This window comes from Manduca sexta, chromosome 20, assembly GCF_014839805.1.
Source record: "Manduca sexta isolate Smith_Timp_Sample1 chromosome 20, JHU_Msex_v1.0, whole genome shotgun sequence".
Taxonomy (NCBI): domain Eukaryota; kingdom Metazoa; phylum Arthropoda; class Insecta; order Lepidoptera; family Sphingidae; genus Manduca; species Manduca sexta.
Window position 1 is genome coordinate 6,455,094 of NC_051134.1, and position 72,089 is coordinate 6,527,182.

Consider the following 72,089-nt stretch of genomic DNA (forward strand, 5'->3'; position numbering starts at 1 on the left):
AAATAAGGGGTAAGCGAGGGAGTAGTAGCGGGCTCGGTGTTCACTAACCCTGTCACCGGGCTGGCGAAAGGGGAGTGGTCCCTCTTTCGCCGCCGCCAAATCTCGTAACCCCAAACATGATCAAGTGTCTCTGGCGTAAGCGTCAGACACACTTGATCTACGGGGACCGAGGGTTCACTGGCTTAACTGCCTGGACCGCGAGGAAGAAATCCTCTATAAAAATTACCCCAAATCCCCAAGCGGCGGCGCACCGTGAGGGGTTGTAAGCTTGGCTAATGGGTAGCTTGATTTAGTCGCTAGTGCGAACCACAGTATTTTGAGCCAGTACACAAAGTTTTTACTCGTGGGAACAAAAATGGAATCACAAATTAAAACTAAAGACGCACAGGGGGAGGAGAAAGAAGGAGCCGGGACCAATAGGTGCCGAGGAGGCCCACGTCCCGTAGGGGACAAACAGTCCGCCGAGGAATCGCGCGGGCGAACTCCCAAGGTGGGGAACGTCCGCGTGATGAAGTCGCGGCCGAAGAGCGAACGCGGGGTGCTGGGTCAGACTCTGACTCAGCATCCAGCATGGTTAGCGGATGGAGCTCAGTCGCGGGCACCAGATCTATGGAGATCAAGACGGCAGCGGCGGAGCCATTCCGGAAGCGGATCAGGTGCAGGATCGGGGATACGTCCTCCGAGGGCGGCGAGGCAAAGGCTTCGTGCGTCGCTCCCCCGGAAACGGGGCGGATCCCACTCCGCGTCTCGCGGAGCGAAGGTGAAGGGTCGGGCCCTCAAAGAAGCGAGGGACAGCGGGAAGCTCGCCGAGGAGGGCGGCACCCGATCGCCGCACGACCTCAAAAGGCCGAGAAGAAAAGGGCCAAATTTGAGGAGGTCGTGATGGCGGCGATTGCGAGTGTCCGCCAAAAGAAATTGCGGTCCTCGAAAGAGAAGGCTGCGCAAGAGGCCGCGGCCTCCATTATGGCGGCAGCAGCGGCCACCTTCTTGGAGTCGGAACCCGAGTCGGGTAACGAGGGGATGAGGGCCGATATCGCCCGGCTATCGACGGAGGTTGAGCGTCTCTCTAGGGAGAACGCGGAACTCAAGTCCAGCCGGGCCTCAGCCCTCGTTCAGTCCTCTCGTCCTGTAGAGACGTCTCCAGAGGTGAGTGCGGTGCAGCCGGCGGACAGGCAACAACTCCTGAGCCTGATACGAGAGGGCATCCGCCAGGAGATCGGTGCCCTCTCTGCCCGGTTCGCGGTTCTGGAGGGCATTGTCCTCCGGCCACCTCTGGCGGGCTCCAAGAAGGCTGCGTCCTACGCGGCCGCCGCGGCTCCGCAACCCACGCCGGGGACGTCCGGCCCGACGAGCCAAAACTCAGGGCCATCCACGAGGCCAACGAAGCCGTCGTCGTCGTCTCCGCCGCCTCCGCCTCCGGCCTCCCAGAGGACGCTCGCAGCAGATAAGCCCAAAAAGGCGAAGGCTGCGCGGAGAGCGGCGAAGCCGGCGGAGCTAGCAGAAGACGGCTCCCCCACCTACTCTCTTGCCTGCTGATGATGCCGGCTGGACAGTGGTGGGGGCCAAAGAGACCCGACGCACGGAGCGGCGGAAGGCGCAGCGGCAGCGCGCCAAGGAGAGGAGCGTCGCCAATATGCTTCGCGCCCCGAAGTCCGCAGCTGTAGTCGTCACACTACAGCCGGAAGCGGTAAAGAAGGGCGTGACATACGCGGACCCTCCTTTCCAAGGCAAAGGGGTTAATCAACCCCGCGGAGCTTTGGGATTGCTGGGGGGTTGCGGTTAAGAGTAACCGCAACCGGAGCCCGGAAACTCGAGCTCCCGGGAGCTAGTAGTGGCCCGGTCGCGGACGCCCTAGCTGCAAAGCTACGGGCGGCGTTTGATGCGGCCGAGGCTAGAGTGTCCAGACCCGTAAAGAGCGTAAGCTTGCGCATATCGGGTCTGGATGACTCCGTCACAGTGGAGGAAGTGGTGGCCGCCATTGTCGGGACCACGGGATGCTCAGCTGAAGAGCTGAAGCCGGGAGCCCTACGTCCCGACTATGCAGGTATGCTGGCCATCACGGTCAGTTGCCCCGTGACGGCGGCCAAAGTGGTGGCTGAGGGCCGGAGGCTTTTGGTGGGCTGGGTGTCGGCGCAGGTTAAGCTGCTCGAGCCCCAGCCTCTGAGGTGTTACCGATGTCAGACCGGACATCACGTCGGGGTAAGGTGCACCTCGGAGGTCGACCGCAGCGCGTTGTGCTTCCGCTGCGGTCAGCCCGGTCATAAAATCGGCTCGTGCACCGCCGACAAGCCGCACTGCTTAGCTTGTGCGGCGGTTGGCAAGCCAGCCGAACACCGGGCGGGGAGTAGAGCCTGCGCCGCTCCCGCCAATACCGGGGGCAAACGCCGGCCCACGGCCTCCACTGCCGCTTCCGCCGCGGCTCCCGCTAGCGCTGCCGCTGCTACTTCTGGAGAGAGCGCAATGGAATGCCATTAATGGCCCCATTGCGCTTTCTCCAGGCGAACATCAACCACTGCGCCAGAGCTCAGGATCTCTTGCTCCAGAGCATGGCGCGGTGGTCGATTAATATCGCCGTGGTCTCCGAGCCGTACTTTGTCCCGCCCAGGAATGACTGGGTGGAGGACCTGAGCGGCTCGGTGGCCATCATCGCGTCGGCCGCCGCCGGTACCCTGACCCACGAGCGGGTGAAGAGGGGCCAGGGTTGTGTCGCAGCTCGGTTCGGAGGGATAGTCGTAGTGGGGTGCTACTTCTCTCCGAGCCGAACTCTCGCCGAGTTCCACAACTCCCTCAGGGAGCTGAGTGACGTCGTCGTCGAGTACGGTTCGCTTCCCGTCGTCGTGCTGGGGGACTTCAACGCCAAGAGCCAGGCTTGGGGTTCCCGGTACACGGATGTACGGGGGCGAATGGTTGAGGACTGGGCCTTGGAGGTTGGCCTGGACGTCCTCAACAGGGGTTCCGTCGCCACGTGTATGCGGATGCGGGGTGAGTCCGTGGTGGACATTTCGTTTGCCAGCCCCGCATTGTCGCAGCGTGTTGTCGACTGGCGAGTAATGGAGGCGGTGGAGACGCTGTCGGACCACCGGTATATCCGGTTCGACGTCTCCACCGATCCCTCGAGCGCGCCAGTCCGACGGGCCCCAAGTGGTCCACGTTGGGCGTTGAGACAGCTGGACAGGGAGCTCCTCCTGGAAGCCTCCATCGTCCAGTCCTGGGTGCAAGCACCGGTCAGGCCGGACGATGTGAATAACGAGGCCGACTGGTTCCGGGAGGCTATGTCCTCTGTCTGCGACTCGGCAATGCCCCGAGTCCGCCGAAGCCAAGCGCGGCGCAAGGTGTACTGGTGGTCGCGGGAGCTGGCATCGCTCCAGGCGGCGTGCTATGCCGCGCGACGCCGGTACACCAGGTACCGCCAAATCCGCATCCGGCCTGTGGATGCGGTGGCTCGAGAGGCGGAGCTATACCAGGGGTACAGAGACGCAAAGACGCTCTCTCGGGCGCGATTCTAGAGTCTAAGAATCGCGCCCACCAGGAGTTGCTGGAGTCTCTTGACGCAGACCCGTGGGGACGTCCTTACAAAATGGTGCGGAGCAAGCTCCGCATCTGGGCGCCCCCACTGACGCAGAGTCTCCGGCGGGAACTGGTCGAGGGCGTCGTTGGCGCTCTGTTCCCTGCGCGAGGGGAGCACGCTCCTCCGCCCATGGCTCCGCCCCCGGCGGCGCCCGGCATGGACCACGACGACGACGTCACTGTTCCCGCGGTGACCGGGGTAGACTTGAGGGTGGCGGTGGCCAAGATGAAGGCCAAGAACACCGCCCCAGGGCCCGACGGCTTGCCTGGAAAAGCCTGGGTCCTGGCCTTGGGGGCTCTCGGGCCTCGACTTCAGAGGTTCCTCACGGCATGTTTGGAGAGGGGCCAGTTTCCACTTCGTTGGAAGACGGGGAAACTGGTCCTCATCGCGAAGCATGGGCGCCCCGCGGACAGTCCGTCCGCATACCGGCCCATCGTCCTGCTCGACGAGGTGGGCAAGCTCTTCGAAAGAGTTATTTCAGACCGCCTCGTCGAGCACCTGACGAGGGTTGGGCCGGATCTTGCGGACAGCCAATTTGGCTTCCGCAGAGGGCGCTCTACTGTGGATGCCATCATGCGCGTGAGGTCTCTCGCGACGGGGATGCTGTTTCCCGGGGTAGGGTCGTCTTGGCGGTGTCGCTTGACATCGCCAATGCCTTTAATACCCTGCCCTGGAGTTGTATCAGGGAGGCACTCCGGTATCACCGGGTGCCGGCCTACCTCCGTCGCGTTGTCGGGGCCTACTTGACGGATAGGGCCGTCATTTACCCCGGTCGCCAAGGGGAATGGATCAGGCGAGAGATGTCGTGCGGTGTTCCGCAGGGTTCGGTTCTGGGGCCGCTCTTGTGGAACATCGGATACGACTGGGTGCTGCGCACCGACCTCCCGAGCGGCGTCAGCGTGGTATGCTACGCTGACGACACGCTAGTTTTGGCTGACGGGGGGTCGCATCAGGCGGCGGTCGACGCGGCTACAATTGGGGTTGCGACAGTCGTTGAGAGAATCCGACAACTGGGACTCGAGGTGGCGCTGCACAAATCCGAGGCCATGTGCTTTCATGGCCGGGGAACGCGCCACCTCCGGGTCTCCAGATCACGGCAGGAGGGGTTCACATCGGCGTCGGGTCGACGATGAAGTACCTGGGACTCGTCCTCGACAGCCGGTGGAACTTCAAGGAGCACATCCGCCTTTTGGCTCCCAGGTTGGTAAAATTCACCTGCATAATGCGGCGTCTTTTGCCAAACCTGGGGGGGCCAATGCTCCCTGCCGGCGGCTCTACGCAGGAGTCGTGCGGTCCATGGCCCTGTACGGTGCCCCCGTATGGTCCGCAGCTGTGGCGCGGCGGCAAGGCCGCTTTCTGAACGCGCCACAAAGAGCGATGGCCATACGGCTGATACGGGGATACCGCACGATCTCCTGCGAGGCGGCGGGCCTCCTTGCCGGACTACCGCCATGGGGTCTCGAGGCGAAGGTCCTTGCGTCACTATATGTGTGGCGCGGGGAGGCGCATAGCCGGGGCGTAGCTCCGCTACCGCGACAAATTGCCGCGCGGCGGACGGAGCTCCGGCAGAACCTCATGGCGGAATGGCGACAACGACTGTCGCAACCCTTGGCTGGGCACGCCACGATAGCGGCGGTAAGTCCCTCTTCGAGGTGTGGCTGACGAGACGTCACGGCGTCCTCTCATTCCGGACGACGCAGGTACTGACCGGTCACGGCTGCTTCGGCAGGTACCTGTATCGGATCCGGGTGGAGGATACGCCCGCGTGTTTTTACTGTGCGGATCGGCCGGAGGACACGGTGGAGCATACGGTGGAGGTGTGCCCAGCTTGGGCTGAGCCCCGCCGTGTTCTCTCAACGGCCATCGGTGGCGGAGACCTCTCGCGTCGGGGCCTGGTAGAAGCCATGCTCCGGGGCGAGAGAGAGTGGGACGCAGTCACCTCCTTCTGCGAGGACGTGATGCTCGCAAAGGAGGTGGCGGAGCGGATACGGCGCCAAAGCGCCCAACGTCCCATCCGCCACGGCAGACGCACAAGACGCGGGCGTCAAACGTCTGCTGAGGATCGTCGGCCTCCGTAGGCGCGGACCGTCGGGTGACGAGCATTGGGTAGCCCGTCGCCCGAAACACCCCAACGGCCCGTGTGTTCGGCGCGTAGTGTTCCACGCGCGCCTCGAAGAGCAGTGTCAGAGTAATTTGCGGGGCCCTTTAGGGCCGGTGCCTGCCTAGGTCTCAATGCCACCGGATCTTGGACCTAGGCACATAGGCAAAGGATGGGAACACCGTAGGTTCTTAGTCGGTAAAAGTCTGACACGCCCTCCCGCCCATCCCAAGGCGGGAGATAGTCAACTGACGATTTACCTACGTAAAAAAAAAAAAAAAAAAAAAAAAAAAAGCATCAATATTGACACCGTACTAAAATCAGTTTGAATGGTTAACAGTTCAATTCAGTTGAACACAGTGAATGATCGGAACGCCAATTTTAGTACGTAGTACATATATTTCGATGGAAGTGGTGATCATAGCATTATAAGGTACGTGCGTGCTTGCTTGCGTGCCTGCATGTGCGTGAGTGTATATATATATTTATGAAAGAGGATCTATAGCACAACCTTAGATTCGTTAATATTTGATTTGGTCGTCAACATGAATGCGTGGCTGAGCATACCCCAATGAGGTTATGTTAAGCAGATATCCAAGTTTATTGTGCTGGTGTATTGTTTAGGCCATTTCTTATCGTTTAAGCTATATATAGGCAACGTCGGTAGTTTTATACACCTACGCATAATAAAAGAATTGTATACTTTACTCTACAGCTACACGTTTTCAAGGCTGGAGATGTATTTCAAGAGCCCTCGCTTCGTGTCCATGCGCCGCTCGGAGCTGTTCGGTCTGACCGACTTCATCGCCAATTGCGGAGGGCTGCTGGGCTTGTTCTTGGGGTTCTCCTTCCTCAGCCTCGTCGAGATCATCTACTTCCTGACCCTCAGGTATTGTATAGTATTGTAACAAACTTAGGTTTATCCGACTCAACCGACCAATCCCTTGAAAGGTTGGTGCCACTTTCTTGAGAACTATAAAGAATGATATTCTAATTTCTTATTTCATTGATTCATATGAATTATTATTTATATGTTTAGCCATTCTTTTTAGAAAGACATTTTAACTCCATTATTTGCCTTTAAATACTTATCGTGCCTTATTTTTTCAGACTTTGGTGCGCATTTAAGCGCGATATGAACAACGAAAAACAAATAAAAATAGAATATAAGAGAAATTAATCAGAATTGCGGCGTGCGTCATATACATGAGTTTGTTGTGTACCTTTAAGCTTTCTTTGTAAATTATAAATATTTAGTGTATAATAAATGTATTTGCGATTATCATGTACTTATCTTTTAGTTTTGATTTGTTATTACCCAAATGCGGCTGTATAAAATCGATGACCGATTCCTGATCAAGGGACCCATGTCTTAGTCATGTGTTATTCTCTCAACAAATTATAATAACACGACACGGAGTCCTGTCGTGTTTCTTGTCATATTCTAAGCACATTGCTAACGTTATGGTATGCAGGTCTGGTCAGATTTTTTGAGATGGGGAATTAAGGGCAGCCACCTTAAACGGTATAGCTAGAGGAACACATTCTTAGAAGACCGTCTATCATTTTTGAAGTTATTAAGAATTGCATTCATGGACTCCTCGGTGGCGTTGTTGTACGGAATGCGCCATACGGCATTGCTCTGGGGTCCTGGGTTCAATTGGTTTGGCAAATTGATATTTGGATTTTTCTACTCAGTATCAGCTCGGAGTTTGGAATTTGTGCCTGATATGATGATAGGCTCGCCCCTATCTCATCATGGGAGAAATACGTGACGTACGTGCGTTTGTGTGCATTCATAGATTTTAAACAGTGTAGTCCGCAAGAATTTGGATAATTTACGTAAAAACTTTTGTGATGCCAGTGATCCTGTTGCTTGTAAGGCTCAAAACACTTTAAGGGATTATCTGAGGTTTGGGTACTTTTAAGGTAAGGAATCAAAGAATACATTCTCCATGTTTTTATTTTTGGAAATGCGATACCAATACTCTGTTAGTGTCCCACGGAGTGTTCGATCCTTATAAGCAACAGAATCGATTTTTCATTGTTTTGAATGACGAGACGAGCGAGACGTTCGCCTAATGACGATGACGACGCGTTAACCTGCGTAAGCCGATCGTTCCTTCTATCGACTTCAAGAATAGGGTAGTGAGCGACTTTGTTTTAAATACATTTATCTAAAATGTATTTTATTCAAAATCTATCGGAGAAAGAATTTTCAAAATCCAAACAATAATAAATAAGTTATAAAGGTTTGAAATTTTGTGGAAAGGGAAGCTGTCAAATTAAAATAATAATGAAATGTATCGTTACCCAGTGCCACCGGCCATAACACTACGTAAGTGAGAAAAGGACAGCGCGATAACCACACCACGCCCACTTATCCTCACAAACATATTTCTAATATGAATAACTGCTTTATTTTTCAACCAATTTTGATGCTGATTTCATAGAATAATTTCTTTTTTATAATAAACTAAATCAATTCTTTAAAATAATAAACTGAATCAAACAAGAAACTACCCTATTCCCTCATTGAGCCACGATGACAATACAACAGCCACCTCATTCCGGCCGAAGGAGGAACCACCATAGATGAGCTTATAACCCTGACCGATTTTCCAGGATTTGTTGCTCTTCCTCCACGTCCCTTACAGAAACGTGACCCGAAGTCTTTCAAGTACATCGGCGAGCTCTCAGCCTCATCCGGTGAAGAACTGTTGTAAGTAATTGGTATATGTGTTCTGACTTATTTATAAAATTAAGTTAGAAGATGTGTTATTGACACGAGTGTTTATTTCAAAGTAAAATATGATAAAATAAGTAACTAGGCAAACAACAACATTCAAATATTTACAAAAATAGAACACATTAAAAAGAATATTGGTCACAACAAAGGTTACATTCTACAACAAGAACCACTGTTGAGGGTAGCGAAACGAAACTTTATCGGTACTCGCATCTTCGTCCGTACCATGCGCAGTAGCCCAAGACCACTTGTTACAGGCTTAGGGCGAGGGGCCTGCGCTTCGTTTTGCAGCGTAGTGTAGCACGTGCAGGCGAGGTAGCCTTGGACCCTGAATGTGGTAGGACTCCACACACCCCAATTATCATCGTCTTCAGCCCTGTATTATATATTGTTCCACTGCTGGGCATGGGCCTCCTCTACTACTGAGGGGGATTAGGCCTTAGTCCACCACGCTGGCTAAGTGCGGATTGGTAGACTTCACACATCCTCAAAATTATTATAGAGAATTTCTCAGGTATCCAGGTTTCCTCACGATGTTTTCCTTCACCGTTAAAGCAAGCTATCATTCACAAAGAATACACACATATTTTTTTAGAAAACTCAGAAGTGTGTGCCCTTGGGTTTTGAACCTGCGGACATTTGTCTCGGCAGTCCGTTCCACACCCAACTAGGCTATCGCCGCTATACCACCTTATATATAATATTATTTAGTTTTTATGTTTCATACTAAAACCACCCGGAGGAATTAAAGGGAAGGCTAGTTTAAATAATATTATACTACATTATTAGCTAATTAAATTGCCTCAATTGATACGTGTGTTCTACATTTGTAAACAGCCAGCAATGCCGGCAGCACGTAAGTTCGGGAAAATGGAGTGAGTGTTTAATATTTTTCTTTTTCACTGTGCAGTGGTCACACAAAATATATATAACGTATTTTTTAAGAGTTAGGCAGATGCGCAACTGGTGCACCTTTGCTTCACAAGCTAATTCCTATTCCAAAATGTATAATAACCAGCGTTTCACCATGTTATACAGAAATCCCAATCCGATACAATTTATCTGCCATTATCGATTCCTTAATGATGTGATCTGGACCTCGATCCTAGCCCCTCAAGATTGACACTAGCTAGACCTTTGTGGAAATGTATTGTGAATGTCCTTTGCCAGAATGGAAGTCCAACAGTATACTTTTACCACACTAGCTTTTGCAATGCATTGCATTTGCTTTTTAAGTGTTAATATTGTTTCTTTCCATAAATTCTACACTTCCGTTTCATTATTATTAAATTATAATAGTAATAATAATACCAGCTCACTGCAGAGCATGAGCCCCTTTTATTAATGAAAGGGTCCACAAACCTGCGCTTGTGCCAGTTCGCAGACTGCACATACCTTAGAAATTTGTATTAATTTTTTTTCACATGTGTATATTTCCTCACAATATTTTGCTTCACCCTGATATAATATGCTAAGACATTGAAAAGTCAGAGGTATATGCCTTGGGTTTTGAATATGCTGAGAGAATATTAGTGAATATAAGAGAGATGAATACTGTTCCGTAAATGGTTGTTTTTTCAAGACTTGAAATAAATTTTAGGTTATTTTTTTTTTACTCCCATTAAGCTTTAAGTGAAATGTCTATTTAAAATTGTTTCCACAAAATTTGAACTCCTCTCTGACGCCTTAAGGGATGAATTTCGACATTTATTACTATGTATGCACATAGAACGTAAGTGTTTTTTTCTAACTTTAGATTTCTAATTCTGGGCGTTGATGGGTCAATGAGTGAATTTCTTTTCATATATTTGTTTCTCGCGGCTTTGCCTGAGTGAAAGGCCACTGTTGGTATTAAATTTCAACTGTGTACTTTTACACGAAAAAAAGTTTATAAAGCAAAGTATATGTATACTGGTCACATATCATATAATCTGTTAAAATGGATAATTTATTCTAAGTTTCAATCTCAATTTGCTATTCTTAAGTTCAATTCACTGTTGTCTATATTATAATTTTACACAATCATTTTATTCTAGAATTTATTTATGTAATTAAAAATTATACTATATTCGTTACTTATTGAATTGTAAATAACTTTGCATATGACCATCTATAATTTGTAATGACATTTAGCATTAATAATATGTATCTCAATGTTTCATTTTGTCGATGTATACTGGTGATCCTATAAATAAATATTAGTACCTCAAATTATCGTAGCGATCCATCGCACAATATATACCATGCCAGCGCCATCTAATAAAAAAAAAATATAAAAAGTTAAAAGTTTTCGTACGGAAGCAAAATACGAGAACTATCCATACATCAAAATCTGTTCAGTTATTTCTACGTTTACTTATAACAAACGTTCAAATATTACACAAACTGATAGTTTTAGCAAGATTATGTTCTGTACAGATAGATGTATATACAAGGTCTTAGTTTATGCGATACTTCTAACAAATATTGAAGCATATATACATATTTACTAACATATGCTTATGTACCCAAATTGTAGCCTAGTTTTTATGACCACTTGTCAGTTGAGGTCAGCCCTCCTGGGGATGAAATTACTAATTATAAAATTAAAAATAACCGCGACAGTTTAATGTGAATTTATAATTTGACACAAGAAAATAAAATGCTGATTAATAAGCTTCAGTTAATAGGGGCACATTAACATAATATAATATTGAACCTATACTCAGTTTCATGTCGAACATCCAGACCTTTCAAAGGGTTTAGGTCCTATCAAATTAAATATTTTATCACTACATAGTATAAAACAAAGTCGCTTTCTCTGTCCCTATGTGTGCTTAAATCTTTAAAACTACGCAACGGATTTTGATGCGGTTTTTTTTAATAGATAGAGTGATTCAAGAGGAAGGTTTATATGTATAATAATAAAATCCATTAAATAGTCAGCATTGCACCCGTGCGAAGCCGGGGCGGGTCGCTAGTATAGAATAATAGTACAATAGATTAAGTATATTTCATGACTCAATGACTAATGACCTCTCTGTGGCTGATGGTGTTCGGTGTAGGGTCCAGCCAATGCCAACGAAAGATGATTATTTCTCACCATTTGGCACAAATACACCGGCCTGTTTCAATCAGATATACACAGGCGGATTTCAAATCACTTTATGTACCACTTGTAAGGATTTTTAACACTGCATTTACATTTGTATCCAGTTGTAAATAAAAAATAACAATTCATATTTATAGGCACGACGAGGGGCTCGATACGGTGTACGGTAAAGTCTGTCTACGGAAGCTAAGGAAAGAAAGGCGAAAATTGCTTGCGAGTGAACAGCTGCAGGACTTCGCCAGGAATACGACTCTGCATGGTCTTGGATACATCGCACAGAGAGGAGTCACTATTGTTGAGAAGTAAGTAACAGGTGAAATAATTAACATAATTCTATATAAATGAGTTAAATCTAAATGCATTAATCTTGTTTGTATCTTTCTATTTGACAATGGTTACAATAAAGAGTATTTGTAATTGTATTTATAAATGAGGAGTTGTCAAACTTGGTTAACAAGGGTGCATTATTTGATGTGTTGACCTATACAGTATATACCCTTGAACCGCACTCACGACTCCAAGGGTCGGGACATTTTTTGTTGCTTTGAATGACGAGACGAGCTTGCCGTTCGCCTGATGGTATGCGATACGACCGCCCATAAACAGCAGAAACTCCATCCGAAACCTTGAATTACAAAGTATTGTATAGTATTCTACTGCGTGGAAACTCTCACCATCCTGATTCATGAGATTTTAAGTCTCATTATGTTCAGTAGTTACACTGCCTACAATGTCCATCAAACCGGAATACAACAGTGACAATACACTGCTGCTTGGCAGCAGAATTAGATATTGCGGTGGTCCCTACCCAGGCGGACTCTCACATATGAGATGATGTCCAAAGATTGACTAATTTATTTATTTACTAATAAAGACACAAAATAGAATAAAGCCAAGGAAAACAATAAAAATACAAATTCAAAAATATGCTAAACTAGACTATACTCCAAAGCATGTGCCTAATGGTTTACATCTTCCAGAATCTTTTGGCTGATTTTGTTTTCGGTGAGCGTGGGCGTCTGTGTGTACCAGATACGCAACGTGTGGATTAAATGGGACAGCAGCCCGGTTATAGTGTCTATCAACGAACGGCTAGTTCCAGTGTCTGAGGTAAGTTTGTAAGAGATTATTTATTTCATTTGTGTTTTGATAGAACAATTGTTCACATTTACGTAACAGATGGACTGGTGATGTTCCAGGATCAGGTCGGAGAAATGTTAATCATCTCAACCCACTATTATGAACTCAATTACATTAATAGTAAAAATAAATTTCATAACTGTGACAACATATTTAGGTTTTAAAATCCTAATATTTGGTCCAGGTGCCGTTTCCTTCGGTGACTATATGTCCACAGCGGAAGATTTCAAAAGAATATAACTATGGAAAAAAGAAGGAAAGAATGCAGGGAAACATTTCGAAAATGTAAATATATTACTATTATTATCATATTTTTCTATATTTATAAATTCCTCACTTGTGGAATCGCTTTTCTAAAAGTTAAGGACGTTTTCCCGAATACAGAGTTTGCTTATTGAGATCTTGAAGATCATTTTCATATCAAGGATGTCTATAGGAACAAGCATGCCTCATTAGATATATTTTTTTGAGTCATTCGATAACGTAGTAACATTTTCATCTAGAAAAAGAATAAACATGCTATTATTTGTAACATCTTTATAAAAATTGGGAATGGTGAGTTTAAAGATTGCCAGATAAGACTTTATAAAATGTGAAATTATTGTTAAATTTGTATAAAGGCCATCAAGAAATATTTTGCGAAACACAACGTGCATTCCAATTTGGTGCTTATGTTCTTCAAAATATGTGGTAACGGAATTTCACTCCATCTGGTTCTAAGTTCTAGTCTTAGCGAGATTTCATCCAATTTCTTAGCTTACTGAAATGTTTACTTTTGGATAATTGTTGATTCAAATCATTACAAAGCTTGTGCCGCGGTCACCTAGTTGTCGCGGTCTGTACACGGTGCCTATGTCAGTGTGTTTCTATTTTCTTTTTATAAGTATAGTTATATTTAACACATAATTTGTTGTGGTAATGGTCCTTTAAGTCAACTGCGACAATAAATGTTTATTTCTTTTAAAAATGTGTTATTATATTTTTTTTAGATCTGACGACGATCGGAGAAAATTTGAAGATATCTTACTCATTTGTAGCGAAGACAATATCTTCAAAGATACTTCTAAAATGTGGTTACATCGAAACTATTCGAACAGTGAAGTGGTGGACCACATTTATGAGGTATAAAAATGAATGCATACTTATATTATTATTTTTTATTGATTACGGTAAGCATGCTATTAACGTCAGTGGCATTTTTTTAAACATTTGGATGTTTGTTAAAAGTAGAAACCACGCAACTTATTTTTATCTCAGAAAATACACGTTGAGATTATCCAGGAAAAGATAATATTTCACTTTCATTTGCCTCTAAAATGTGTAAATTTCGAATTAAAAACAGCACCACGTGTCTGGGTTTGCCATCGTTGCCGGTTTCACTATAACTCGGCTATTACCGCTGAACAATGTTTTAAGTACATCGAATAATTACTAAAATGCGTACGTATAAAATATAAGTTTGAAAAACTGCGTCGCGGCCTATCGTCCTCCATCATCATTATCGTATGGCGTTATATTTATAGTTATAATAGGTATTTTATATATTTATCTTCTTTCTGAGTGTCATATTACCGTGATGCACCTACCATGATTATCTCTGCTCCACCCTAAGGTTGGCTGGTAGAGAATGCCTATGGCATTAAGTCCCCCTGTATACATTTGTATATTAAGTGCAATAAATAAAAATAAATAAATATATTCTGGTATAATAATTCATCAGATATAGATATCTGATTCGTCCTCTATCACATGATGGAACGAAAACTAAATTTATTGCAGCCTCAGTTTAGCTAGTCTATAAAAGACCGTGGTCTGTGTGTCTTATAAAATAAGCAAGATGTCTTTTCTGTTTTTCGTTAAACAAACTATTTCATTACAGGTAATAAAGTGGCAACACGTGACGCTGAATGTCATGTCTGAGTGCAAGTGGCGACACGAAACATTACAGTGTTCCGACATTCTGAGCAGAGTGTACACTCGAGAAGGCATTTGTTTCAACTTTAACGCATTAGCCGCGGAGGATTTATTTCGTACGAAGCAGTGAGTAGTCATTTTATAACGAACTAGGTTTTGTTGGTGGTTTCGCTTGATTACATACATACATAACATCACGCATTTATCCCCGAAGGGGTATGCAGAGGCGCAACTAGGGCACCCACTTTTTGCCAAATATGTTCCGTCCCATGATGTGATAGGGGGCGAGCCTATCGCCATATCGGGCACAAATTTCAGACTCCGGGCTGATACTGAGCTGAAAAAACCCAAATATCATTTTACCCGACCCGGGATTCGAACCCAGGACCTCAGAGCGCTATTGTACCAGACATGCAATACAATTCAACTACGCCATCGAGGCAGTCTGCTTGATTATCTATTAAGTTTTCTCGATTCTGTCCTGAATAACTTTTCGTAGCCCTAGAAGTTATTCAGTTTCTGTTATTAAGGCTAGGATATTCGACTTTTAGGTGTCTGTCAAGCTGGCCCAACCCTGTTGCTTAATATACTTTACATCAATCGAATGTCCTTCTTTTAAGACGCATATTCATGTAAGAGAGAAATTGTAATTGTTATTGTGTTCTGAACTATAAAGTGATAAAAACATGATTGTTAAACTATAACTATTTTTTTTCTGTTCAAAACTATGAGTATTTCATTTATTAAATCCAAATGAGGATGTTCTGGAAGATCCTAACCTGAACATCTGTTTGTACTTCAGGAATAGAAAATAGTTTTACATAAAGATTTTAAATTTAGTCTTTATATTCTTCTTAAAAAGTTATACAATTTACAGGATACAAAACAATTACAGTTATATTCAAACAAAGAAATCTCTGAATAAATGGAGCATGGAGGGTGGATACGAGGCCGAGTCCTTCAATGATACATATCCCAGGAGAGGACGGGTGAGCTTCTTGTCACTAATGTTACTAGTTGTTGTTCCCGGGACCTTCTGCATGTCCTGTTGTAGACTTTATTGACACATAGCTAAAGGTAATAATAAAATTAAACACTTACCTTTAGCAAGAATTTTGAGTTCCGCTCTGCTATTGTGTTCATTTTGGTAATGTCTTTGAATATTTATATTACAGAGGAAAGGCTTACCATCTTAAAAATATTTAACAGTTCTTCGATATCTTCTTGAGTTTGAGATAGGAGAATTGTCATTGTGACCTTCGCTTAAAATTAACTGATTCTAATAGTCCCGGTGCATTGAATTCTAAATAAGCGTTTAAATTATGATGACGGTAAAAAGAAGTCAAAAATAGTGCAGTTGATTCAATCCGCCTGGCTGTCGTTTCATCAGGGTTAACTGATTTTAATAGTGTTTTAAGTTTTTTTTTATTTCTTTGAATGAGGAGACGAGCTTATCGTTCGCCTGGTGGTAAGTGATACGATCGCTCATAAACAGTAGAAATACCATCCAACACCTTGAAGTACAAACTATTGTTTGGTATTCCATTGCGCTCGTCATCCTGAGACATGAGATGTTAAGTCTTATTATGTCCAATAGTTACTCTGACTACAATGTCCTGCAACGTTTCTCTGAATCATTTTAAAGTTGTTAGAAAATAAGTTTGGTTTTATCTATAGCGTGCATGAGCCGATTTGAAACATCTATTTAAATATAACCGACGTGGAGAAAAGTCTTTTGTAGTATTTCAAGTAGATACCGGCGGTTCAGAATTTTTCAAAAGCCCTCAACGCTTCAAAGACGATGTTCAGTTGCCACTTATCGTCAGTTGAATTCTTATTTTTTTCTGATCTTCTAAAAGGAAACATTATTTTTTCCTATTAGCTTGACAAAAAATTACATCGAACCTGATGGTAACTATAATTTACCTTATATAATGTCAACTCTCGCGAACGACAAGACCTTAATCGCCAGAGTTACGCCGCCTTTTATTCCTCGCTGCATTTTAAATCGACCATGCCAGCGGTCAGCTTGTTTCCTAAATTCCTTACTATAAAAATATTATATTCTTCAGCAAAACGGAGCCGAGCCAGATCTAGTCATTCTAATAGTAGAGGATAAAACTGAATTAGACGAGGAATGTAACGCACTCTACTCAGGATATAAGGTTAGTGTTAGATAATATAAATCTACTTATTTAATATTTAACGTAGGTCCTACGTTACAGACCTATTTGTCTATAACACGAAAATCTGTATCAACAAAAATAGAAGTTTGAGATCTACATAGGAAATTAATGTGATGCTGCAGTTTGCAGTGATGTTTCGCATATAGAATAATCTTTTTATGCAGATAAGAAGTAAAGGGGGAATGAGACAAGGATGTGTTCAGTCATCTTATGCTGAGTCGTTCTATCTTAATTCTTATTCCCTTCCTTTAAGTCGTCAGCGAAACTATGTTTTCAGTTATTTGTTGAGATCACGAAATATTGTGGTATTTTAATACAGGTATACGTGCAGCACCCCGCGGATATGCCGCAGTCATCTCTCTACTACTACGCCATGCTCCCGGACCAAACTTCCTCTTTTGCTCTCAAGTACAACATGGTGGCAACGTCAGATGAGGTCAAAGATTATTCCGCTCAAATGTGAGTGGTGGAGTTGTTTAGTTAGGTTCTTATAAATCTCGGTGTTGGTACTAGACGATTTATGTCGGTAGCATAACATAAGATCTGATGTCTCGTCAAAATGTGTGCGAAAACAATAGACAAGGGACAGTATAATAAAGAACTTATTGCGGCGGGCGATCTGCCTTTCCAGAAGCTTCCTTGGGATCCCAGTATTGCGGTCTTCTGATCCGGGGCTCATTTGTAGGCAGGCGGAGCCGAGTGTGTAAAATATGTTGGACACAATTAAAATAAATATTGTAAATGCCCTTGTAATAGTTTAAATATGATGTCAACGTCCGTCCCAGATCTACTACTTAACGCTTCTAGCTGGAGTGAATAGGGGTTTGGGAAAAGGCAATGTATAGTGCATAATACTAATATATTATTTCAACCAACCAGATTTTCAAGAAATGTTTTTAAATACTGTAGGCGGCACTGCTACTTCCCCGGGGAGCGGTATCTCCGCTATTTTCAAATATACACGGAGAACAACTGCAGGCTCGAGTGTCTGTCTAACTACACATACAACATGTGCGGCTGCGTGGGTTTCTATATGCCTCGTAAGTAATCACGCAAAGAGGTAAGTTAACGGGTCTTTAGCAGTTTTTTTTTAATTTAATTGTTGTATTAATTTTATTGTAGATAACACCAGTGACAGAATCTGTACTATTCAGAGCAAACCTTGTATGGAATCAGTAATTGGCAAGTATAAATATTTCCACATGTGCAACGCTTTAAGTCATAAATTATAATCTTATTAATAACTATTATTTACAGAAATAATAGCGGAAGCAGAAACGGCGGATGTGAGATACACATTGTGCAACTGTTTACCTGCTTGCAACACCGTCGAATATGATGCCGAGATTTTGAAGACAAATTTTAATATCAAACACTATTTAATGAGCAAGAAGGACAAGAAATTGGACTCGTTTTGGAAGAAGTAATTTATTATTATTTAATTAATTATTTTTGTTTTTAGTATGGTGATTAATCGTCCGTAACTAAATTAAAGTGACGACCTAACGAGGGCCGTAAATTTAGATTATGGAAGTAGTTAGTGATCATATAACTGTACGTGCGTTCCTTGCTTTGCGTTTGTTGCTTGCGTGCCTGCGTGTGCATGAGTTTATGTATATGTGTATATGGACTCCGAGCTATAGCATAACCTTAGATCCATTAATATTCGGTTCGGCTGCCAACGTCAACACATAGCCGAGTATTCACCATATTTTTTGCTTTTTATTTTGTGATAGCGCCACTGTACACAAGAGTAAAACTTGCCATATTGGTCGCATGGCGCGTTCTATCAAACTGTGTAGGTACTTATATCCGGTTTTAAACAGGCCGGCATAATTGTGTCGACTGGTCCTCGCCAATTATCTCATAATAATGATCATAATCATCTCTCGTCAGTCGACCCTATCTGGACCCTACTTCACTTGCTATCAGGTATAGTCACTACTCAGTACCATTTTCCCGTACTCGTGTAAAAAAATGAAATAATAGATGAATTACAGCTACAGATTTCATGTTAAATATAAATTGTGGCGGGTTCGGGCGCCACAGATAGGTTGTAGAAGAGACAATTAGAAACCCGGGGTTATTACGTGCTATGAGATTTATTGTTGCACCTACGCGTTACACTCGGCACTGGTTGCTGGTGTTAAGCAACACGAGTCACTGGCTTAGGGAACTCTGAATCAGGCGAACGGCACGTAGATACTGCCCGTGGCTGTCCAACTGCCTGGCGAGCTGCCACCGGAACTAGCCAAGTAAAATTAAAATAATCTCTAAGACTCCGCCACAAATTAATTTAATCTTCAATGAGGCTATTGAACAGATATCTAAGTTTACTGTGCTGGTGTATTATATACCACTACATATCGTTTAAGCTATATATGTATATAAGATAAAGGCGGTAGATTTGTACACCTATGCTCAATACAAGTAGTGTATACTTTACAGCTACTCGTTTTCGAGGCTGGAGATGTATTTCAAGAGCCCGCGCTTCGTGTCCATGCGCCGCTCGGAGCTGTTCGGTCTGACCGACTTCATCGCCAACTGCGGAGGGCTGCTGGGCTTGTTCTTAGGGTTCTCCTTCCTCAGCCTCGTCGAGATCATCTACTTTCTGACTCTCAGGTATTGTCTAGTATTATAACAAACTTAGGTTTGTCCGACTCAATTAATGCTTTGTTAATATCTGTACCCAATGTGAAAGTTGGGAAATAGCTAACTTTTAGAATCAGTAGCACCACGATTTTATGTTCTAAATATTATATTGGCACAGCCTCGTCGGGGAATACCACTGTCTCAAGGAAAAAACAAAAATGGGGACTATTGATTTTCATATCTGCAGTGATATACCTAAAGGTCTAAAATTCCCCTTAATTTTTTCCATATCAGACCTGCACTGTATAATCCTTCAGGATTTGTAGGTTATTATGGTGAATACTTAGGAGACTTAATTACTCGTTAGCCAAAATTACATATAAGGATCATTTACCAAAAAGTGCCGCCGATCGATTAAGTTTGTCAATTTAAAAATGTACGAAATATTATAATTTTAAACAAAAATATATTTATCTTATTTAGTTTGGGAGGAATACAAAGTCGATTTTTTTTGTTTAAATAATGAATTAATAAGGAGTTCATTAATGCCTTAACTAAAAAAACCATGCAGCGAGAATCAATATACTCTCTGAAGGCGGTTTGGACTGCCACATCGAAGTCGAATTATTTTCCTTGTAAAAAGTTATCCAAATTAAAAAACAAGTGATGATGTTGGCACAAGGTCCGGGGAGTGCGGAGGATGATTGTGATTTAGACACGAATTCTTTAATTGACTTTACAGTGTGACTAGTCGTGTTCGGATATGACAGGCTAAGGACAAGGGTTACAAATTGTATTTGTTGAATTGGATATTGTTTTATTTACATTATATTACATGATTTGTAAAGATAAAGTTTCAATATTTAAAAAAATGTATATAAGTAAGAAACAATTTTAACGCAAATAAAGTATTTATTAAAAACACTGACAGGGTTGGGCCCCACTTTCTTGACTAAGACCTCAAAGAATAATTCTTTTTTCTTATTTCATTGATTCACATGAATTATTATTTATATTGATAGCCATTCTTTATTCGGAAAACATCTTACCCTAAATAAATTAGTTAATTTTTATTTGCCTTTAATTACTTATCATAGCTCCATTTTTTTCAGACTTTGGTGCACATTTAAGCGCGACTTGGAGAACGAAAAAAAGAAAAAAGTAATAATTAAGAAACCTTCAAATTACGGCGCATGATATACACATGTGTGTTATATACTTTTAAGCTTGCTTTGAAAAATAATTATTATTTACTGCAATAATAAATGTATTAAATTATCAACTAATGCTATTTTTTGTTTTAATTATTTAGTACCCGTCTACAGCTGTATAAAAATTATGGTTATTTCAGACTATATACATAGTAAAGTAACACTCGCCACCTAAAGCCTAATTTACACCCGTGTTTAATAAACGATCTTAATGTTCAATCCGATTCCGAGAATGAACCAATCAAAATAATTTATTTGTACGCATGTCAAAAAACTTTGTTTTGATTGGTCCATTTTTGAAATAAATCGAAAAAGCGGTTAGGGCCGTTTATTCAAAATGGCGGGTAGACGGAGCTATTATTGTATGCAGTCATTGATAGTAACTTCTTTTTAATATCTGTAAAAGTAGTTGCCCTTTCTATATCAATATCACTTTGCCCTACCCGAGGATAGAATCCGGGACCAGCATTGCAGTCGTATCGTAATACAACTACGCCAACGAAGCAATCAGTATAAGTACATACACTAGTGCTTTTAGAAATATCATGACATCATGACCTGGTCGTTAAGGCTAAATTTACATTCCATAAACATAATTACTTACTGACACAGTAAATTGAAAGGGTAATATGGTCCCAAGCGAATTCATTGAAACACAGCACAATAATTAGAGCTTCAGTATCGCATTGGTACACAGCAGTTGGTGCTGGTAGGACGTCTGTGAAGAGAGAAGCGAAAAATGGAGTGAGTTTTAAAAATAATCTCCTAATTGCTTTTACCCTTGATTCCGCCCGTGCTGTTGTCCGATGCAGATTTAAAACGTAAGAGATAGCACTTAAAGTCTAATTTCGCATTAGTGAAGGAATATTTAGAATCGGATTAGTAGTTTCAGAGACACGAACTTGATTGTTACTTAAGTTTGTTTTGCTTTTACCTTCTTAATAATTCTTGATAACCAATGGTGTAACTATTGTTTCTTCATACCATCCAAGAAACTGCTTTAGGGGATGAAATTAAAAAATATATATTTTAGTCTAGTCTTGATTTCTGATGTCTTAGGCTGACATACTCTATGCAGTATCATGCAGAAATAGTTGCTTAAAATTCTGATGTTCAAAATCGGGCTAGTGATCTACTACCCTCCGCATTCTGTTCTGTAACAAAATTTACTACCTACCTTTCTGACATTTTTACAACATGTTATTTTTGTATTTGTAGGGATGACAATGGGATTGCTACGGTATACAATAAAGACTGCTCTCAGAAGCAAAGCAAACGAAGCAAAAAGGCCATTTTGGGTGAGCAGTTTGAAGACTTTACCAAAAACACGTCGCTGCATGGCCTCAGATTCATTACGGAGAGAGAAGCCACGATTGTTGAGAAGTAAGTAACAGATGCTGTTTGTCTCAACATGATGTGAAGAGTTCGCTTATATATGGATCATTCGCAGATTATTTTTATTTTTTAATCGATTTGTATGTTTAGGGGGATTAACATTTCTTCGTAATACCACTGCATACTTTAAGATACTGAGCTCATTTTGCACAGATCAGACCAACAGCCATTTTTTTTTATTTTTGTTATTGTGAAATGTAGGTAGATATTGCAACTTTGACTTTTCGGACGACCAACACCTCATTTCGTCCGGTGATTATGAAGCTTGCAAAGTCTCCGAAACATCGGGAGATAATTAAGATATAAAAACCACGATAAATTTCGAAAACTAATTTTATTTCGATGGCTAATATTTGCATAAACATAAGAAATTGTTATCCACTCAAGTCCCCAATAATTATAAGTAATTGGAATATTTTGTAAACGTATGAAATTAAGCAGCTGGATCAAAAAGATGAAACCAGCGAAGGATTACGCTTAGATTTAGGGATTAAAATTACAGGCAGTTTTTAAGACAGGTTATATAAAAACCTCAGTGATATTTTTATTCTTTAAATTAAAGTATGAAGAATAGGGGTTCGTATGTTGACTGAAGTCGCAGTCACGCTTCCGAAGTTCGGGACATTATTTCTAAAGACTGACTGATATGATAGTTTTGCTCTTCCAGAATGTTTTGGCTGATTTTGTTTTTGGTGAGTATGGGGGTCTGTTTGTACCAGATACGCAACGTGTGGATTAAATGGGATAGCAGCCCGGTTATAGTGTCCATCAATGAAAGACTAGTTCCAGTATCGGAGGTAAGATTATGAGAGGTTATAACATTTCATTTGTGTTTTGATACAACTTCTGTTCACATTAACGTAACATACTGATTGATTGGATCCAATGAGAATGCTTGCACTTTATACCAATCATAATAAAGAGTATTTTAATAATTGTCAATTTTAAAATTGTATATTTTAAAATCTTAATGTTTGGTCCAGGTGCCGTTTCCTTCTATTACGATATGCCCACAACGGAAGATTTCAAAACACTACGACTACGCAAAACAGAAGCAAAAAATGTATGGAAACATTTCGGAAATGTAAATATTATATTCATATTTTGTCATGAAGTTTATAAATTTCCTAGTTGTGTAGTCGCTTTCCCTAAAATATTAAGGCGATCGAACGAGGCACAAGAGTTTCCTTTATAAAGATCTGCAAGATATTCTGATCTCAAGATTGTCTGACCAAATAATTATGTAATTTATTTTATATTAGATAAGTTATTAGTGTCAAAGGCTTTCGAAAAATAAATTGATTAAATAATTAACAGGGATGGACGGGGGTTGTAGCCCTTCAGGATATGATTCTCCCTACTAAAGGTTAACACTTCACTTTGATTTTCACAACCAGTCGAGCCGAGGACAAGGAACTGGAGAATTGTGTTATTTTACAATAACCATTAGGAGCGACCTAGACTCTTTATAACTTAATTTCTATTTAACATTAACATGAAATTTGTTTTATTTGAGAATATTAAGTATGGAGAAGTTAGATTAATTGTGGCCAGACCAAACGTTATGATTTGTGACGTTATTGTTAAATTTGGGTAACGGCTATCAATTACGCAATACTTTGTGCATTCTTCTAGTGTATCTAATGAGGTCATTACGTTCTTCGAAATTTAATCATGGTAACAGATTACGTCATTTGGCTCTCGGCTCTAACTTTACCGTCATTTCATTCAACTTCCCAACTGCCTGAAATGTTTATTTCTATACAATGTATTTTATAAATTCTTTTAGGACGGACTACCAACGCACAAAATTTGAAGACATCTCACTCATTTGCCACGAAGGCAATTTTTTCAAAGATATCTCTAAAATGTGGTTAAATCGAAACTATTCGGACAAGTGGTTGGTGAGAAACATTGACGAGGTATATAAAATGAATTAATTTATTGGTATCCTTTATTTTATATTAAATGAAGGTTGGTAGTCTAATTATTGACTTTAGCCAATGATGCAGCGTGATATATTTTTGAATATTTGGATCTTTGTTAAAAGTAAAAGCAGAGGTTGGGTAACCGATTTATTTCGCAGAAAAGAATGGGATTATTGTCTAAAAATAATAGTTCACGGAGGTGAAGTCTAGAGCGACACCAGGTTGCCTATAAAATGTAAAGGCTGCGACGAGATCATTTTAGAAATCTACTACTAGCTAGACTGATCTGATATGTAGGTGTTTTTGGTCAGTATCAACCTCCAGTTTGGAATTTGTTCCCAATATGACGTTAAGCTCGCCTTATCACATCGTAGGAGGGAACACGTAGGCTATTAATGGTTGCCCTGCTTGCATCTCTCCCAGCCCCATTCGGGATAAAGGTGTGACATGTGTTAATAAAAAATATGTCTCTATGCACGTCGCCTTTCCTTTTTTTTCTTAAACAAACTTTTTCATTACAGGCAATGAACACGCATCGGATGATGGTGTTTTTTAAGTCTGACTGCAAATGGCGACAGGAATCATTTCTATGTTCACATATTTTGCACAGAGTGTACACACAAGAAGGCTTGTGTTTCAACTTTAACGGATTAGCCGAGAACGATTTATTTCGCATGAACCAGTGAGTAGTCATTTTATAGCGAACAAGGTTTCATTAGTGGTTTCGTCTGATTATTTAGTTTTCCTGTCCTTTCCTTACAATTAAGCAAAGAATATTCTTCGAAACATCATTACTTATTTTTACTAATATTTTATAAGTCGTTGATTGATATACGATAACTATTCGATTTTTTTTTTATGAAAGAAAAATTGTTAATTTTTATTCTGAATTATAGAATAATCAATTACGAATATTCAACTATAACATATGTTACATAGGTTTTTTAATAGACAATGACACTACCGATTGTACTTGAAATAACACAACACCGCTTTATTTACTACCGAAACACAAAATAAAATCACAAACACAGTAGCACGTGAATGTTACTGCAACCCTAAAGTACTCAAATGCACAAACAATACACTACTACACACAATCTACGGTATTCGCTGTGATATCGCTCGTTGTTATCGCTCTTGATCGCGTTATAAACACAACTGACTCGCGGCGGCCGCGCGCGCACCTTTTATTCCCGGTCGCGATATCTGTGGAAGATTCTCGAAAGATCCGGAATGGTTGACAATTCTCTAGTAAAATTAAGGTCCATTATCGCGTTTCCACGACATTTTGGAAAAATCGAGATCTTTTGAGAATGTTCCTTCACCGAACCTTCCTTATTCGGGTAGGTGCTATTATCGGCGAGTATCATTGGTGTAATAATATATATTTTTTATGAACAAAACAATAAGTATATCTTTATTTAATATTAAATCGAAACGAGAATCTTTTGGAAGTTCCCAGCCTAAGCAAATGTTTCTACTGGAGGATTAGAAAACAGACACTTCATTTTCTTATTATAAATATTTTGTGTTTAATCTTAATATTCTACTTTTAAAAATTATAAAATTTCAGAATACAACAAAATTACAGTTATATACTAACATATGAAACTTTGAATAAATGGAGCCTGGAGGGCGGATACGAGGACGAATCCTTCAGTGATGCATTTCCTAGGCGAGGACGGGTGAGCTTCTTGTCATTAATGTTTATATGTTTTGTTCCTAGCACCTCGCGTGTGAGGTAGTGATGATATGGCCGAAATATTCAAAGATTTTTAGCGCACTCAAGGATATTCTATTTTAGATTTTCATGGCTTTCATATGACTAGACGAGTATACCTTTTGCCTGTTCTTAAGCGATACGATTACCCATAAATAGAAGCAACACCATCCAGAACTGTGAATTACAAACAACTTAGTGGCATTGGACAGCGCTCGTCGTCCTGGGGCCTTATTCTCTATCCCGCACGTTATTTAAACAGTGCGTAACAAGCACGTAACACAACGCGTCATGTTTAGGACTATAGAAATTTGGCTTACAGAAAACCATTCCACGTACATTTCTCGGAGATAACATGACACGGCCGCGTTACGCGTTTACACTATCATACAGAATAAAGGCCCTGAGCGGTATGGTGGTATATCTCACGATGCGCAGTTATTATACTGGGTAGTACGTCCTTCAAACCGGAATATATCGATTGATTGATATCGAAGTTTCGAGTATGGAGACCGCATCATGCATCATAACTATAGGTCATAGTTCTACATCTCCAAATGCCCTGCTCTGCTCTACAAAAGATGTCTCATAGTATTCTATTATAATATGTCTCTAATAGATTTTTTGCAATGTTACTGTTCTCACAAATTTTACCAAGTGTGATACTGCGTGTACGGTTTTACTAGATAGTCACCAGAGTTACGCTGCGTTTTAATCCTACACCTGAAATCTACCACGACAGGAATCTGCTTTAGTTCTTAATTCCTTAATATAAAAATATTTTTTTTGTTTAGCAAAACGGAGCCGAGCCAGATCTTATCATTCTGTTTCTAGAGGATAGAACTGAACTCGACGAGGAATGTAACGCAATCTACTCAGGATATAAGGTCAGTTTTACATAATTAAATCTCCCTACTTAATATTTATAGCAGCAGTCACGTAAAGACATATTCGTCTACAGCACGAATGACTGTATCAAGCAAAATAGTATTACATAAATTTAGAAAATGAATGTGATGCCACAGTTTTCTTTGAAGTTTCATATGTCGAGGGAGATTAACAGAGATAAGAAGGTAAGAAGCAATAAGAAAAGGATGTGATGTTCAAACACCATATCCTTGCTCACTTTATCCTAAGTCCTTTAAGCTGTACAAACACTTTATCCTCCCTCATTCTATCCTAAGTCTTATGTTCGTCCTTTTAGCTCAACACCGAAACATTGCTTTATGTTATTTATTGAGATCACGAATTGTTATGGTATTTAATACAGGTATACGTGCAGCACCCCGCGGATGTGCCGCAGTCATCTCTCTACTACTACGCCATGCTCCCGGATCAAACTTCCTCTTTTGCACTCAAGTACAATATGGTAGCAACGTCTGATGAGGTCAAAGAGTACACCCCGGAAAAGTGAGTAGTGGATTTGCTAAGTCGTAGTGTTACAGATCTTGGTGTTGGTAAACGATTTGTCTTAATAGATAGAATACCACATATATAAGAGCTGATGTATTTTCGCTCCTAAATATAATTTAATTTTGCAAAGGAAAATCAATTAAAATTATACTGCACCGATGCGACAAAACGCAAGTACTTATCTATGCAATATTAAGTTATTATAAATACGGTGATGATGCGAAAGCAAGCGGAAAGCAAGTGTCTCAAATATGTTTGGCACAATGACTCCAAGGATAATAAATAATGTTTATCTCTTTGGAATAGTTTAAATGTGGTGCCGGCGCCTGTTTTAAATCCCCTACTTGACAATTTAAGATTTAGTGAATAGAGGTTTGAGAAACAGATTTTTGTTGATGCGCTTAATAAACATAATGAACAGTGCTGAAGATACTAAAGAAATGTATTTAATTGTTGCAGACGGCACTGCTACTTCCCCGGGGAGCGGTATCTTCGCTATTTCAAAATATACACGGAGAACAACTGCAGGCTCGAGTGTCTGTCTAACTACACATACAATATGTGCGGCTGCGTGGGTTTCTATATGCCTTGTAAGTTACCATACACATAAGGAAGTTGATGGATATTTTGCAGTTTTCTGATATTTTTTGTGCTTTTTGCTTGTAGCTAATACCAGTAACAGGATCTGCACCATACAAAGCAAACGTTGTATGAATTCAGTAATAGGTAACTATACTTTATTAAGTTTTTCTTATCCGATTGCTGGGTTATTTTGCTTACAATTTTTCTACGTGTGCAACGGTTTAAAACATAACTATCTAATTAATAAGTATTATTTATAGAAAAAATTGCGGAAAAAGAGACGGCGGGCATCAGCTCTAGATTGTGTAACTGCTTACCTGCTTGCAACACCGTAGAATATGATGCCGAAGTTTTGAAGACAAAGTTTGATATCAAGCACTACTTATTAAACAATAAAATCGAAGCTTCTACCTCGCATTGGGAGAAGTAATGTATATTTATTGTTACTTTTAAATTATCCGCCGACTAATAGTACCTTACCTAGGTAGGTTAGGTACTATTAGGCGGCGGACTCCACGGCCCACCTTGTGTAGGTACCCAAGGTCGGCCGTGGAATCAGATTATGAAAGTAGTGATTACAGCATTATAACGAACATGCGTGTTGTAAATAACGCTCTTCAATAATGTCTTGGTTGCAAATTAGTTAGTACTGCACCAAATTTCTTGCTTTCGAATCTTTTCAATGACTGAGGCGTTTCGAAATTTCTTCTTGGCAGTAATCTTTACCAAGCAAGACATTCAATTCTGTATAGCGGTAGAATATTGCGATCCATTCGAATAGCGACCACTTTAAACAAAATTTAACACCCACCGTAGTGGCCACCTCGCTCTGTGTTGATATATACAGTTTCAAACAGGGTATTGTAATGGCGTTGACTGGCGAGGAGTAATCATTTCTCGATAGTCGATACTCTAACTGAACGCAACTCTACTTACAACCAGGTACAGTGAGGCCACTTTGGCGTAATAATGTAAAAAAATAATAATATTCAGCTAGAGCTTTAGATTTCTTCATATTAAAATTTTTTTTTACAAATGCCGTAAGTTTGTCAATATTTTCGAAAAAGAATCTATAAGATCCAGCATATCAATTTATTCTTCAATGAGGTTATGTTAAACGGATATCCACATTTATTGAGCTGTACATTGTTTAGATCATTAATTATCGTTTACGCCATATTATATACGAGAAATCGACGGCAGCACATTTGTACACCAATGTATAATAAAGGAATTGATTACTTTGCTTCACAGCTACTCGTTTTCAAAACTAGAGATGTATTTCAAGAGCCCGCGCTTCATGTCCATGCGCCGCTCGGAGCTGTTCGGTCTGACCGACTTCATCGCCAACTGCGGAGGGCTGCTGGGCTTGTTCTTAGGGTTCTCCTTCCTCAGCCTCGCCGAGATCTTCTATTACATGACTCTCAGGTATTTTGTAATGTTGTCTAGCTACAGCGCATCACTGTGATCGAGAAATATGATAAACGTAGTCAATATGTTATTAGTATAAATATGTATTTCATTTAAACTAACGACCAACTACTACATAATAAATGACAAAAATAAGAGTTGATTTTGTATTGGGCATATATAAGATATTTGTAACTGTGATCTCTCCTATATCGGCCAAACAAAGAGACATATAGGGATACGCGATAAAGAACGTATAGCTAACGTGAAACACCGACGCTCTACAAAGTTTGCTATTGCTGAACACTCTGAAGAAGGCTCCAATCATTATGTGCGACTACATAAGCCACAAGTCCCTGCTAAATAACACCGATTCCTGCCTAGGATGGAAGCGCGCACAAGACTGGAATCTTGTTCTTCATTTAATTAAATCGACATCCAAAAGACCGGTTCCCACACTCCAAGACACTGTGAGCTCATTCTGTCTTAGTCCCCTCCTCGTGACCACGAAGGCTGCAAGTCGGGAGAAAATTATAATATAAAAAACCGCGATAAAAGTAGTAAAATAGTTTTATTTCAATGTCTAACATTCACGTAAACATAAGAAATCATTATTTTTTCAGACTTTGGTGCGTTTTCAAGAGCGATTTGAACAAGGCGAAACAGTAAAATTGCTAAAAGATGTCCACTCTTTGAATTGGTTTAGTAGAAGACCGATTTATTATATATTGTTTATGGCAGCGCTTCCTAAACTATGGATCGGGATCCGTAGGTGAGTCGCGAAAGAACAATACATCAACCGACGGGACCAACAGTCGGTCCGCTAATGCCGAACGAGAAACAAAATTCTTAATAAATCAGCACTTCTTGTATGCAATTGAGAATAAAAAGTTATTTCATGACAACCAGTAGATGAGTCTAAAATTTGAAAGTTTTTGTTACGAGGAGCTAACCTCTGGAACTACTGAACTGATTTTGATGAAACTTGGTGTACAGATAGTTTGTTTTCCCGGGCAAGACATCTACTTTCATTCCCGGTAAAATTAAAACCATCATATCTTAGAAAAACTCGAAGATAAAAGGTGTGAGTATGTGTGAGTCATATTTTTCTATAAAAAAAAAACTAGGTAACCTACTGGTATACTTTGACACATTGTGACAAGCAACATATAGGTATATACCACTCGTTGTTCAGCTTGTACTTAGGAACAACCAATCTGCTAGTTCGGCCTAGATGCCATAACATAATATCGACTTGTAATTCTTGCTGTAAATAAGCAACAGTTATTGAAGTTCATTCTTATGGTTTAGACCAATAATGACATATTTGTGTAGTTTTATGTAAGTGAAACAACAAAACTGAAAAAATAAACGATCTAAGTAATATAAAGTTTGTGAAAATGTTTGGATATTAGTAACAAGTCCATGCAGAAACGGTTCAACGGATTTGTATGAAGTTTGGCACAGTAATAGGCGGTGACCAGAATAAACATATAGGCTACTTTCTATTCCTGTGATTATTATTAGAGTAACTTTTTGTTACGATTTGTTTTAAATATCACTGATGTCGCTCGTGTGGGCGATATTGATTGTTACAGTGATTTTAGTTAGCATATTATAAGTTACCTTAATACTTTTTATCCCGGAGTACACAGTGAGATTTTCTATCGCGAAAGTTCTTTCAAGCCTTTAGCGAACCTAGTGTCATATACTTGGGAGCTAAATTTTATATTTTGTTATGCACTGTAAAAAAAATACTACAAACCAAAAAATAATTTATATTTACATACGCATATTGACTATGAATTTGGAGTCGGTGGTTGATTGAGATTTAACATTGTTATCGTGTATTTGATTGGGTATTTATTTAGCTTAGCTGGCAATTTATATTAGGTAGGTTTCTTGGATACAAATATTCACCTAGTTACGATAAATTTAATAATATTGTAATAATAAATATATTTTGAAATTCAACTGTATCGATAGGTGTTTTTGGATAGAAATTTGTATTCTACTTTGTACAACACTTTTGAGAGGTTGACTATCAGTCAGCGGAGCACATTCATCAGCTTGTTTTTGAATATGGAATTAAAAATACATTTTTAAAACCAAATTAGTTTTATTTATTTTTACCCGATTACGTCAGTAACGGAGGCACATGAATCTTACAAGCCGTGCATGTATGTATAAATGTATTTAAGGGATTGCTTACTGCATTCTATAACCAAAACAGAACCAATTAAAAAAACGACATGTCCCAATCATCTAATGTAACAGGAAATACCGACCATAATACATCATACGACACCCAAAGTATAATGCATGCGCTGTAAGCATTAATAAATCAGATTAAGGATTACGGAAGGTGGTTTCAGGAAGTGCTACTTCCTCGGTCGAACTAGTACATTTATAATCTTTAGTCACATGAAATCTACTGCTGAACAAGGCTTCTTCTAAAGATTTCCAGACGGACCTGTTAAAATCGACCTGCATCTGGCGTGTTCCTGTGCATCGCGGTATGTGACAGCGTCTTACATCTTTAAGCTTGCTTTGTAATTTATTAAGGAATATTATAATAAATTCATCTTTAATTCACAATGTATTCTTGTTTTAATAAGACCCCGACTTCGGCTGTGGAAAAGAATTAGGGTAGTTTTCTATGTTTAATTTAGTTTATTATTTTAAACGGAACAGAAAATTTTATGCAAAAGAAATTCCTCTGTGCAATTGGCATCACAATTGGTTGAAAAATAAAGCAGTTATTCATATTTGGAATATTATTATGAGCAAAAGTGGGGGCGTGGTGGGGATATCGCTCTGTCCTTTTCTCACTCACGCACTGTTATGGTTGGTGGCACTAGGTGACTTCACATTTCAATATTACTGCACAGCTGCCCTTTCCACCAAATTTAAAGGAATTATTTATTTAATATTAACTCAGTCATAAGTACTATGACGAAGTCCTCCATTACTACATGTTTTAGTAGTATTACTAATATAAGTGTAGTAAATAATTTAAACAATTAGTTATGACAACAGAGAAAAGTGACTTAATATTAACTCATCAAAATATAAATCGTTTCTCTGGCAAAATACTTGACATAGAATTATTAGCAGAAAAATATAATATTGATATTTTATGTTTTACGGAGACATGGTTAAAAGCAGATAAAATGGCATTTAGTGTTAGTGGCTACAGAGTCGCCAGCTCGTTCTTTAGGATATCAGCAGAAGGTGGAGGCACCATGATCCTCATCAAGGATGGTGTCTCTCACAAGGATAGGCAGGATATTGTAAAACTTTCTGTAGAACGAGTGTGTGAGGTCGCGTGTGCAGAGACCAGTGGTTATATTATATTGTGTGTATATAGGCCTCCTTCATCAAATATATTGGCATTTATTTCTAAAATGGAGGATATTCTTAAAAACTTAAAATGAATAATAACAACATTTTAGTCTGTGGGGACTTTAATATAGATTTGCTAGTGGATTCCACAGATAAAAGACTTTTTGAATTTACTTCAATCATTTAATCTAAACTGTCAATTTCTCGAGCCGACTAGATTAACTACAACTTCAGCTACCTGTATTGATAATGTTATTTCAAATTTTAAAATTAACTCTAAAGAATTATTAGCTGGCGTTCGCTCAGACCACACATGTCAAATGGTCAAACTGAATTGTGAAAGCAATAGAAGTAAGAACATAGTACAATTTAGACCCCTAACCCAATATAATCTACAGAAATTTAGTGCTAGGCTTAATTTGGTGTTGCCTATGCTGACTTGCGGTTCAGACAACCCAAATAATATGTTTAAAACATTATTAAATGGTATTACAAACATATTTAATAAAACATGTAGTGTAAAATCAGTGCCACTAAAAAATTAAATATCATTCAGTGCTTGGGCAACAAACGGTATTAGACGTAGTAGAGATGTTCTCTATGAATTATATAACAGAAGGTCCTTTACACCCAATGTCGAATTTAATAATTATGTGAGAACATACTCTCAAATTTTTAAACGTGTATGTAGGTATGCTAAAGCTGCCTATATCAGTAGTCATATTAAAAACTCAGATAATAGAATTAAAACTACTTGGAAAATTATTAATACTGAAACTGGCAAAAATAAAACTAATGACAAGATTTTATTGAACATTAATGACGAGCTAGTTTCAGATAAATATAGAATAGCTAATTACTTTGAACATTTTTTACTAACATACCTTTTGAAACGACAAAATGTCTGCCATCCTCACCAGGGCCCCCTCTAATTTCAGACCTATTTCTATTTTACCAGCCTTAAGTAAGGTATTTGAAAAACTAATGCTTAACCAAATGCTGGTGTTTTTTGATAAAAATGGGATCTTACATAATAGACAATTCGGCTTTACAAAAGGCAGATCCACGCAAGATGCTGGACGTGCTTTAGTCAAAGCTGTGTTAGATGCTTGGGAGGGATCCCAGGATGCACTGGGGGTCTTTTGTGATCTTTCCAAGGCATTCGATTGCGTCGATCACAAAACCCTCATTTTAAAGCTTCATTATTATGGTATTAGAGGAATTGGACTTAAACTAATATCTTCATATTTATCAGGTCGAAATCAAAAGTATTTATCGACAACGTCTCCTCTGCCGGGTCCGCAGTTAGAATTGGGGTTCCCCAGGGTTCCATATTGGGGTCCATTCCTATTCTTAGTTTACATAAATGACCTGCCTTACATGGTTGATAATATGGCAGATGTAGTATTGTTCGCTGACGACACTTCGATTATTTTTAAGTTAAATAGAAGGGATGAGAATCTCGGTGAGCCACATAAAGTACTTAGTTTGATTTCTGACTGGTTCTCTTCTAATAATTTACTTTTAAATGCCGCAAAAACGAAATGTGTCAGATTTTCGTTACTGAATAAAAAAAAGGAACTAAATATTGATTTAGATGGGGATAAATTAGAATTAGTTCCCTCAACGGTCTTCCTCGGGGTTTCAATCGATAGTAAATTGCAATGGGGCCCCATATTCAAAAAATTCTAGTAAACTGAGCTCTGCCGTGTTTGCTATTAGGAAGATTAGACAATTAACTGACGTGGCTACGGCAAGGCTAGTGTATTTTGCATACTTCCACAGCATTATGTCCTATTGTATTCTTCTGTGGGGCTCTGCTGCAGATCTGCAGACCATTTTTATCTTGCAGAAACGAGCGATTAGAGCTATTTACAACCTTCGCTCTCATGATTCCCTTAGGCAAATGTTTAAGGAGGTGAATATACTGACTTTGCCGGCCGAATATATTTTCAGAATATAATGTACGTACGTAAAACCTTAGTACTTTTATTAAAAACAGTGACTTGCATAGTTTAAATACCAGAAATAAAAATAAATTGGTTGTCCCTAATCATAGGCTCTGTAAAACCAATAAATCTTTCTTAGTTAATAGCATTAAGTTCTATAATAAACTTCCCTTCGAAGTTACCAATTTGACCGAACAAAAATTCAAGTGTTATGTTAAGCGTGAATTAATGTGTAAAGGATACTATACTGTATCTGATTACCTTAATGATAAGACGGTTTGGAAAGTTTGTCCTGCACACAATGACCCACCATGTTAGCACACATTAGTAATTAATTAACTGCCTAAAATGTCTTTGTTACATGTCTCACATGCTTTTTTTATAATAATGACATTTCTATAGTTCTAATTTGACATAATCATATCATATCTTAATGAAATGTAATTTTTGAAAGACGACCACCCGATCATGTTGTGTTTGCCTGTTCAATATCACTATTTTTTTCTTTTCTCATGATTGAAAACTATGATTGTAAATGTAGGCGAATGCACGCTGTACGCCGTTATTTAAGTATGAATCTATGTTCTCTTTTATTTGCTATCGCTAATTTTTATTTTTATGCCGCTCCAGGTTTAGTCGATTGGATTTCATCTTATCCCATGTTAACGGTGATGTGCGTGCATTAGCTTATATAACTATTGTGACTATGTACAAGAAAGACTAGGAAAAAAATACAAAAGAAGTACTGAACAATTGATGACAAAAAAGAAAGCCCGGAGTTTCTTTCTGCCTTTCTTCTTCGGGTAGTCATCACTTAGGTAGTTAGTGAAAGGCTGGTCGGTTAGCTAGGCTAGGGCTCATGTCCTCACCGGTGAGGATCGCGACGCGTTACACTTCTATTTCACACTACTTGCCAGCCCGAGCTGGTTACTTCGTACTTTTGTACCTAGTCTTTTGTATAAACTTTATCCCTAATTTAAAATCTCCATAGTTATATAAGTGATTTTAATAGTTGTTTAGAAATAATAATTATTCTTATTCTTTGTTTTGACGTATCATAAGTGCAACTTTGTTCGCCTACGTGATAAATAAAGTATTTTATTTTATTTTATTTTATTTTATTAATGCGTGGATTTTGAAAATTCTTTTTCCGATAGATTTTGGATGAAATACATTTTTGATAAATATGTTAAAAAAAGTCGTCAACTACGCTATTATGGTTCTTATAGACTATGTATGTAAAGAGGAAATGTATGTAGCTGTTTGCTAGATAGCTAGGGCAGCTATTAGTTAATAATCCAAATATCATTTTGCCCGATCCGGAGATCGAATCCGTGACCGCAGCACTGCCGTCGTACCATAATACAACTACGTCAAATAAGCAGTTGGTATTAGTATAGTAACTACCATTTCTCAGATATAATAATATATGACTGAACTAGTCAGACCTGGCAAAAACAAGTCGGTTGATAAGGAAATATAGACATTTCATAAACTTAATTACTTACTGCTATAGTTAATTAATAGTGTAATACAGTCCCAAGAGGATTCACCGGAAAACCATACATTAATTAGAGTTTCAGTATCGCATTTGTACACAGCAGTTGGTGCTGGTAGAACGTCAGTGAAAGGTGAAACGAAAAATGGAGTAAGTTTTATAATTTATCTTCTAACTAGCTACTACCTTTGATTCTATACGTGTAAATGTCCAATGCAGATTTAAAACGTAAGAGATAGCATTAGATGGGAAAGCACTTTAGTGAAAAAAATAGAATCGGATCAGTAGCTTCAAAGATCATCTCTTAAACGCAAACTTGATTTTTATTTAACTTTGCTTTGTTCGTGTCCAATGTTTTGAGTTTCTAATTAATTGTCTACGCATTCGAAGTTCAAGTCCAATCAATGGTCAATTGAATATTGATTCTTTATACAAACGACGTATCTTCTTAGATCAGAATCTTGATACCTGATTCCTTAGTTTGATAAACTCTATGCAGTATCATATAAAAATAGTTATTTAAAGTTCTGAAGTTGGTACTATTTTTGAGTAGACGTACTCCAAATCGTACTAGTAATCTGCTACTCTCCGCATTGTGTTCTGTAACAAAATTTACTACCTACGTTTCTGACATTTTTATAACGTGTTATCTGACATTTGTATTTGTAGGGATGACAGTGGGATTGCTACGGTGTACAATAAAGACTGCTCTCAGAAGCAAAAGAAACGGTGCAAAAAGGCCATTTTGGGTGAGCAGTTTGAAGACTTCACCAAAAACACGTCTCTGCATGGCCTCAGATTCATCACAGAGAGAGAAGCCACGATGGTTGAGAAGTAAGTAGCAGATACTCTTTGTCGCAAATTCATAAATTCGTAACGAAATTTATTTACTGAAGATTGGCACAATTTTGACATAAAACTTCGGCAAGCTAAACAATAGGTACATGTTTTCGAGGATACTATTGAAGAGGTAAACAATACAATGTAAATGATCGCCAATATATACATGGATCATTCGCAGTTTTTTTTTCACTTTTGAATGCATTTATATGTTTAGGGGAATTGATATTTCTTAATAATACCACAGCACACTTTAAGACACTGAGCTCATTTTGCGCAGTCAAACCGTCTACAGTATTTTTTTTTATGTTACTGTAAAATGTAGGTAGGTATTGTAACTTTGATTTTTCTGACGACCAACACCTTAGTCCGCCATAACTATGAAGCCTGTAAAGTCCCCGAAATGTCGGGAGAATAATAAAATATAAACATTACGATAAAATCCGAAAACTAGTTGTATTTAATTCCAATATAATGAATTGGAATTTTTAACAATCGTATGAAATTCAGCTTAATTTCATATAAATAGATAAAAAAGTTGAAATCAGCGAAGGATCACACCCAGATTTTGAAAAAACATTATAGGCAGTTTTTGAAACAGGTTGTATAATAACATCAGTGATATTTTTATAAAGCAATTCAATTAAGACATTATATCTAAAGACTGACTAGGATATGATACTTTTGCTCTTACAGAATGTTTTGGCTGATTTTGTTTTTGGCGAGTATGGGGGTCTGTTTGTACCAGATACGCAACGTGTGGATTAAATGGGACACCAGCCCGGTTATAGTATCTATCAATGAACGGCTAGTTCGAGTGTCTGAGGTAAGATTATGAGAGGTTATTACATTAAATTTGTGTTTTGATACAACTTCCGTTCACATTAACGTAACGGATGAGCAATGTAGATCATCTCGACTTACTATTATGATAATAATTATAACAAAATACCAGCCACCATCCATTGCTGAGCACGGGCCTCCTCTACTATTGAGAGGCGACCTGGGTCTACTACGCTGGCCTAGTAGTTGGCAGACTTCACATACCTTCGAAAACATTCTCAGTATATAGGTTTCTGCATAATGTTTTTCTTCACCTTTTAAACAAACGATAATATTTATTGATAAATAAACAATATACACGTAACTTCGAAAAGTACACAGACGTATAAAAGTGAAAAGTCGGAGGTGTGTGCTTTGGATTTTAAATCTACAGACATCGGTCTTAGGCCTTGGTAGACCAATCCTTTTCCAATGAGCCTACCATGCACTTATATCAAATATAATAAAGAATAATTTTAAAGCTGTCACTTTTTGAATTGAATGATTTAAAATCTTAATATTTGGTCCAGGTGCCGTTTCCTTCGATTACGATATGCCCACAACGGAAGATTTCAAAATACCACAACTACGCAAAACAGAAGCAAACAATTTACGAAAATGTGTCGCAAATGTAAATATTGTATTATATTATAAATGTAATATTTTTGTACTAAAGTCTATAAATTTCTTAGTCGTGGAGTCGCACTCCCTTAAAAATTAGCCTGCAAGAACTGACCTGCAAGATATTCTGATCTCAAGAATGTCTATAGGAATTAGGACACCTCATTGCATTCAATAAAGTCATAACATTTTTTTGCAGAGCGAGACACATAATAATATGTTTTTATTAGATATTATTTATAGGTGGACCATAATAAGCAAATAATTATGTAATTTTATTTTATACTAGATTAATTATTCGTCTCAAATTCTTTCGACAATTAATTGGATTAAATAAATCTGTAAGGAATGGACGGAGGTTTTTAGCCGTTTAGGAATTTGATTTGCTTATTAGCGGTTAAAACTTCACTTTGATATTCACAATTTCGACACGCGGTAGCCGTGTCGGCTGAGCCAAGAACAAGGAACCACATATGTTGAAGCGAGCTAAATGCTTTATAACTTAAAATCTATTTAACATTAACCCATGAAATTGTTTTATTTGAGAAAATCAAGCATGGAAAGGTCAGATTATCCATTGCCAGATTAAACGTTATGATTTGTGACGTTATTGTTGATTTTGAGTAAAATGCTATTAAGTAGTATTTTGTATACCATATTTTGTGCCATTCGATTTGGTACTTATGTTCTACAAAATTTGAACTTGGTAACTATACGTCATTTGGCTCTCGACTCTAACTTTACCGTCATTTCATCCAACTTCCTAACCGGCTGAATTGTTTATTTCTGTAAAATGTATTTCATAAATTCTTTTAGTTCAGACTACAACCGAAAACAATTTGAAGACATCTCACTCATTTGCAATGAAGACACTACTTTCGAAGACATGTCTACAACGTGGTTAGATCGAAACTATTCGGACAGGGACTTGCTGAGACACATCGATGGGGTATAAAAATGGATGCATTTATTAAGATTTTTTTTATTTATTTCTTATTTTTATATGGAGGTTGGTAGGCTGATTGAATTTACCCAATGATATGTAGATATGATTTTTATCTTAGAAAAGTACACAGTGCGATTTCTATCTAGAAAAACAAAATCGTGAGGGCGAAATCGCGAGCACCTCCGAGTTACCTGTAAAGTATAAAGCCTGCGGGGAATCAATATCATAAATCTACTATCTGATTTATAGGTGTTTTTAATCAGTATCACCCCGCAGTCTCGAATTCGTTTCAAATATGACGATAGGCTTGCTCCCCTATCATATCGTATGGCGGAACACACAGGAAACAAATAGATGACCTGGTTGTTTAAATCTATCTATGCACGACGTATTTCATTTTTTCCTTGACCAAACTATTTTATTACAGGCAATGAATACGCATCGCCTGATGCTGAATTTCATGTCGGAGTGCAAATGGCGCCATGAAATATTACAGTGTTCCGATATTTTGAACGGAGTGTACACACAAGAAGGCTTGTGTTTCAACTTTAACGGATTAGCCGCGGATGATTTATTTCGAACGAAGCAGTGAGTAGTCATTTTATAGCTAACTAGGTTTCGTTCGTGGTTTCGCCTGATTATTCAATTTTCCTATCCTCAATACTTAGAAGTAAAATAGAATAATCCTCGAAATATTATAATTTAATTTTAACTCATATTTTACAAATAATTGATTGCCATAACTTAAAAAAAAGCTTATTCGTATTTTAATTAAAAATATAAATTATAATTAGTACGGTCTTAAACAAAGCATAATCAAAAATTATTATTAAACATATTTTTTTCTGATCAAAACAATGATTATTTCGTTACTTGAGGATAAGAAACTAGTTTTATTAAATATAAAGGTTAAGTTCTTCTCAAATAATAAAATTTTCAGGATACATAAGAATTACAGTTATATTCAAAGAAGGAAACCTCTAAAGAAATGGAGCCTGGAGGGCGGATACGAGGACGAATCCTTTAGTACATATCCTAGGCGGGGACGGGTGAGCTTCTTGTCTTAATATTACTGTGTTGTTCCTAGCACCTCTCGTGTGAGACAGTGATGATATGGCCGGAATATTCATGGATTTTTCTTAGCGCACTCGACGATAAGCCATTTTTTTTTAATTGCTTTTGTGTGACTAGACGAGTCTATCTTTTGGCTGTTCGTAAGTGATACGGCTACCCATAAACAGTAGCAACATCATCCAGACTTTTGAATTAAAAACAACTTTGTGCACAGCGGTCGTCACCCTGAGCCGTACGATGTTAAGTCTCATGAGGCCCAATTACTACACTGGGTAGAAAATCCTTTAAACCGGAATACAGCAGTGCATGCACTGCTGCTTGGCGACAGAAATAGACATTGCGCTAGTTTATATCCAGTGATGATCCCGTGAATACGATCTACCACCAGTGATGATTTATTGTTTGATTGTTATCAAGCTTTTGGAGTATGGAAACCACGTCATGCATCATACCTATAGATTACAATCTACATCTGCTTTGTTTCACAAAAAAACGCTAAAAGGAAGTCAAAAACGATCCAGTCGTGTCCATCCGCCCGGCTGCCGTTTCGTCAAGGGCTACTGTATTTATGGTATCTAATTAAAAGTGGTAAAAATGGACATCAGTTTCTTCCCTAGCATGAAAAGACCGATTCGAAACATCCAATGAAACAAATCAACATGAAGGAGTCTTTTATAGTATTTTATAAAGTCGGTGAAGTTATCGGCGGTTCATAATTTTTCAAAAGTCGTCAACTTTCTAAAGGCTATGATCAGTAACCACTTACAATCAGGTGTCTTGTTTGTTTGTCTGATCTTCAAAAGGAAAAAACTATCTTTTCTACCGGTATGACAAAACATTACATCGAACCTAATGGTAAGTATAATTTACTTTTAAAATGTCAATCATCGCAAACGGCTTTTCTCCGTGGACGCTAGGGTTTCGCCGCGATTTATTTGGAGCTACACCTGAAATCCACCATACCAGCGATCTGCTTGTGTTCTTGATTCATTACTATAAAAATATTATATTCTTCAGCAAAACGGAGCCGAGCCAGATCTAGTCATTCTATTCATCGAGGATAGAAGTCAACTAGACGAGGAATGTAATTCAGTCTACTCAGGACAAAAGGTCAGTTTGAAACAATTGAATCTGCCTACTTAACGCGCCACGTACAAGTAATTTGTCTACAGAATGAATGACCGGATCAAGCAAAATAGTATTATTACATTAATGTAGAAAATAAATGTGGTGCCATACTTTATTGTGAAGTTTCGTGTGGTGTGTGAGATTAATGGAGATAAGAAGGAAATAAGAAAAGGATATGATGTTCGAACATCTTATCCTTCGTCATTCTATCCTAATTCTTATTTTCGTTCTTTAAGGTCGACAGAGAAACCACGAACTATATTATTAGCTGGGATCATGAATTATTATGATATTTTATACAGGTATACGTGCAGCACCCCGCGGATATGCCGCAGTCATCTCTCTACTACTACGCCATGCCCCCGGACCAAACTTCCTCTTTTGCTCTCAAATACAGTCTTGTGGCAACGTCAGATGAGGTCAAAGACTATACCCCCGAAATGTGAGTGGTGGAGCTGTTTAATCAGGTGTTTACAATTATTGGTGTTGGTAGACGATCTGTCTTACTAGAATACCATATAAATAAGTTCTGTTATATCTTGGCTTCTAAAGTATAATCTAACATGGCAGAGAAAAATAAATGAAAATTATTTAATTTATTACTTAGCTCTTGAATATTAAGTTTTTCCCTTTTTACGGTCTTCAAATGCGGTGATGATGTGAAAGCAGGCAAGTGTCTCAAATATGTTGGACCAAATGGATCAAAAAATAATAAATAATGTTTACGTCTTTGGAATAGTTCAAGTTTAATACAGCACCAATACTTGGTAGTTTGAACCTGAGTGAATAAGGATTTGGGAAATTATTTTTGTTGTTGCGCATAATAAATATGATGCATAGTGCATAATACCAATATATTATAATACCAACTGAAGATTCTAAAGAAACGTATTTAAATGTTGCAGACGGCACTGCTACTTCCCCGGGGAGCGGTATCTTCGCTATTTCAAAGTATACACGGAGAACAACTGTAGGCTCGAGTGTTTGTCTAACTACACATACAACATGTGCGGCTGCGTGGGTTTCTATATGCCTCGTAAGTATACATAAAAGGAAGTTAACGGGTATTTTTTAGTTTTCTGTTACTTTAATTGTTGTATTATTTTCATTGTAGATAACACCAGTAATAGGATCTGCACCATACAAAGCAAACCTTGTATGGAATCAGTAATAGGCAAGTAAAATTAATTTTTGTCCGATTTTTGAGTGATTGTGCAAAACATTTTCAACGGTTTAAAACATTATTTATCTCATTAATAAGTATTATTTACAGAAAAAATTGCGGAAACAGAGACGGCGGATATCAGCGCGAGAATGTGTAACTGTTTACCTGCTTGCAACTCCGTCGAATATGATGCCGAGGTTTTAAAGACAAAGTTTAATATCAAACAACACTTAATGAATAGGAGGAACCAACAATCTGCCGAGTATTGGAAGAAGTAATTTATAATTACTTTTATTTTTATTGTATCTGCTTACTAAAGACACATAACTAAATTAAAGCAGAGACATAATGTAGGCCGTAGATTCAGATTATGGAAGTAGTGATTTGAAGACAAAGTTAGATATCAAACGTTACTTACTAATCAATAAAAGCGAGGCTTCTACTTCGCATAGGGAGAAGTTATTTACCTTTTTTGTTATTTTTAAATTAACCATGGACTATAGTACCTTACCTAGGTAGGTAGGAGTAGGTAATCAAGGTGCACCGTGGAGTCAGATTATGAAAATAGTGATAACAGCATTATAACGTACATACGGATACGTGTATACATATATGTATATAAGAGAACTCCGGGCTATAGGATAACATTAGATCTATTAATATTCTTTGATACTTTGGCCAATAACGTGAATGCATGGCCGAGCATTTCCCATGATTTCAATCTCATTGCTCTTTAAGGAACTGTTCACAAATAAATGAACGTTTTCCAGTAAATTGTCTTGCTTTTAAATCATTTCAATGATTAAGGCGTATAAAAATTTCTCGTTGTGTCATCTGATGATTGTGCCAATTTTTCTTGACAAAAGTCTTCATTAACCATGGCGTCTAATTCTGAATACCACATTTATACCTTTTCTTCGCAATGCTAGCATTTGTAACAACTACCCTTGTTGAAATTTCAAAACTCTTCAAAATATTCGCTTATAGTAGCGTCACTATAAGTGTTTAAGATTGCTTCTGGTAGGTTATTTGGATCCACCTGGATAGCGACCACTTTGCACAAGGTGTAAAACCCGCCATAATGGCCACCTCGACCTGTTTTGCTTTATCCAGTTTCAAACAGAGAAGCATGATTGAGTCGACTGGCAACGGATAATCATTTCTCGACAGTTGACACTCTAACTGGACTTTATTCTACTTACGATCAGATGCAGCGAGGGCACATTGGCGTACCCATGCAAAAAATTACGAGCTACAGCTTTAGATATCTTCGTATTAGAGAGATAATATGTCTCGTTTATCGATATTTAAAAAAAAATATCTTTACGATCCAGTCACATATCAATTTATTCTTCAATGAGGTTTTGTTAAATAGATATCCAAGATTATTGAGCTGATACATTATATATTATTACTTATCGTTTACGCCATATTATATACAAGAAAACGTTTATTCATAATAAAAAAAAATATATACTTCACAGTTGCTCGTTTTCAAAACTGGAGGTGTATTTCAAGAGCCCTCGCTTCGTGTCCATGCGCCGCTCGGAGCTGTTCGGTCTGACCGACTTCATCGCCAACTGCGGAGGGCTGCTGGGCTTGTTCTTAGGGTTCTCCTTCCTCAGCCTCGCCGAGATCTTCTATTACATGACCCTCAGGTATTTTCTAGTGTTATCTAACTATAGCGCATTAGTATGGTCGAACAATATAACAAACGTTAGTTAATAGCTTATTAGTATGAAAAGTATAGGGATTTTGCGTTGTTGTATCTCATTTTATCAAATTTAGATTCTAAACTACGTAGAGAATTCGATTCATACAATATAACAAACTGACTAACGTTTGTTATATTGAACGTTGGGATAAAATTATAACATAAATAAAACGCGATAAAATTCCTAAAATAGTTTTATTTGAATTTATAATATTCGCGTAAACATAAGAAATCGTTATATTTTCAGACTTTGGTGCGTTTTCAAGAGTGATTTGAACAAGGCGAACCAGTAAAATAGCTAAAAGATGTCTACTCTTCGAATTGGTTTTAGTAGAAGCTATGGGTTAAAAAGTTTCGATGAAATTTGGTATGGATATAGTTTGAGACCCTAGGAAGGACATGGGCTACTTTTTATCCTGGAAGAATGTATGGCGGAACTTTTATCCCAAGAAACTTTAAAGCTTGTTAATAATAATTTCGAGTACCTCCCCAACTTTTCTTGTATATAAAATATTCACACTTAGTTACGATAAATTTAATATTGTAATAATAAGTATAATTTAAATGAAATTTTATCGATGGGTGTTTTCGGACAGAAATTTGTATTCTACCTTGCACAACACTTTTGGGAGTTTGATTATGGGTTATCGGAGCACATAACCACAGCTTGTTTTTCAATATGACATTAAAAATATTTTTTTAAAACTAAATTATTTTTTATTTATTTTTACCTATGTCAGTAACTGAGGCTTATAACTCTTACAAACCATTCGTGTATAGATGTAGTCAAAGGATAGCTTCCTGCATTATATAATCAAAATTAAACCGATTTCAAAAGTCTCAAATCGCAAACTAAGCCAGGTGCTTGTTTTGCAACCGACGTTAATATCTATAATTTCCGAAGTATAATGGGCTTTAAATATTAATCAATAAGAGTAAGGATCTGAGCCACTGCTACTTGCTAGGTTAAGTTAGTCCATTCATCATCATTAAGCACGTGAAGTCCATGGCCGAACATAAGCATCCCCTAAAGATTTCCAAATAAACCTTTCAAAAGCGGCCTTAATTCTATATTTTCTATTATTTTCTTACCTTTATTAAGTCGTCTGTCCACGCTACGCTTGCTAGTACGAGGTCTCTAGTTCAGTCATGCTGTAGACAAATATATGTAAAGTAGAGTTAGAACTCAGTGGTACAGCGCCTAGAAATACGGCAACATAATAGGTAGGAACAAATGATGCGTTAGCCTTTCTCTAAAATATACCCTTAAGATAATAATACAATAAAGAGTATCAGATCAGAGATGAGTCGTCAAAGGTCTCTGAATCCGTTTTAAATAAGATTTAGAGAGGGACGCGATAAACTTTTCTATAAACTTATTCGTGGAATTTAATCAACATAGGACACTAGACAAAAATTGTATACGAATTATATGCCTATAATCACCGATTTAAATCGCAGCTTTTCAGGCAAGAGGTACCTCTACGAACCAGAAGTGGAGTAAAATTATAAAAAATGGAAACACTTCTTCATCCCACACGTTTTTAAGGGCTCCTCGCTAAAAATTAATCATACTTTAAAATACTTTATTTTGAGACAGTGTCTTAGCAAACAAGTGTCGTAAAATTTATATTCGCCCGCAAATATTTGTAGGAGAATTATAATGTAGCAGAAAAATAATTTTGCCGATAGTTGACCATATTGATTATCGTGATGAAAATAGGTTTACTATGTCATAAATAACAAAATTAATTCAATACGGAGTCGTAAATGAAGGCTCACATTATCCCTCGTGTGTTAGGGCCAATATGAATTATGAATAGGGAGTGTCTTCCCCCCCGAGAGGTATCATGGCTAGTTATTATACCAAGCGTAGTTTTAATTTCGGTTCGCATGTAAGCAAACCTTACCCTGGTTTGCTTACATGCGAACCGAAATTAAAATTTGAAAATATGTCCGATGTTATTATCAGAATTCCCAGTATCTTATTATTTAATGTCAGCCTTCATCAGTGGGCATATGGTACTTATACTTGTTATAATTATTGTAAACTTTTGTCATCGAATACTAGCTTGTTATTTGGTTGCCTACGCAGGATGAGTAGTATTAGAATACCCAGAACTTTAGATAAACAATATGATGTCGCCAAGACTCTATCAATTTTTTGCTGCCGAGAAACAGTACATTAGCGATGACGATAGCATATTGGATGTGGAACAGACTGTCGAGACGAAAATTCGTAGGTGCCTCTTACTTTTCTAAAGTTATATGTGTGTTCTTTGCGAAGGATCGTTTGTTCGATGAAGGAAAACATAGTGAACCTGCATATCTGAGAAGTTCTCTATAAGAATTTCGAGGGTATGTCACTCTCCCAACCCGCATTAGGCTAGTGTGGTGGACTATGGCTTTAACCCCTTTAGTAGTAGAGAACTCAGCATTCATTTCAGCCGGGAATTGTCCACTGCTGGACATAGGTCTCCCCCATTGAGTGCCATAGGGACTGGTTCTGGGCCGCCCTCATCCATCGGACTCCGGCGAGCCTCACCAGGTCGTCAGTCCATCTCTTGCCTACTCAGCATTGTGACAGTATAATACTCGGCTGATGTTATTATAGATGAAGATTAAATTGTAAAAGCAACTGGCATTGTGCTCAGTGCCAATAGTGTTATTCGGTTAATATTTGATACTAGCTTCCGCCCGCAGCTTCGCCCGCGTGGATTTCGGACTTCAAAAATGGAGGAGGTGCTCAATTTGTCGAGATGTTTTTTTATTGTATGGTGGTATGCAGGCGGTCTGATTGTCCGGTAAGGGTCTGATGATGGGATCCTGTTGAAATCGAAGGAAGCATATAGCATGATTCAGTATTCATGCGTGATGGCTTATTATTAGCGTATTTCAAGTATAGCTTTGGTGTTTCTATACCGATTTCTATGATTCTTTTTTATGGAATATTTAATAATGTTAACTTTTTTAATTAGGGATGACTGAGAGTGTTATAAACGTAAGAGTAGACAAATATAATGAGAAAGCTTCGAACTGCTAAGCTATCGGGAGTTACACGTCTTATTGTGAGTCAACCATAAAAGATAGACACATGCTGTCGTGGGATATTTTTTATATAATTTTAAGGAGAACATTTCCGTCATATATGATTTCTGTGTAGCTTTAACCATTAAGGTTGCACACGCGACTGAAGCTTAAAAAATGGAGTAACTTCTCCCGTTTTCCCAACATTTCCCTTCACTGCTCTGCTCTTATTAATTGTAGTGTGATGAAAAGTATACTATAACCAGCTCAGGAGTATGAAAAATAATTGTACCAAGTTTCGTTAAAATCCGTCGAGTAGTTTTTGTTTCTATAACGGTTATACAGACAGACAGACAGACAAACAAAGAATTTACTAATTGCATTTTTGGCATCAGTATCGATCCCTAATCACCCCCTGATAGTTATTTTGTAAATATATTTCATGTACAGAATTGACCTCTCTACAGATTTATTATAAGTATAGATATACGTCTGCGCGCTACCTACCTACCTACCTAGTAGTTTAGACTATAAAATAGTGATGTCAAATTTGGTTGGTTGATAAGCGGAAATTTACATTTCATACACATCTTTATTTAGTGCCATAGTAAATTAGAAGGGTTATATGGTCCCAAGAGGATACAAGAAAATAATACCTTAATTATAGCTTTAGTATCGCATTTGTACACAGCATATCGTGCTAGTAGGACGTTGGTGATAGGTGGTGCGAAAAATGGAGTGAGTTTTAAAATTTATTTAACTAGTGTTTGTTCATGGTTCCGATCATGGCAATTCTAAAACTTAGAAGATAACACTCAAAAATAATCTAGCTTTCTATCTATTAGAGAATTTTCACATCATTGTTTCAGAGATCACTTCATTCAAACTAAATTTTTACTTAACTGTGTTTTGTGCTCCTTATTAATATTTACGTCATATCCAATGTCTTGGATTTCTAATTAATTGTCATTTTCATAATCAACGTCCGAATAATCGTCAATAGTGACATTCATATCGGTTTACAGGTTTATTAATCCCATGTCACACCCTCACGTGCGATTAATAGCGATATAATTATATGAGTATATGTTATAACAGTACGCATATGAAGTAGAGACGTATATACAATATTGTTTTTCAGTACTCACTTCGAACCACCTTTTACTTCTTTAGGGGAAGAAAAAAAAATATCGTCTTTATTTCTTTTGATACCTGAGTTCAAGATGGCGAATTCTATGCAGTACTTTGCAATAAGAGTTATTCAAAGTTCTTCTTTTAGGGTACAATTAGTAAATAAGCATGTTCCTAATCAGGCTAGCAATTTACTCGTCTCCACCTTTTGTCCTATAAATATTCGACTACGTTACTTCCATTTTTATTTGATGTTAATTTTTTTATTTATAGGATTGAAGATGAGATTCCTACGGTGTATGACAAAGACTGTTCTAGGAAGCAAAAGAAACGCCAAAAAGTCCTTGTAGATGAGCTACAAGACTTCGCCAGAAACACGACTTTGCATGGTCTTAGATACATCACGGAGAAAGGAGTGTCTGTTGTTGAGAAGTAAGTTACAAATATGCTGTTTGTCTCAAACTTTGCGAAGCCGAAACTTGGAAACAACTGAAAATATTGAGGTAATTTATATGATGTTAGCGATAGAGCATATTTTGTATGCGTCCGGATAGCAATCACCGTATACGGTGTTAAACCCCTCCACAGTAACCCACTTTTGTTTGTCGCGTTCTGGGATCAGTCTTAGTATATCCGGTTTAAACAGGTGAGTATAATTATGTCGACTGGTGAGATCGACCGTCATTTTTACGTCACTTCGCTTACCATCTGGTACTGTGAGGTCACTTTAACCTAGTCATATACTTTGTATAAAGTATATAGATAGAGGGACATTTATCCCCAAACACCTTTTCACGCTAGTGGATCCGCGAAAAGATTTAAGACATTTTATAATACATAGGAAGAAATACATATGTCGCCAAACTATTAACAAGTTCGATGATACACCTAAAGTAAATATATTTATGTAGGACTGAAATATTTCACCAATTTTTTTTACTACGGATTGATTTTTCCTGGAGATTATAATATTTCTGCTTATAATATGATTTGACTCGTCAGCCACTAGTTGAACTAAGTAATGATAATAGACAAGAGACTCACACCTGTGCGTTCAATAGTCGAGCAATGAAGAAGAATACCAAGAACCTTACACTCGAAGTAGTATGGAGTTGGAGCCATCCTAACACAACACCCTTGATGAGTGCGCAAATAGTAAAAGTATTTCGAGAAACACTTCTTTCAAAGTTGTTGCTTCAAAAGGTTTATGAAGTATTGTCTTTCTCAGAATATTTTGGCTGATCCTGTTCTTGTTGAGCGTCTCCATCTGTTCGTATCAGATTCGTAACGTTTGGATTAAGTGGGGGAACACTCCGGTCATTGTCTCCATCAATGAACGCTTAGTGCCCGTGTCTGAGGTAAGATTTAATGAGGTTTTTGTGTTTGTACAACTAGCAGACTTTTTCTAGCTTATAAATAACATGTCGTCATTATCATGACCTAACCTAATAGTTTAATGTCCACTGGTTGGTCGCGGCGCTATCATGGCCAGCAAGATGTCACACTTGTTGGTAGATAAGTTGTGCATGCTTCGTCAGCGTCGCGTGCAGTGGAAACACATTTTAGATATTAAATACAAATTGAAAAATTCAATGTTTTATTATGATCCTAGCCATTTGTTGACGGTTGAATACAATCATGACACGGCTATCTCGATACGAAATACTTTCAGCTACCAATTAATTTATATTCCTACTCCAAATATGATTTTTCATAATTTTTTTTCAGGTTCCCTTTCCTTCGGTAACGATATGCCCACAGTCGAAGATTTCAAAATTTGATTATGATTATAGCAAAGAGAAAGAAAAAATAAGTATAGTACATAAGGATATTTCGAACATGTAAGTATTTTATCAATTCTAATTTTTATGACTCTATAAATTTGGACTAGCTTTCTTTAATTTCTCTGGACTGTGGTGTTTGGATTCATGCAAATCTCTAGAAAACCTCGCGTACCCTGCTATGTAGACATATTCTATTATTCACTAAACAATATAAAACATATTATTATTCTCGAGTAACTTGTTACTTAAATAAATGTCAATAATTTTTTTCAATATAGTTCATTGTTAGATCACTTTTTTAGAAATTATTTCTCTTTAAATAGTCTAAGCATCTACAATTTAAGGACCCCTTTATTTTCGTATAATGTATTTTTTTTATTTTTTAGGTCAATCGAAGCCAGGAAAAAGTTCGAAGATGTCTCAGTTATTTGTACCAAATTCAATTACATCGTTCATTCCCTCTTTAGGATGTTAAATCGAAACTATTCTGATGAACTCGTGCAAAATCTTGATGAGGTATTCTCTTGTTGAAATTTTATGGTCATCATTGACCTCTAAATAGTTTTTGAGGATTCCGAAACAAAAGGAAAGTTCTTTAAATAAATTTTAAAATATTTTGATCCAACGTACAATTAAAATTACAAAAACCGAATATTTTGATTTTCTCCTAATCGTGTATCTTAACTAGAACATCTCGACGTAAAGCTGATGTAATTTTTCTCTAGATTAGTAATACTAGTCACGGGAGTTTAGACGTAGGACATTCAAAGAATCACTAAATAGCCGCCCTTTTTTGACCATTCTAAATATTCTGCTTGCCTGATAGTGAGCAACACGACCGCCCACAAACAGTAGCAACACCATACAGAATTTGAATTTTGAGTTGAGGTCTTATAATGCCCAGTATTTACGCTGGCTATAATGATCTTCACATTAGAAAATAATAGTGTCTCCACACTAATGCCTGTCGAAAGGCATAGACAAAGCGCAGTGGCGATAGGTTAAATTTACGTTAATTTAGAATATACGTACTACTATGCATGAATGCGGTCTGAAGGTCTCTCTAATGATAATTAGATCAACAAAGAAGGAAGCCGACAGGAATCGGGTTATATGGATCCTTTGCTATTGCTGCCCTTGTACATAGTCCCCCCCCCCCCCAATACGAATAATAATAAATATAATAATATCAGCCCTGTATTATATACTTGCCCACTGCTGAGCACGGGCCTCCTCTACTACTGAGAGGGATTAGGCCTTAGTCCACCACGGTGGCCTAGTGCGGATTGGTAGACTTCACACACCTTCGAAATTCCCATAGAGAACTTCTCAGATGTGCAGGTTTCCTCACGATGTTTTCCTTCACCGTTAAAGCGAACTATAAATTCACAAATAATACACACATGATTTTTTAGAAAAGTCAGAGGTGTGTGCCCTTGGGATTTGAATCCGCGGACATTCGTCTCGCAGTCCGTTCCACACCCAACTAGGCTATCGCCGCTTTTACATTAATATAGGTATACGAAACCCTACATTAAATGTAGATAAATTGTACTAATATTAAATTACAGGCGACAGAAATACATAATGTAATGCTGATGAACTCTAGTGCTTGCATGTGGCGCATGGAGTCGATACCCTGCTACGAGATTTTTAATAAAGTTTACACCCAAGAAGGCATTTGCTTTAATTTTAACGCACTGGCCGCGGAGGATATATTCCGCACGAAACAGTAAGTATTTTTATTTTTAACATAAATACATACTACTAACAGTCTAAAAACAATATCACAAATCTTGCATACATGACAATATGTAAGAATACAACTATAAAATCTCACTCTATTTTTTAATAAGTCTGTACACTACTTTTAATATCAACGTATTTTTTATTTCTTCTCTCCTAATTATAATAATTATAATCATACTTCACATGTTTGTGATTACAGATTGCAGAATAATTACAGTTACTTAAATACGACAAAACTTCTCAATAAATGGTCAATGGAAGGCGGATACGAGGACGATTCCACTGAAGATCCGTATCCTAGGCGAGGACGGGTAAGTTCTGGAAATTTTTGATAAATGAAACCTGTTGCCTTCTCGGGGAGGTCCAGTTCGTCCAACAGTTTTGGAATGGAATGAAACAGTAGATTTTTCTTACACGATTTGCGCCGAATTGCTTCTTAAGAGATGTCAGTAACCCAAAATAAAATACATATTATGCTGAGCCAAGCCTTTTGTCCCAAACTAATAGTATAACGTACCTAATTTAAATTGAATATTGTATTGTATGATTTTGTGTGTTGGACATTGTAATTGGCATACAGTTATTTAACCTAATTTGTAGAATCCACAGTAAGGACCCCAAATATTAAAAAAAAATATTGGCAGTTACAATAAGTGAATAGGGGTTGTCTAAACACTAACCACACTTTCGTCTACTTTTCCGCCAAGCAATAGTGTTCTAGTAGCTGTTTTTGATGTTGCTATTGTTTACGATAAAGTAAGCGACTTGTTTATCTCGGCACTTATTGGCATAAATAATAAATTTTCAGGAAAACGGCGCCTACCTCGATCTTGTTATCACAATGGTGGATGATAAATATAATCTTGACAAAGCGTGTAACTCACTCTATTCGGGATATAAGGTCAGTCTTAGATATAAAAAATGTGGTTGCATAGTATACTTTTCAGTCTATTCGGACTAATCTATACATATTATAAAACAAAGTCCGCTTTTCTGTGTCTATATGTTATCGATTTTTTTCAGAATTGACTGGATGGATTTTTATGAAATTTGGTATGGAGATAGTTTAGGATCCTGGGAAGGCTATAGGATACTTTTTATTCCGGGAAAATATATAGGAGGACTTTTATCCCCGAAAACTTCATCACGTGGGCGAAGCCGCGAGCAAAAGGTAGTCTATAAACTGATAAAAAATAAGAAAAGTGAAATCGGGATTTTTGGTGAAAATATTCGTTTTCCATGGATGATAATTAGCATAATTTTAAACGAAATAAAGACGATTATGTGGTTACATTTATGCAATATCAAAATAACCCTGTATATACAAACATTTTATCCAGGTATACGTGCATCATCCTATGGATATGCCGCAGTCATCTCTCTACTACTACGCGATGCTACCGGAGCAAACTTCCTCTCTTGCTCTCAAGTTTAACTTGGTGACGTCATCAGATGAGATCCAATACTATTCTCCGGAAGTGTGAGTTGTAGATCTATTTACAGTGTCAGATAATAGCATGTCAAACACCCCTCAGTCGTAATGTTATTAGAACTGATTTTGAGAGAATACTTCATACACAAAAGTTCCTGCCTTTTGGATTCCTTGGTTGATTCATGTTGCTAATTGACATGATAATAAGAGTGTAAATAAAAATTTATAAAACTAAATGTTGTAGACGACACTGCTACTTCCCCGGGGAGCGGTATCTCCGCTATTTTCAAATATACACCGAGAATAACTGCAGGCTCGAGTGTCTGTCCAACTACACATACAACATGTGCGGCTGCGTGGGTTACTATATGCCTTGTGAGTAATGATAGACTTAATATAAAAATAGTTGACATTTTATGATTACAAAATATAATGGTTGCTTTAACGGTGAAGAAAAACGTTTGGAGAAATTAAACAAACAGGTTTCCTCACGATGTTTTCCTTTACTAATAAAGCAAGCAAATCATAAAGATACAGACATCATTTTAAAAAAGTCAGCGGTGTGTGCTCTTGGGATTTGAACCTGCTAACATTCCTCTCGGCAGTCCGTTCTACACCCAACTAGGCTGTCGCTGCTTGTATATAATACAGGGCTGATGTTATTATTATTGATGTAATGGTTGTATGTTATAGATAATGCCAGTGACAAGATATGCACTATTCAAAGCAGACAGTGCATGGAATCGGTAGAAGGTAAGTCAAAATCGACCACTTACCTGTTTTAGCTTGTGTCTTCTTTTCTTTTATGCTAGAGGCTTATACAATTGATTTCAACAGAAATATTGGCGAAGAGAGAGACGGGGGACATCAGCTCAAGACTGTGCAAATGCTTTCCTGCTTGCAACAACATCGAATATGACGCAGAGATCACGAAAGCAGAGTTAAATGTCAATCGCTTCTTATCCAGCGAAGACTCGGACACTTCAGTTTGGGATTATAGAAAGTAAATACACAATAAATTGTTATTTTAATTGATATACCACAAAAAGGGGTACAAAGGATTAGATGAAACAAAATATATACCGATAATTGAAACGAAACCATTTTAATTTAAATACAAAGTTGTCTTGTATAAGTAACAATAATTAAACATCTTATGATGTCAAGTATGAAATATCTTTTGTCAAGGAAAAACATCTTTAGATATATGGCAATAAAAAACCAGTGCTATGTTTAGGAGTTTTCAAGGGAAAATAATAAAATTTTAGTTCCATTTCTGTATGTACAAATCAATTTTGTTCTACAGCTACACGTTTTCGAGGCTGGAGATGTATTTCAAGAGCCCTCGCTTCGTCTCCATGCGCCGCTCGGAGCTGTTCGGTCTGACCGACTTCATCGCCAACTGCGGAGGGCTGCTAGGCTTGTTCCTAGGGTTCTCCTTCCTCAGCCTCGTCGAGATCATCTACTTCCTGACCCTCAGGTATTGTCTACTGTAACCACAGCATTAGTAGGTTCGAACAACACAACAAAATCTTTATAAATAGCTACATCTAGTATACAATATTACGTGCAAAATCAAGCCAACCGTTATAAAAACAATTGTAGACAATTTTTAAGAAAATTTAAACAAATTAGTTTTACTTGCATTAAAGGTCATGGTGAATTCTAATCGTATTTTTTTCAGGCTTTGGTGTAATTTTAAGCGCGATTTGAAAAAAGAAAAACAGAAAAATATTATAAAAAACATGAAAGATATTCAGGCTTCATAGAAAGGACGTTCCAGAATACATTGATTTTTATGCTTACGCGAATATTCGACATTGAAATAAATTTTTAATTTTTACTCCCAACTTTTTGAAGACTTTACAGACTTTATATTCACGTGGCAGACTGGAGTCTAGGTTGCCCGAAAAGTTACGATATAATTGTAATATCTAGCTCATCCACAGTGGGTAAGTATCTGAGTACGTATGTCTGTAGTTACTCACTACTCACCTAACTATAAAATTCCTCAAAACTGTATTTTCATTTTTTTTTATATATAATGTTTAATAATAAGTTTCATTTACTGTAAATTATATTTACCACCCAATCTGTGGCCAATAAATGTTTTTTTCTTTCTTTCTCTATTTTAGAATTAAGAAAAATTGTACTGAATTAAAAAATAAAAGTTATTAACGGTCTGCTTTGACGCAGAAGCTTTATACAGCTCACAGTGCTAAAGTAAATATTTGTTTTCTCATTTTAACTATACAAGGATGACAGCATCTATGTTATGTCTTAAGAGTATTATCTTTAAATCGTAAATTGTGACAAAATATTACACAAATAACAATATATTAGCAACCATGAGGTAAACAGACTGAACTGTGTGCCTAGGGTCGCGCACAAGAATTGCCTCGGAGGGAGGTTTTATTTGTTAGGATTAGAAAAAAAATATATAACTTCTATACATTTGTTACTAAATTTGATTGCCAAGGCGTTCCAAGATATCGTTTCGATAAAGACAAAGCAGTGCCATGTAGTAGTAGCTAGTTGATCAAATGTTAGCGACCCGTCTGCGCCTCGCGTCGCAGCCCATCCATCATAGTCACGAATGATTGATATCAGTTTTTCAACGGGCCCATTGTCGGAGCATGAATATTTCAGCACTACAACAATAGCCAGCGAAAATTCAACTCCATAACCGCAAGTTAACGCCCAAATTCCTTTGTATTTTGCACTTGATGGCATGCAAGGGACAGTCGACTCCACGGCTCAGGAATTGAGTTGTTTATCGCACGTAGATAGGTCGTTTAAGTAGTTTGCACACAATGAAATGACGCGACTTTCTGAACGTTTTTGCCTTACCATTGATGGATAAGAGTCGTTTGTTAATTCCCTATTGATGGCACACTACGGTTACGCGACACCGGCAGATGTGGCTCGCTTGCTTTTCGTTAGCTTTATTTATATACGAGCTCCATATTGTTTATCTGTTATTACTTGATTTAGGTGAGGATTAGGTCGCGTTTTTTTATATAATGGTTCCTTTTATAAAAACCTTAAAGCTCCATATATTATATTATGTTATATCCTCTCTACAGATTAGTCTACCCACAGTTTGTCAAACATCTTTTGTCAATGCAATTATGTCAAGAAGATAACTCAGCCATCGTTGCAAACTGTTGCACCTATACGACACAAAATAACGGTAACGGGATGCCAATATTCCCTCATACAACTGGCATAAAAGTAACAACAACAACTGGGTAAACTACATGGTTAGTTGTGTGTTGCATCGAATAAATAAAATGACTAAAATTTGATTGGGACAACAGATGAAAGTAACAACTTTAATTGAGTAAACTAAAATTTGGTTAGTTGATTTTTGCTTGGGACAACAGTCACTTACCTAGTATACGGCTTCATTCGTATAAACTCCCTTTCCATGTCCTTGAAACACGTTTATAGCGCCATCTGTCGACGCCAGTGATTAAAAATCTGATCAAAAAATTCCATTATCTCCTTCATGTGCAAACTCCTTAAATAAAATTGTTCCAAATTTCATTCAAATTCGTTCAGCTGTTTCTGCGTTTACTTCAAACATCTGATAAGAAGTATGGATGTATCTCGATATGTTTTGCACTCTGGGTACAACGTAGGTGGTCTAAAGTCTAGACTACTAACAACGGTTCCGGCCGACGCATGAAATATGCATTACACGTATGCATGCGTAAAACCTATTGTTTGCATTACTAGTTTTTACTCATGTCTCGATTCTGGAATTAGAAGAATCTACATACTCTTTACTAGCGATATATGATCTCTGTATTGTGTGTTGCTGTTTTTATAGTCGTAGGTGACACTTAGCATCGGAGGAGCGACTACATAATTATTTTTCAATTAATGTAGAATTTATGTTATATTAAGAAAAGTAAGTACAATATGTTTTTTACGTCACATACTGCGAATTCCGTTTCGAGCTACTCACATGTATTTTAATTTTTTTTCGAAATATTTAATAAGTAATTTTACTTAAAGTAATTTTACTTGTAGATTTCTACACAATTATTTTCTGTCCTAGGAAAGTAATCTAAAACCTCTTGATTCAGTCTGAGTAAGTAACACTGCCATATATTTAGTTCGATTGTTAATCTGCAATAAGAAAAAATCCGAGCACACCTCACAGTCAGGAGACAGTAAATTTAATTAAATCTTAAGAGAGCGTCCCGATGTCGTTATATCGCCTTCATTGAAACTTCAAACGCACGCTCCCGAGAGCACACTGCGTACACAACACGCCGCGACACATTACTACTTTATTTCTAATCTTAATATGTCTCACTGTAGGACAAATGACATCCTTTTCTTCTTCAAATGTTTTGGCCCCGGCATTTCTTTCAATCGTGGTTCCAATGCATCCACTTATCGCTTTGGAAAATTAGCGAGCCAAGTAGTTCGAGTGCTGGACAAACCTAGATCCAAAAACAGAAAAATTTGACATGAATACTAATATATATGTATCAACTCGATATGGCTCGATGTTCTTTGAAACAGTGGCACCAAGACCGTGAAGGCTCATTATAGAATTGAAAAAAGTACCTCTTCTCCACTTCTTAAGTCTAAGACCTTAAATCGATTACGTACTAGCAACCTCTGCATATTTAATGAGAAAGGCATTTTTTTTATTGCTTTGAATCACGAGACGAGCTTGCCGTTCGCATAACGGTAAGCCATGCAACCAATACAACCATAGATAATACACGTTGATTGGTATTCCACTGCGCTCACCATCCTGAGACATGAGATGTTAAGTCTTATTATGTCCAGTAGTTACACAGGCTACAATGTTCTTCAAAACGGAACACAACAGTGACTACACACTGCCGTTTGGCGGCAGAAATAGACATCGCGGTGGTACCTATCTAGACGGTTTCTCACATATGAGAGACCTACCAGTAAACTATTCCTGTCATTTGATTGTAATTGGTCTAGAAATCAATGTGAGAGTCACGTGTTGATCTCTATACCTATCACAAACGACACGGGCACACGTGTTCCATGCCACATTCTAGTGGCGATCGACTATGCAGCCGAACATTCAATCGTCTCAGAGCGATTTGAAATTCAAACGGTTGTCGACTCAAACGCACCGCTTGGCTCGCCGATGCCATTGCTTTTTACATTGACAAGTGTCCAATTACTGATGATTGAAATAATAATAGAGGGAAGCGTTTGCAGCATGCGAAATTAGGTTTTGTAATTCGGGATTTTTGTATAGGAGCAAGGAATGCCTGTTGATTTAACATGTATAGTTAGATTTTGACCGCGTCTCTGCGGTCAATGTCATTTTTCCTGATTGGAAAATCTATTTTCCAATAAACAGAAGAACTGAGAACACCTTTTCAAAACAACTCTGATCAAGAATAGTTTTTTTTTTTTAATTAGATAATGTAAAATGTTGTAAGTAAATGGATTTTTAATATAACTAAACAGATTATTTTCAATAAATATTTTTTTTAATGTAATTTTTTTTTTCTAATATTGAATATATTTTTTTTAATTTTAACTTTTGGATACATTTTTATTCTAATTCATAGTTACTATAAGAAAAATTTTATTGTTACTATTTTCAAATTTTGTTTTGTACCCACTCATTTTAATACCGAAACGAGGCTCTGTATGTTTGGTATAGTATTTTCTGGTTTTATTTTATTTTGTAATTTTAATTTCTAATTCTATCTACATATTATTTGTGTGAGAATGCTGTGTATACTTTTAATTGTCATATGTATCAGAATTTGTATTATTATATGTGATTTTTAAATGCATGTGTCACTGGTGTGTTATTGAATAAACAAATAAATAATCAACCCCAACGGAATATTTTTTTTATTTAAAACAAAATAATTGCTCTTAAAAAACTTGACAAATGTAATTTCCTTAAAGTTTGCATCTCCGAAACACATAGAATGTAAGTTTTTGCAAGCCCCCACCCGCGAAGCATCGAAGTCGCGCGCTTCAAATTCTCGACCGCGACAGCCCGCTGTCGGACATTTCCGACATGTTTTGTCCTAACAGTCGGCACTCCTTATCTCACTAAATCGATTCTCAAGAATTCCTCGCGTGTGGGGAATTTCAAATCTAGAGATGTTCATTTTAGTTCACTGAGGTAAACGGATCTCGTTTTATTTAGTCCTGTATTAAGCAATAATTGAACTCGAAATAAAAGGAACGTTACCGCTAACTTCGGATTGATGCTTAGCATAAATCAATCAACCTATAAGTTATTTGGATGCATGTCAAATAAATTAGACAGACGTACAGTCAGCTACTAAAGTAGGTGAACAATTTTAAAATTTCAAATCGCCTTTAAAGTTTTGTGTCCATATCAACAGACGTTTTATGTTAACTAAAATAAACTACAGAGGATTTGCTTAATTTAGATAAAGAAAAATAAATATTTCGATTAAATTTAATGTGTAGAACTGTATTGGACGTTTGAAATGTTTACTTTTGTGACTGACTGTAGATTGATAAGATTCAAAGTTTTACGAAAACGCGAACAAGTTACTATATCGTCGTTTGCATATCAACACTGTTTTGTAAAATAATAATTCGTAAAGGATTTAGAAGCACCGGTTTAGCCTATGCAATCCAACACAATAGGTACCGACAATTATCTTTCAACCCAAGTTCTTATTATTTATTTGTAAAGGAACAACAATATTTTACAGCTACCCTGTAATCGTCAAAAACCGACTTTTGTTTAAGACCGCGCAATATAACAATTATAATAAAAAACAAATTACTATGATCCTTAAATTCATTCATAATTTTAAACCACCCAGGAAGTCAAGATCAGGTAGTGTCATTAATGTTGGCGCCAACACGCAAACATTGGCGCCAAACGTTCCATTATTCAAACGTTTGACTGGAAAATTTGGCGAGTTCGCGCCAAGGGATTAATGTATTGGACCTTTGGATCAATTAAATAAAGTTTAGTATTCTTTAATAATGACAAGCCGCTAATATTATTTGTATGGTCAAAATTGGTCCTTCGAGCCGGATGTTAGATTCAGATGTCTTAAATCATAAGCTTGTAATATTCCTCGGTGTAGGAGTTTTATCGTGACTGTCGTACTGAGGTCTCCAGTTCAACTCCGGATAACAATGATCTTTGGGTATGAGATAATGTGGATTATTATGTAGTATTTGGAATTTCATATTTCTAGTAATGTGCAGTGACGTAATAGCCATATAACCCGATTCCTACCAGCTTTCCAGTAGAGTTTATGTGCAATCTACTTAGCATTAAAATGATTTGCAGACGATATTTATCCATATTAGTACCTATATGTTATGTTGGGTTCCTTTCGGAAAATTTCACCCTTCGCCACTAAAAGTATGACTATTATAGAATGAGACTTGTGCTCAATAGATAACTAGTTATTGCCGGTGGATTTGCACGCAAAGGAATATGGTTAGTAGATATATAAAAGTACCTCGTGTTCTTTTGTATACGTGGACGGGAAAGTTGACCCCACTACATCTGATGGTAAGTGGACTGATGAGAGATGATTACCCTTCGTTAGTCGATACAATTATGCCGGCCTGTTGGAACGGGATATACACAAGCTGATCTCGTAACGCGACACCTACTCATTATGGCGGGTTTTAAAGCCCTGTGTACAGTGTTCGCTATCCGGGCGGATTTAAAAAATCCTACCATCAGCAAAAATGTCATGTGCTTTGGAGTTTAAGCTTAATCCATAATAAATTTTATTAAAATCGAATCATCATGAAAGCTTTCGTTAAGACGTCGTTTCATACTAATGCAGTTTCTATTGTTTCTCCATACTGTAGTTCCTATTGCATTAGTATGGATAAAATTACGTCGATAAATCGAAAACCGCCTATAAGGTAACGCTAATGGTAGATGTGAATAGCATGATTGTCCGTCTGCGTTAGCCAAATTATATATCATTTCGGTGCGGGCCGAATGACGTGTTGGCGCCTTGTTGGCCGCCCGCTTATTACGTTGCGGGTTCGACAGACCGTGACACTGACAGGAAGGGATTCAGAATTTCTCTACTATAAATAATATCAGTCCTGTATTATATACTGTCCCACTGTTGGGCACGGGCCTCTACTACTGAGGGGGATTAGGCCTTAGTCCACCACGCTGTAGTGCGGATTGGTAGACTTCACTTGGTAGATATTGTTAAGAGTTAAATTGTGTTGGAAATAAGGACGCAAATGAATAAGCTAATACTTGGAAGAGTGACCTGGCATTTTGAAATATTTATTTTTATGTCCTGTCACATGGCTCACTTTACTTCGATATCAGACAATTGTTTTACTAGCCCTCATCACTGAGTGTATTATTTTATTTCCAATAAATTGTATTTACAGTTTGTAAAGTTGTAACCTTGTTTCATCAAATTGTGTGACAATATTGAAGTTAACGCATGAATTGGAATTTACTTAGACCAAGGTAGAAGGTAGGCCAAGTCCTGAATTAACGTGTAGTTTATTTTTATTTCTTAAAAGTGGATAGTGAAATTTTATGTTGAAAAAAGATCTGTTGGTAGAGCTTTCTTATGCGGTATTTCCAGTTTAACATTGTAATGACAAAGAAAATACCAGATCATGCATAGACGAAACGATGGCGCTCGCGTGGTACACTTCTGCCTATATCTGATAATGAAAAGACATAAAAATGTTTATATTATGTATCACTTACTATCGAGAGACCGCTTCCTCGTTTCCCTCTGCTACAAAAATTAAAATAGGTCACGTTGATCCCACAGTCATTTCACAACCCAAATCCACACCTGTTTTCAATCTCGAACATCAATAATAACTGATATTACATGATTAGTGGCTGGAACTTAGCATTTTTAGTTAACCGCCGATCGACGTTACTTTGTGCTTAAATTGCTCCTAAGTATAGTTTAGTTAAGTATAAGTGTTGGTTAGTCGGACTATCTCGTGAGTTATTTGTTGAGTTCTAAAGCTTTGTCAGAATCTAGGGAAAGTCTATGAAAGTCTCTCGCGAATACTTGTGGGTAAGTTATATAAAACATTCGAATTATTAATGACTGCCTCAGTGGCGTAGTTGTCTGCATGCGCGGTACAGCACTCTGAGGTCCTGGGTTCGAATCCCGGGTCGGGCAAAGTGATATTTGGGTTTTCTGCTCAGTATTAGCCCGGAATTTGTGCCCGATATGGCGATAAGCTCGCCCCCTATCACGTCATGGGACGGAACACACTTGGCGAAAAGTGAATGCCCTGGTTGTGCCTCTGCATACATCTTCGGGGATAAATGCCTGATGTGTGTTTTGTGAGTGTGTTAATACAATGGTAAAATACTAGAATCTACTAATAATATGATAATATCAGCCCTATATTATGTATAATGTCCCACTGCTGGGCACGGGCCTCTCTACTACTAAGAGAATGTAACAGTGTTTGTGCAATGCTTTTTTTATATATACACAGCAAAGTAACCCACTGCTGCTGATGGTAAGTGGAGCGGGGTCCAATAGAATGTCGACTGACGAGAGATGATTACCCCTCAGCATTCGAAACAATTTTGCCGGCCTGTTGGAACGTTGTGTTCAGTGGTTGTTATCCGAGCAGATATAAAATATATCTTATCACCAGCAATGCTGCTTGGAGTCAAAAATAGACACTGCAGTGGTCTCTACCCAGTCTCTCACATACACATGATCTACTATAATATTATTGAATATAACAGCACTGGCTTTAGATCACAGCTCTGCACGTATTCTTATTAATACCTTAATAGGTACCTGTACCATAAAAAAAAAAACCGGAGACCTCCCGTAAATGAGAATTTAATTGTAAAAATCGTTTCAAAGTAACGTGAGATCGTGTAAATCACCCTTTACTACAACACATTCCAATTTCATTTATAAGTCGCAAACAATTCCAAGAATTGAATGTTTAAAACAAAAAGTTTACAAACAAAATTAGTTACCAAACGGGTTTGAACCCGCGGCCCCGCGGTTCCGCTATGTCAAGTTCAAGGGCGCTGCAGTTGCATGCAGGCGGCCATGTTGGCGCGTGACGTCAGCGGGCGGGCCGCCGCGAGCCACGCCTCCGCCCCGCCCCCGGCCCCCGCCTGCTCACGAGCGGCTTTTTATGTTTTTGTTTATGTTCAAATGAATGGAATTGTTGATAAATTTGCGCATGAAGTTGTGTAGGGTCTGGGTTCGAGTCTCAGATCTATTCAGTTCTCTTTTAGAAGTGTCGTTTTGAAATTTGTGCTTTGTCATGCGACTATAAAGTTTATTTTTATTTCTACAGACTTTCTAGGTCTGGGAGCGTGTTAGGACTGAATGGTTTTAGGTTCGATTTTTAAAACACGCAACCATGGGTTTATGGAACACATAACCGGAGATTATTTATTGGTTGACATCAGGCGTAACAATGTACCCTAATCATTTATGCAACGTGCTTGTGAAGGTTTACTCTATATTAGAACAGAATAAGGATAGGTTAGAATTTGAAAAAAAAAAGATTATGTAAAGTGTAACTCCTGCTAGTCTAGTCAAACCATCTTAATAGCATAGGCCCGTGTCCAGCAGTATTATAAAGGCAGGCGGAAAGAGAAGACCCAAAGTCAATACCGGTGTTTGCTATAAGAAACCAAATAAAAACAAAATAAGTTACCACTCCTCTTATTAACGCACGTGAATTAAATACCAATGATGAATTTGTTTAAATTATTCTTAGAGTTTAGTATCAGTCTGGAATTGTGTCCGATCTATAGTAGACCCACTACATATTAACATAGCTTGCCAAATGCAAGCGTGTTACATTTCTACCTACCCTTATAAAGGGAAAAGGACATTAAGTTGCTGAAGTCGCGCCGTGATGTTTTGGATTATTTGATGGTATAGATCACCACTCATACAATCTTATCTTACTTCTAATACAATCCGTGGGTCACTATCCACTAGGTGAAGGTTCCAGTTGAAAAATTAACGAAATGCTCTAAACAACAAAAAAATATTATATTTTTTTCTCTGTATCTTGTATCTACTGTAGAATATAGCTCAAACTTATTTAGAAAATAGTAATACCAAAGTTTCTTGCTAGTTCTTCTCTAATGAGAACTGCTTTCTCAACTGGTGGTAGGGTTAATACTGACGGAATCTAAATAATGTATAACATTATAAAGGTTCAAATAAATCACTTCATTAAAAAAAAAAAACAACAGCAACATGCACACCTTGCCTGGCATTTTGTGTCGTACTCGAACCTTTGCGATACCACGGTGCGAGCCTATCGTCGTATCGAGCACAACTTCAGAATGTGGGTTGATTTTGAGCAGAAAAAACAAATATCACTATTTCGGGATTCGAACCCGGAACATACGAGCGCTGTCGTATCGCGCACGTAATATACGCCATCGAGGTAATCATTTATTTCCATTACAAAGTAATATAATATCAGACAAGCTGTCTGTTCTCTTGCCTCTGTACCATGGGAATGATAATTCTCACGGGCGGAACCGACAGCAAAACAGTACATATTTATTTTTTCTTCACCCGAACAGCTGTCCCGATCAGTATAATCAAAACCTGTAATTGTTCGTACTTCAGTGCACTGATTGAAATTCGGTGTAACTCGGCAGTCGCGTCTCGTCAGCGCGCCAAACATAACGGGCTGTCAACGCATGCGCAGTCGCTGGCGCACAGAAGTGCAAGTTTGACGGCATATTATACAGAACTTGAATGTTTAATGTCATGTTTTTTTATATGGAGAAAGGCCCTCGTCTCATAGACCCATAATGAATAATAAAAAAAAATATAAAAAAATATATATTATGTACTGTTGCATAATCTAGGATATATTATAATGGTTATTGTGATATATTGATCAGAAAATCAGCACAGCCCAACGGTAACACTTCCGGGCCGTTGGCGGCGCAGGGCGAACGTCTCCGGTGTGCTGTGCTGTATTTAATGTATATTTTGTTGTTTTATTCCACTACCCAAGAACACACAAAGTGAAGGACACCACGGTAGTTTCTCTCTTAATTAGACGCTGTGTTTGTTGCATAGTATTCTAATTCTCTGTACGAATTTCTTAGGGATTTGGAGCCTGCCTACCCCCAATACGTCAAACTATCTCAGTAATAGAGGAGACCTCTGCCCCGTAATAAATAATTTTAATTCTTCATTCCGATTTCCCCTGCCCATGAAGCGAAGCAGTCGCAAAGGGTGAAGTTTTCCAAAAGGTAATCTGACACAAAATATAGATACTATTAATATGCATAAATGAGGGTTGCAAATCATTTCAATGATAATTATATTTTATATAAATTACGAAAAGGATGACGGTAGGAATCAGGTTTGTACCCTTGGCTACTGCAGCGTCAGTTATATCTTTAATTGGATGTATACTGACTGCAGAACATAGGTTAAAGGAAGACAATCTAGTCTTAATGCAATTAAGTGCTTAAGTATTGTTTATAATTCTGTGCTATGCCTTTTTTTTACTTTATTTAAGGAAAGCTTACAGGCTAATAACAAATAACAATGTGAATAAGATTTGTAGGTAAAACTAAGTTGCTAATTACAAGCCTCCACTAATAAATTAACAGCATATTGCATTACAATAATTGAGAACATCCACAATCAGGGTGTACACAAACCCTTGATTATGATGATGCCTCTTATATAAATAAATAAAATAAAAATAAAAAGCCTTTTATTTCTTGCTATGAGTAATGCTTAACAATAAGATATTTAAGATGCCACTTATATTACACCAATGAGTAAGTATAATAAAAGCAAAGACATGAAAAAATCTAGCGCACAGTCTTATTAAAATTTTGTTGAAAGGAACCTGTTGGAATGAGACTATGACCGATTTTCGCTATGTACGGTTATTCAGTTAGATAAAAGATTGATATCCTCAGAACGATTAAAGGTCATGTGACTTTATAAGTTCATGCCTTTGTCCACTAAGGGTTATGCGTACAATTAGTGTACACTTCGCAGAGATCATATTTGTCTTATGTGGGAAGCGAGACATTCTCTAGCCTATACGGCTAACGTGTTAAGTAATAAAAAAAAAAAAATTCACGTCGAATTGAAAACCTCCTCCTTTTTTTTGAAGTCGGTTAAAAATCTCAGCGGCAGGAGGGTTTGTTTATCATATAATAATATCAGCCCTGTATTATATACTGTCCCACTGTTGGGCACGGGCCTCCTCTACGACTGAGAGGGATTAGGCGTTAGTCCACCACGCTGCTAGTGCGGATTGGTTTGTTTGTTAAAGAGAAAATACGCATTGCCTTACCTAAGAATCGAACGTTACTATTTACTTTACCTCGTTAAACCGTTAATCCAATACAGACTAGTTACCTTACGGCAATGGCCATGCCCTGTGGCCCACCCTGTCGGCAATAACTCAACGTGGCGGGCAAAAAGCGTCTGTCGGCGAGATCAAAGCGCACGCCGCGTTCAGACGCCGTTGAAATGACTTGTTTCTCAGTTAGCTTAGTGTAAACACGCCGCAACATCAAACGCGCCGCCGCCCTAACCGACAGTTCTCGACTCGATTGCGCATCGTCTAGAACCCTAATGAACTGCCAATCATTAACGTTTTACAATAGGTGTGCCGAAAGTTGGATTTTTTTGTCGAAATGTTTGTCATCTCTGCATACATTGAGGTCGGAATCTTTAATAATAATAATATCAGCCCTGTATTATATACTTGCCCACTGCTGAGCACAGGCCTCCTCTACTACTGAGAGGGATTAGGCCTTAGTCCACCACGCTGGCCTAGTGCGGATTGGTAGACTTCATACACCTTCGAAATTCCTATAGAGAACTTCTCAGATGAGCTGTTCCGTTAGAGCGAACGATAAATTCACAAATAATACACACATGCTTATTTTAGAAAAGTCAGAGGTGTGTGCCCTTGGGATTTGAACCTGCGGACATTCGTCTTGGCAGTCCGTTCCACACCCAACTAGGCTATCGACGCAATATTTTACATCGGAATCTTTGTATTGATAATAATTTTGAGGTGATTTGATGTATTTTTTTAGTTTTATTGCATTATACTGGTTATATTGATGCTGATAGCGCCAGTAAGCGACCACCGTGTACAATGTATTAAAACCCGCCATAGCGGCCCACATAAGTGTGTCGCGTTTCGGGATCAGCCTGAGTATATTTGGTTAAACAAGCCGGCATGCAGTATTGTAACTTTGACTTTACGGATGAACAACACCTCAGTCCCCCCCGTGACTATGAAGGCTGCAAAGTCTTCGAAACGTCGGAAGAAAATAATAATATAAAAAACCACGATAAAACCCGAATAATTGTTTAATTTCATGTCTAACTTTTGCATAAATATAAGAATTCATTACGCCGGCATAATTGCGTCAACTGGTGAGACGTTACCATCTCTAGTATTCAACACTATCTTTACCTAACTCCGCTCACCCTCAGGTACAATGGGATGACTTTGCTGTCCATTTAAAATAATTAGAGAAGCAGGTCTTCGATCCTCTACAAATTGGAAATATAATCTTTACATAGTTCTAATATTTTTTTCTTATTCTACTTCAAATAAGATCCCGCCCCGGCGCCACTTTCCTCTTACACTAAGCATCTTCCACCCGCCCTCAGTTTGTCGGTCCCGTTAATTTGACTTAAACAATATTGACTCAATGCCGGGGGCGATATTAAAACCACAGAACTATCAATTATTTGGCGCCCGTTAGTTCAAACGGGCCGATGTGATGGATGTATTTTTGTGATGGCGACTACCTCGTCTAGTCGGTCAGGTGTGGATTCTGGGGTGTTGTTTTGCGGGTATTTGGTGTTTTGTGAGCGGGTTTCAACGGGATCGTTGCTTTGGAGGTAGAGTCAAAACGTATCTAAGAAAGGCCCGCATATTACACTGTTGGGAGATAGTTCTAGTTGGATTTTGTAGATTAGTAGATTTTGAATTATGCTGTAATTAGCCAGTATAGTTAGTTATACGTGGGAGAAAAAAAATAGTGTCGTCTATAAGGTTTTTAAAAATTTTCTATCTTCATCTCAATAATAAATGTTTCTCTCCGTACATTTCTTTGACCAATATTTACAAAATAAATCCCCCACACTGAAATACGTCTCTGGAGTCATAATTAAAGCTTAATTTCAAACGATTTCACGCCGACCGTAATAGAAAAACGATAGGGTCTGTATTTACCCAAATTATGGTTAAGTTGTGATTGATGGACGAAATGTACCAATTATGTGCCGATTTCGGGTCTTCACAGCTATTACCAACGCAGTTAAGGTAATTATAAAAAATTAAAGGGCTTTTTAATAAAATGCTGGTAGAGCAATGTTCCGGTAACTTGTGTCTTGCGACTCGATCTAGTGTTTAAGAATGGCTTTTATGTGGGAATAGATAGGGTTTAAGTGTGTTTGTCTCTATCAACCTCGAATTAAACTTAGGGATTAATATTTTATATATGCTGTTTGCGCTAGAATGGATAATTGCTGAATAAACCATCAAATATTTTAAGGTAGAGTTTTCTCTACTATCCTTCCTTACCACACTTTCATGTAGAGTAAAATCAACATATCAAGCATGGTATACATAAGATTTAGGGTAGTTTTTACAACTTGCTGTAGGTGTAAATGATGAACACAACCCAAAGAAAATCATTAAGAAATCACACAAGGTATCTAGGATTCAAGCTCAAGATCTCCTTGCGCTGCTGGCTATGGAGCTCTCAAGACACCTAAACCTCATCCCGACGAAACAAACTAACACAACAGCCGTGACGGGGCAATTACCGGCGACTGCGCCGCGTCAGCTCTCAAACGATAACAAAAACACGGCGAGCGATGAGATCAAAGATCGTGCAATTAGGTCGGTGCAATGCGATACTACATCAAAGAGTTGCGTTAAGGGGCGGTTGTGGGCGTGCGACTGCGTTGGAAATGTAGCTTAAATTTTAAATATGGAATCTATATACATTAGTAGACTTTTTTAAGGAATATCTATTTGAATAATATAAAGTATTTTTGCCGAGAAATAGTATTGTGCAAACAATTTTGTGTTCAGTTTTGTAGAATATTGTGGGTGGCTAAATTATTGGCTGTTTTGTGATTTTTAACGTAAATTTAAATCTTTTATTACGATGAGCGCAAAGCAGGGAATCGTTATTTAAATTTCTGAGTGATGTTACAATTGCTTTAAGAATTGTGAAGTTTAGTCTTTGCCATCAGCAACCTGGACGAAGCCAATGCTGTAAACTACTTTATTCTTTTAGCTCGAGAGCGAACATTTTATATGTTATTCCAGCTCCATGTTTATTTTAATAATGATATTTAATGTTCACGGAACGTAAGGTAACTGTCCTGTTGCTTAACATTTTGTATGGATAACACTATTTTAACATCAGCTTAAGTGCATTCACCATTCAAAGTAATAGTGATAAAACGCATTTATTGCACAAGCCGTAATCATTCAGCGTGGAAGTCAACATTAACCGCTCTAATTTCTTTTTCGGTAAGCGATGCGTCGCGTCAAACCCTTTTAGTATGACGGGCGCTTGCCACCCGCGATGTAGGGCTGTCAACCTCACAGGTTTTTTGTTAAATTATTTTAAGCTGTCGCGATAATGGGATCTCATGATCATCTAGACAGCTGCTCAGGAAAAAATAATATGGATATTGAGATGATCCGCTCGGTAGGGAAAGTTTATTTTTATTTTATTGTGTGATGAATAATCTATTCACGTTAAGAGGTGCGAATGCTCAAGATGAGGTACCCAAAAATATTCCCCATAAACACTCGTAAAACTGATCACCGAAAGTTTCCAATTCCAAACCTATACCTCACAATCTTGAGCCAGAAGTAGCCCTGTGAGGCCACAAAGCGCCGCTGGCGTGAAATACATGTAATTGAAAAGTGCCCCGCGATCGTCCGCCACAATGAGGCCCGACATGACACCGATGAGAATTTTAATTGCCGCCACTCCAATTTTCACGGCTGACACCGTCATTTGCAGGCTCATTCTGGGTTGGTTATCGATTTTTTTTCAAATTGCCTTTGTTGGCACAGTGTATGACCGCTGTCAGTTTGGCGCCTGTTTTATATTACTGACCAAACGAGGAATCTCACTTTATGGTAAGCGTCATAACTGTTTATAGATAGAACCAACTCCATAAGCAGTTGGAATTAAAAAGCGCACGTCTCATGCGCATAGCACTGCAATTGTTGCACTAAGTCATATCCTGCCATATCGGAAAATAAATGTTATTGTCAAGGGTTCTGTAGAATATGTGTACACACATATAAGTGTCCCATTAAGATCAAATACTGCATATGTAATGTAGACCTCTCACGATCATATACCTATATACTGCCACGAAATCAAAATGGTCTTTACAAAGTTTTGCGTCTTCTTCAAAGCGTCAAATATATTTATATTTATGATAACGGAAGTTATGGTTCATTTCGTGCAATATATTTCCGGCCACGTAAATATTAAAGGATACCAAATGGAGCATCGGCCACTATATCCATAGCATCAAGAAATGCAATCAAAAACCTCAAAACGAAGGAATTTAAAGCATCATTTCGTGAAACGCGTCCAGCAGTTTACAGATGCCTCTCGATGGGAACAATGCGCAATTCCAGGCTCACATGTGTAAATTAAAAAAATAGGTAAGAGCAAGCAGGACTCACGCATTAAGGGTTCCGTTTGCTAAAATCTTTTGTCTTTACTAATAATAATAATAATATCAGCCCTGTATTATATACTTGCCCACTGCTGAGCACGGGCCTCCTCTACTGCTGAGAGGGATTGTTTTTACTTGTTAATATACATTGACCATCCTTTATGTCCAATGACGATAGGCTTACACTTTATTACACCATGGGACGAGATACACATAGCGGAACCCTGATTACACCTCTGCCTACGCCTTCGAGGATAAAGGCTTAATGTGTGTAGAGACACATAAGCAACGATAGTAATGGAGTCACGTTGTTGAAGTTAGTTTTTATAAATGAAGTTGAATGTGAATTGCTGTTGCTGGTTTCTTGGGTCAAATTCTTGGAGATCTTAACAATCCATCCTCTTTGTACTCCCTATACTTTTTCTTCAAAGCCAACAGCACATTCCTCCCCATATATTTCAACGGCCTTTGGTACAAAATCTATGCAAATTTCAACTTACTCATAAGGTGAAAGATCCGTCAGATCGCATATGATGTGGTCTTACTTGGGTTCGGTTAAAAGTATCCTTTCTTTACGGAACTCTGAAATGAATAATGAGTACACATTTTCGCCAACTCCATGCACGTCATTCGAAGGTCAGTGAAGGACGATCTGCATCATTGCTTTAATCAATAAAGACATTATTGTAATTATGTATTTATGTGTAATTAATTAAATTAGGGTTTTTACTGTATTCATTTACATAATAACTGTTTTTAATTACAAAGATACAGTCGTATGCATATTTAATTTGTATACCGTTATAAAACTAGAAGTTCTTGATTTGCTACATTAACTGTTTAATCTAATATTGTCAGATTCCTGCCATTATGTGTATCGTATTGCAAGTTGTAACTTAAACAATTCACTACTGGTGGTAGGATATATATTTTATATCCGCCCGTATAGCCACCACCATACACGAGGTGTTAAAACCCGCCATAGTGGCACACGTAAGTGTGTCGCGTTCCGGGATCAGCCTGTGGATCCGGTTCCAACAGGCCGACATAATTGTGTCGACGGTCGAGGGGTAATCATCTCACGCAGTCGGCATTCTATTGGACCCTATTCCACTTACCATCAGGTGCAGAGGTCACTTTGCCG

At 38.3% G+C, this 72,089-nt stretch overlaps 4 protein-coding genes across 4 annotated transcripts; all 4 read left to right on the forward strand.

Annotated features, from left to right (window-relative positions):
• The first annotated feature begins 9,285 nt into the window (after nucleotides 1-9,285).
• On the forward strand, nucleotides 9,286-20,535 carry LOC115452709 (pickpocket protein 28). The gene is made up of 12 exons (XM_030181299.1): nucleotides 9,286-9,290; nucleotides 11,644-11,808; nucleotides 12,487-12,616; nucleotides 12,831-12,931; nucleotides 15,438-15,549; nucleotides 16,633-16,725; nucleotides 17,066-17,205; nucleotides 17,656-17,786; nucleotides 17,869-17,928; nucleotides 18,004-18,169; nucleotides 19,195-19,368; nucleotides 20,451-20,535. Exons 1-12 carry the CDS (start codon nucleotides 9,286-9,288, stop codon nucleotides 20,533-20,535), a joined length of 1,362 nt encoding a protein of 453 aa, XP_030037159.1.
• Nucleotides 20,536-21,288: 753 nt separating this feature from the next.
• Nucleotides 21,289-30,882, forward strand: LOC115452712 (pickpocket protein 28-like). Its single transcript, XM_037440775.1, has 12 exons — nucleotides 21,289-21,293; nucleotides 21,768-21,932; nucleotides 22,612-22,741; nucleotides 22,928-23,028; nucleotides 23,734-23,866; nucleotides 26,390-26,482; nucleotides 26,866-27,005; nucleotides 27,468-27,598; nucleotides 27,675-27,734; nucleotides 27,851-28,016; nucleotides 28,845-29,018; nucleotides 29,624-30,882. Exons 1-12 carry the CDS (start codon nucleotides 21,289-21,291, stop codon nucleotides 29,667-29,669), a joined length of 1,344 nt encoding a protein of 447 aa, XP_037296672.1. The 3' UTR covers nucleotides 29,670-30,882.
• A 5,010-nt stretch (nucleotides 30,883-35,892) lies between these two features.
• LOC115452711 (pickpocket protein 28) lies at nucleotides 35,893-44,488 on the forward strand. The gene is made up of 14 exons (XM_030181301.2): nucleotides 35,893-35,942; nucleotides 36,462-36,626; nucleotides 37,329-37,458; nucleotides 37,985-38,085; nucleotides 38,892-39,024; nucleotides 39,449-39,609; nucleotides 39,962-40,070; nucleotides 41,113-41,205; nucleotides 41,526-41,665; nucleotides 42,129-42,259; nucleotides 42,338-42,397; nucleotides 42,497-42,662; nucleotides 43,873-44,046; nucleotides 44,350-44,488. Exons 1-14 carry the CDS (start codon nucleotides 35,938-35,940, stop codon nucleotides 44,393-44,395), a joined length of 1,614 nt encoding a protein of 537 aa, XP_030037161.1. The 5' UTR covers nucleotides 35,893-35,937; the 3' UTR covers nucleotides 44,396-44,488.
• Nucleotides 44,489-47,862: 3,374 nt separating this feature from the next.
• LOC115452710 (pickpocket protein 28) lies at nucleotides 47,863-54,721 on the forward strand. Its single transcript, XM_037440776.1, has 14 exons — nucleotides 47,863-47,867; nucleotides 48,155-48,182; nucleotides 48,448-48,692; nucleotides 49,489-49,618; nucleotides 49,989-50,101; nucleotides 50,431-50,560; nucleotides 51,616-51,776; nucleotides 51,993-52,104; nucleotides 52,602-52,694; nucleotides 53,134-53,273; nucleotides 53,470-53,600; nucleotides 53,919-53,978; nucleotides 54,063-54,228; nucleotides 54,532-54,721. The coding sequence occupies exons 1-14, from the start codon at nucleotides 47,863-47,865 to the stop codon at nucleotides 54,719-54,721; spliced, it is 1,704 nt and encodes a 567-aa protein (XP_037296673.1).
• Nucleotides 54,722-72,089: the final 17,368 nt, after the last annotated feature.

Coding starts and splice junctions, on each gene's coding strand:
- LOC115452709 (XM_030181299.1), top strand. Junction 12,617..12,830: donor GGCTAGTTCCAGTGTCTGAG/GTAAGTTTGTAA, acceptor TATTTGGTCCAG/GTGCCGTTTCCTTCGGTGAC. Junction 12,932..15,437: donor CAGGGAAACATTTCGAAAAT/GTAAATATATTA, acceptor TACAATTTACAG/GATACAAAACAATTACAGTT.
- LOC115452712 (XM_037440775.1), top strand. Junction 21,933..22,611: donor GAAGCCACGATTGTTGAGAA/GTAAGTAACAGA, acceptor TTGCTCTTCCAG/AATGTTTTGGCTGATTTTGT. Junction 27,735..27,850: donor TTGTATGAATTCAGTAATAG/GTAACTATACTT, acceptor TATTATTTATAG/AAAAAATTGCGGAAAAAGAG.
- LOC115452711 (XM_030181301.2), top strand. Junction 37,459..37,984: donor GGCTAGTTCGAGTGTCTGAG/GTAAGATTATGA, acceptor TATTTGGTCCAG/GTGCCGTTTCCTTCGATTAC. Junction 39,610..39,961: donor GATTTATTTCGAACGAAGCA/GTGAGTAGTCAT, acceptor TAAAATTTTCAG/GATACATAAGAATTACAGTT.
- LOC115452710 (XM_037440776.1), top strand. Junction 48,183..48,447: donor ATCCCATGTCACACCCTCAC/GTGCGATTAATA, acceptor TAATCAGGCTAG/CAATTTACTCGTCTCCACCT. Junction 48,693..49,488: donor GGAGTGTCTGTTGTTGAGAA/GTAAGTTACAAA, acceptor TGTCTTTCTCAG/AATATTTTGGCTGATCCTGT.